Raw genomic sequence first — 72,089 nt, 5'->3', positions numbered from 1 at the left:
GTCGATTGATGGTTACAAAGTGAAAACGTTTGTTGAGCTGTTGCACCTTTTGTTTTTTGAGCATTTTTCGGAAGCCTGTTCACCGGCTGAGGAGTCCCAAAAGCAATCACAGTCGGGTAAACCAAAACCTTCCTCTCCTAAGGCCCAAAAATCTAGTGGGGATAAGTCTTTTGTGGGTGGGAGTAAGAGTAGTGGTCCACCTGCTGCAAAGCATGGTCCCAGTGGTTCCAGTACCATGCCCCGCACTCCTGCCACTTGTTGGGACTGTGGGGCTCTGGACCACAAGAGGGGTGACCCCAAGTGTAAAGGTAAGGAACTTGGAGTCCAGGCTGTCAGCCTGACCTACCCCTAACTCCGTACCTGAGGTGGAGGCCACTGTCCTCCCCTCCTCTTCACAAACCACCTTCGGTGCTCTGGTAGTGATTTTCCTAGTGTCCCTTGGGGCCTGGGACCAGTATGAAGAAGTACTGCCGACAATCCCACAGAACACCCGTAGGTTTTTGAGAAGTGTCCTCTTGAATGGCAAACACTGGAGCAAGCATGAGAGTGGTGGACAGGACCCTGCTCAAGCCAGAGGACTATGTAGGAGCTCCTCTGAGAACCACCAGGTTAGCTGGTGGGCCTCCCAAATTATCACCTGGTGTCCGGTCAAATGGTCGAAAATAAAAGATCGAATGACCATTTGATCAAAAGTGAAATGGTCGAAAAAAAATATTGTCGAATTTTTTAATTTATTTATTTATATATTTTTTTAGTTTTGTTTGGTAAAAAAAAAATATATAGAAAATGGGGGCTGGTGGGTGGAACTCCCCCATAAAAAAAAGAAATAAATAAAAAAAAATTCGACCATTTTTTCGACCATTTGACTCTCGATCAAATGGCATTCGATCATTTGGTTTTCGACCAAATGACTGGTAACCTTATCACCTGTAGCCTTAGTCAACATTACGATTGGAGAAAAGATAGCAAAGTTTCCTGTCCGACAATGTACCTGCTAACATTTTGTTAGGAAATGATTTGGTAGAATTGGGGATGATCGCGAATGGTCTACCCATGACTGCTGCGGCAGTCACCCAATCACAGGTCACCCTGGGTCCGGCTGTGAGTCCGGTACCCTCGCAGACAGGGAAACCCAAGGCCCAACGAAGAAGGAAGAGCAAGAAGGCTGCCTCTATGAAAGGGACCCCTTCTCTTCCTGCTGCTCCGACAGCACCCATTGAGATTCATGCTCCGGCTGGGCTGGATCCAGTGGGACCCAAGCCTCAACTCCAGTGGGAGAAGAGCCAGAGGACTCTCCTGTGGGGGAGGCACTCAACCAGGGAGACTACCCCGGCCTACAATGCTTGTTAGCTGAAGGGGGAACCTCCCAGGCGGACTTCTGTAAGGGTCAGAGAGAGTGCCACTCTCTCGAGGGTCTGAGGAAACAGGCCCTGTGACAGGCACAGAGAGAAGTGTCTAGGACATTCTGGATCTATTGGGAGGGTGAGCTCCTTGTTAGTGGGCCCACTAAGCCTGAACTTGGTGCCCTCAAGCGGTTGGTGGTACCCCAGGTTTACAGGCCCTTCCTGCTGCATGAGGTGCCCTTGGCTGGTCATCTTGGTACCAAGAAGATTAAGCAGAGGCTTTCTGCCCATTTCTACTGGCCACGGATAGGAGTAGAAGTGGGGTCCCACTGCAAGACCTGCCCAACTTGTCAGTTGTCTGGCAAGACTGGAGGCAGTGTTATTACCCCACTGCAGCCGTTGCCAGTGGTTGGCACACCATGTAAGAGGGTGGGCATCGACATTGTCGGTCCCCTTGACCCTCCCACTTCAGGTGGACATCGGTTCATCCTGGTCTTGGTTGATAATGCCACCAGGTACCCTGAGGCTATACCCCTTCAGACTATAACTGCCAAGGTGGTTGCCAGGGCTCTCCTGGGCATTTTCATCCATGATGGATTCCCTAAGGAGGTTGTCACGGACAGAGGATCCATCTTCATGTCGAGCTACATGAAAACAAAGTGGAAAGAGTGCAGAGTTACTTACAAGTTCTCCACCTCTTACCATCCCCAGACCAATAGTCTGGTTGAGAGATTTAATAAAACTCTCAAGGGCATGCTAGGCACTTTGGAAGAGCCCCTAAGGAGGAAATGGGATCTCCTCCTGCCATGCCTGCGATTCGCTTACAGAGAGGAACCTCAAGAGGGTCTTGGTTTCAGCCCCTTTGAATTACTCTTTGGATATCCAGTGAGGGGGCCCCTTGCCTCGATCAGAGAAGGTTTGGAAGCCACCCCTCCAGGCCCTGTGAAGCAAGTGGGGGACTATGAGTTAGGCCTCAGATGGAGGATGACACAAATGATGGGTCAGGCGACAGCGAATCTCAAGGCAAGCCAGGAATTGAACAAATACTGGCATGACCTTAAAGACTCGCAAGTTGATTGGACTCCAGTACAGGAAATCCTTGTGATGGAGCCTACCAAGCCTCGGGCTTTGGTAAATAAGTGGACTGAACCCTTCAGGATCATCTCCAAGATGGGCATGGTCAATTATCTGGTTGACATGGGTGTCACTGGGGTAGCCGCTCAGGTATTCCATGTTAACAGGCTCATGCCTTTCCATAGGCGAGTTGAAGTCTCGTGTCTCTTACTCGCTTCAGAGCAAGAAGAAGACAAGAGTGAGCCTCTTCCTGATTTGCTGCATAGCAACCCTCAGAATGGCTCAGTGGAGGAAGTGCATCTCTCTCCCGATCTGACGACAGAGCAGCAGAGGGCCTGCAGGGCTTTGCTCCGGCAGTATGCCTCTCTGTTCTCACTGACACCAGGTCTTACACTGTGGTGTAGGCACGAAATTGACACTGGTGACAGTGTACCTGTAAAAATCAGGTGCTAGCGTATGTCAGATACAGTTAAGAACCACACCCACGCTGATATCGCCAAGATGTTGGATCTGGGTGTTATTGAACCCTGAACCAGTCCGTGGTCCAGTCCCATGGTCCTTGTCCCCAAGGCAAGTTCCCAGACAGCTACCAAGGATTGGAAGTTCTGTGTGGACTACAGGGGACTCAATGCCATCACCAAAACTGACGCGCACCCATTGCCCAGGGCTGATGTGCTTGTGGACACCATAGGCGCTGCCAAATTTGTCTGGTCGTCCCTGTATCTGCGGTGCGCAGATCATGCCGTCATGTGATAGACCAGTGTAGCGAGGTGGATTTTACGATCTTTGATCTCTTTCGGGTGCTGGACGTCCGCTTCTTCCTGTGCCTCGTATTTTGCTGCGTATATGAGACATACCGTCCTGTAGTGGTTTTCTCCCCCACAAGCGGAACATTGTTGGCCCATGGCTGGGCATTCTCCTTCATGCGGGTATTCGTGGCCGTATCTATAGCAGAAAGGATCTGTGCTGCCTGTTCATGTTCCTTCCAATTTGTTGACGCACTCTTGCTTCCCTTGTGTGATTTTAATGTCGTCCAGTCCTTCTTCTTGTGATATAATAAACAGAGATAATCGGGATGGGGAGATCCAAAACCAGAGACAAGTAGGTGCTAAACGTGTGTGTTTATTGTATAATCACACAGAAAGTGGTACGTGACTGCACAATTTATTTTACATTACTTCCGATAAGCACGAAAGGTGTTTTAGAGAGGACGGACAGAGTGGGTCACGCAGTGGTGACACAGGTGGGTGCAAACCTCTGGAATATCGAGGTCAGCATTACATTGAAAATACAAGTTTCCTCGCATATCGAGGAACAAAAACACAAGGTGCACACAACAATCTTGAAAGTGAACAGGTACAGGTAGTGATGCAGTTGTGATGAATGGTTCGACACAGGGGGTGACACAGGGTGTGTTTCGGCCAAAAAAGTGGCTGGGAAGTCGCCGTCTTTGTGCTGGCCTTCGTCAGGAAAGAGGCACCAGTAGTGGTGCTGTCCGTGGTGTCTGTGGGTAGAACAGAGCTATTAGGATCTCGGGTGGTGATTCAATAAGTACTTAGAGTATTTAATACGGGCCGAATAAATGCCCAAGTGATACACCATATGGAGTATCTTAAAAAACAGCTTACCTGCCGCCGGAGGGGAGCAGGTGGGTGCTGTCGGGGAAGCCGCGAGGAGTGCGGGTTGACCGGTGCGGTGTATGGCACAAGGTGGAGGGCTATGATTGCCTTCGAGCCAACGTGGTCAAGAGTCTCACGAAGCAGGAGTGGGGCGTAAATAGACCCAAGTCTAGAAGGAAAATTAAAAAGGTTTTAGTAACCTGTGTGAGTCGAGTGTTTCGGGAAACATGGGCTAGCCCGCGTTTGGGTGGGGGGACTTACTGTGGTCTGGGTGGTACGCTGCCGTGCTGGACGTAGACTGGTGGGAGCCGGATGAGTCGGACACCGAGGGTGCCGTGGAGGACAGTATAAATAGCAGCCTGTGGCTAAAGGCAGACGAATGGGATCCCGCGGTCCCGGGGCGGCAGTCTGCTTGGGCCAATCCAACGGCTGTGCGCCGTGTTCCAATGGAAAAGCGGTACTACGTGTGTGATGTTGGGTAATGTAGTCCAGTGGGGGCAGGAAGGACATCGGCAATAGGAAGTTCGCACAGTAAGACGGGCATGCCACATGGAGGCTGAGACGGTCATGTGATGGCATAGTTACCGCAAAACACTGTGGATGGTACAACACAATGACTCTGGTGTGCAATAATCATCACAAGGAGAAACCATTATATCTCGAAGATGCACAGAGGGATGGTAACAGTGCACAAGCAATTCTCAAGGTAGAAAAAACATAGGTGTAAAATGTACACATTTAGATCAATCTAGTGTAATGGACACTAGTCCGTTGCCAGAGAGGGGACGTCGGTGACTGATGGCTAATGGCAGTTCTAAAAATGTTTCCATTCAACGGTTATATTGAGGCCGTCTTGGACGGAGTTCAATCTGTGGACCCACTTTTGCTCGAGTCTAGTGAGGGCAATGTTGATGTCGCCTCCTCGTCTTTGAGGCTGAAGTTGTTGGATCACGGTCCACGTGAATTCTTCATGGGTATGTTTCTTCTGGCTAAAGTGTTCGACCAGAGGTTTGTCCTCAACTTTGTTTTTGATGCAGGATCTGTGTTCGTTGATCCTTTGTTTGACTGGTCTGATGGTTTTGCCGATGTAAATCAGGTCGCAGGGACACTTGATAGCGTAGATCACGTGCTTACTTTCGCAGTTGGTGTGACTGTTCTGTTTCCATACTAGGTTCTTATGGATGAACGTTTTGCCGGAGAAACTGCTCTGACAAAGAAAGATTCAACTACCATGCACAACAACTGCAAACACGTCTTGGAGAGAGAGGATAAAAATGAAGGTACCCTGGCGAAGAAACCACTGTTCGCCTTCAAGAAAAACAGAAATCTTAGAGACTCATTAGTCCACACCTTCCTAGAACCCACCAAACCAGTCACCACGCTGTGGAATCTTCCACCAGTGGTGGGTCACTTCAGCTGTGGACATTGCGTCGCCTGTCGTTTTACCACGAACAGCAAAACGTTCATCCATAAGAACCTAGTATGGAAACAGAACAGTCACACCAACTGCGAAAGTAAGCACGTGATCTACGCTATCAAGTGTCCCTGCGACCTGATTTACATCGGCAAAACCATCAGACCAGTCAAACAAAGGATCAACGAACACAGATCCTGCATCAAAAACAAAGTTGAGGACAAACCTCTGGTCGAACACTTTAGCCAGAAGAAACATACCCATGAAGAATTCACGTGGACCGTGATCCAACAACTTCAGCCTCAAAGACGAGGAGGCGACATCAACATTGCCCTCACTAGACTCGAGCAAAAGTGGGTCCACAGATTGAACTCCGTCCAAGACGGCCTCAATATAACCGTTGAATGGAAACATTTTTAGAACTGCCATTAGCCATCAGTCACCGACGTCCCCTCTCTGGCAACGGACTAGTGTCCATTACACTAGATTGATCTAAATGTGTACATTTTACACCTATGTTTTTTCTACCTTGAGAATTGCTTGTGCACTGTTACCATCCCTCTGTGCATCTTCGAGATATAATGGTTTCTCCTTGTGATGATTATTGCACACCAGAGTCATTGTGTTGTACCATCCACAGTGTTTTGCGGTAACTATGCCATCACATGACCGTCTCAGCCTCCATGTGGCATGCCCGTCTTACTGTGCGAACTTCCTATTGCCGATGTCCTTCCTGCCCCCACTGGACTACATTACCCAACATCACACACGTAGTACCGCTTTTCCATTGGAACACGGCGCACAGCCGTTGGATTGGCCCAAGCAGACTGCCGCCCCGGGACCGCGGGATCCCATTCGTCTGCCTTTAGCCACAGGCTGCTATTTATACTGTCCTCCACGGCACCCTCGGTGTCCGACTCATCCGGCTCCCACCAGTCTACGTCCAGCACGGCAGCGTACCACCCAGACCACAGTAAGTCCCCCCACCCAAACGCGGGCTAGCCCATGTTTCCCGAAACACTCGACTCACACAGGTTACTAAAACCTTTTTAATTTTCCTTCTAGACTTGGGTCTATTTACGCCCCACTCCTGCTTCGTGAGACTCTTGACCACGTTGGCTCGAAGGCAATCATAGCCCTCCACCTTGTGCCATACACCGCACCGGTCAACCCGCACTCCTCGCGGCTTCCCCGACAGCACCCACCTGCTCCCCTCCGGCGGCAGGTAAGCTGTTTTTTAAGATACTCCATATGGTGTATCACTTGGGCATTTATTCGGCCCGTATTAAATACTCTAAGTACTTATTGAATCACCACCCGAGATCCTAATAGCTCTGTTCTACCCACAGACACCACGGACAGCACCACTACTGGTGCCTCTTTCCTGACGAAGGCCAGCACAAAGACGGCGACTTCCCAGCCACTTTTTTGGCCGAAACACACCCTGTGTCACCCCCTGTGTCGAACCATTCATCACAACTGCATCACTACCTGTACCTGTTCACTTTCAAGATTGTTGTGTGCACCTTGTGTTTTTGTTCCTCGATATGCGAGGAAACTTGTATTTTCAATGTAATGCTGACCTCGATATTCCAGAGGTTTGCACCCACCTGTGTCACCACTGCGTGACCCACTCTGTCCGTCCTCTCTAAAACACCTTTCGTGCTTATCGGAAGTAATGTAAAATAAATTGTGCAGTCACGTACCACTTTCTGTGTGATTATACAATAAACACACACGTTTAGCACCTACTTGTCTCTGGTTTTGGATCTCCCCATCCCGATTATCTCTGTTTATTATACGTATACCCACCTGGGTAAATCGGGACCTAGCCAGGTGCCCTAAAGATTTAAATACTTCTTCTTGTGATGCCAGAGCAGCATCAGAGCGAGCCATGCGTATAATTTCTTCCAGGTTCTGTGGCTTCTGCAACAGTCGTTTCCTCAGGTCTGCACTCTCGCACCGACTATGATCTGCAAGCATAACGCCTCTTCGTTTGATTAATTATTGCAGTCACAGGGCTTTATCTTGAGTCTCAAACGCATTATGAAGGCATCCATGGTTTCACCTTCAGTTTGTTTGGTGGTGTGAAAGATGTGTCTCTTGTAATCCACGTTTGTATGTGGTGGGAAATAGTCTGTGAGTGTTGTCTTCAGGCCGTTGTAGGTGTTGGTGTCACTTTCAGGGAGCTCGTCTACAATGTCTCTTACATTCGATCCAATGGCAAAAGTTAGTAGAGTGTGTTTTTGTTCGTCATCAATCGGGCCCACTGCTTTTAAGCATACTTCAAAATCTCTCAACCACCTCTTCCATCGTGGGCCCAGGGTGCTGGTGTCACTGAGGTCGAAGTTTGTGGGCAATTGGGTCAGCAGGCTGTCAGACATTCGAGGCGGGATTGTTCGGGCCGGTGTTATTGGTACCGTCAGTGAATCATTTTCTGACATTGTGCTGGACTTGTGGGGTTGTTATTTGCTTGTCACTTTCTCCCCCCAAACTGACCTTGTGTGTGATGGGGTATGTTCAGCCATCTTGCTGTACCTGTTATGATCCACAGGGTTCCAAATTCGGTGACATCATGAAAACACTGTGTGGACAGGCCCTGTTCCAGGTGGATGTCTGATGGTGTGCCTCTGTTGTTGTGGCTTCTGTGACACCTGAGTGCCTGGTGCACTGAACAGTCCTTGTTCTGCCTGACGGTATTGTTATCTTCTTGCGCCTCTGTGACTGTCAGAGGTGTGTTGTGCTGCCATCTGTATAGTGTGGTGGTGGGGGCGGTTAATTTTTAATGTTTCTACCCCTTTAGCATGCGCTGTTAGGTTCCCTCACTTTCAAATCTGCTTTATGGTAACAGATTTGACCGTTGCCATTGGCGGGAGAGATCTTCTCTAACCTCCCGGATGTGTGTAACAATTAGGGAGCCTCCGCGCTCTTACCCACATTGCCGTTGGCGGGAGAAAACGTTCTCCGCTCGCCTGGAAGATGCTGTTGCAGTGGGGAGCCTTCGCGCTCCAACCCGTTGGTATCTGGTTGCCGTCGGCGAGAGATGGTGCTCTTACCGCCCAGAATGATGTGCGAGGTTTGGCCAAGTGGTGGGGAGCTCCTGAGCCCCCAACTGCCTTTCCTTTTCCGCCCGCTCTCCGTTCGTGGGACTGACGGGCCGCTGCTCGAGTGGCGTCCTTTCCTCAGCCACGAGTGCGGGAGCCCCGAAAGGGAAAAGTGCAAGTTCTGTGGGGGAAATAAAATCATGCTTCATTGCCAGTGTGGAGTTGCTGTATGTGGCACTATCTCCACGCGGGCCTTCTACGCACTCATACATTCAGGAAGAGGCGGAGGCAGGAGATGGTTACAGCATGTCTTTATTCAACTTTGTATCAACTGGAACTGACTCCCCGCGCTCCCACCCCTCCCCTTCCTGTGTGTCCGTGTCCCTCTGCACATGACATGAGGTAAATGACGACACCACACCTATGAGCCCCTTTACCCTGTTCTTCCTTTCCCTCCCCACCCCTCCCCCTCTCTCACTTTTGTAGCAGAAGAATGTGGAGGCTAGCGAAGTGAAGCCTGCACAGGGTTCCCCAGCAAGCAGAGCCTCAGGCGCCAGGCCCTTCCACTGCCTGCATCTCTGTGGCTTTTCTGACTGCAAGCCGTCGCAAGGTCCACGCTAGAGCGATGTGGGTGGGTCGAGGGTCCATGCTGGGGCAAGGGGTTCAGAGTTCACCTCTCTCAGCTCAGCTATCGGTAACATTCCTGCGTTAACTCAGTCGCCAGATTCCAGGGAACAGAGCGCAGAGGTCAGATGCAATCTCACTTATTAACCAAAAGAATTGCTTTATTCCGCAGAGAAGAGTTTCCGCCTCTCCCAAGGACACCCGACTCAAGGAACCGAGTCCAGCCACGAGGCCACGATGGGGTCACCGGGGAGCGCATGCAGCCCCTGATTCAGGGCTCTGCAGAGAGAGCCTGGAGGGCAGTGGGTGAAATGGCCAACTTCCACTGGCGACGAGGCATAACGTGGGAGCCCCAACTAATCAAAGAAGGGTCAACCCCAAGAACATTGTTAACATACTCGGTCAAAATGTGACATTTCAAAGCACGCTTTCTTTGAAAAATTAGGTAAAAGAAAACACGGTTTCGATTTTGGCACATGACCACAGGAGCTTTTTCCAAGGTGTTTTGGTGCTGCATTTGCCCACTATATGTGCCATTGTAAGAAAATATTTTCATACTGGCTCTGTCCAAACTGATCCATTCTGACCACTAATATAATTCAGTAATGGCTTGGCAGGCGAAGAAAGGTCACCCTGAGCTGTGCCCATGGTTATGATTCATTCAAAACCTTCCAGCCATCACCTTTCTGTTTTGCTAAAGTCACCCCAAGTTGGACAGGCATGCCCAGACGTGGGTGCCGTGCCTGCTGGACCTAGAGACCCAAGCTACTCCTCACTGATGAGGCCCAATGATGCTGAAACATGTTTGGGGATGCTTGTGGTCTCGTGCAGAAGGGATGTGACCTAGCAGTTCGAGCTGGAATGCCTCTTTAGGGGTGGGACCAAGCCTGATTTGCATATGGTCTTTCACCTCTGTAATGGCTTTGCAAGTGTACAATACTGGTCTGGAGGGTTGCCCACAGCAATGCCAGAGGTTAAGACTCATTCTAAACCTTGCAGCCACCACCTCTTTGGTTTAGTCAGGGGGATCTGTAAAGAAAGGAGGGTTAGTTAGTGGGACCAGGAGGGAGAGTGCGCAAGAGAGATTTTTACTGTGCTGTTGTTTGCTTCAGTTCGAAAAAATGGCCATTGTGTTGTGTTTGCATCTAGATTTTATGGGTTAGGTGTTGTTTTAGTGTGTGAGTCTATGTAGGATTTTTGTTGTGCGTCTGTTATGAAGTGCTGGAGATTAAGGGCCTGATTCATAGAAGTGTTTGATAATGGCGCAATCCCATAGGAAAATGTTCCATGAATCAGGCCCTTAGTGTGTTGGGTTGAGAGACATTATAGAGGGGAGGTGTTGTTTGCTGTGTGAATGTTTTCACCTGTGGTAGGGGTATGTGTGTGTTGGTGGTTGAGTTGTGAGTTTGTAGGAAAGCTGAAGGTTTTTAGTAGGGTTAGTGGTGAGGGGGTCTGTGAGTTCTTGTGAATTACATTGTTTCCATTAGACTGAATTCCTTATTTTGCGGTTTGTCAGTATTCCCAGTGTCACTTTAACACCCCCCACCCCAAAATGAATGCACATTAAAACGAACACATTCTGATGGTATGTCACCTCCTGTCCCAAAATTATTATACATGAAAAATACACTAAATTTCATATGAACTGTCTCAATGTTGCACAGTGTGTATTTAAGCCAACTCTATAGGAATGATCTCGACTGTTAAACACGTAAGATACTGCCAATGTATAGCAACGGCCAACAACATTAAGTAGAACTGTAAAAAAACATATAGGAACTTCCCCAAAAAGTAACAGATATTAAAAGGTATAGCAGCTGCTCCCAGCATTAAGACATACTATAACCCAGGTGAGTGACGAAGCACTCCCTAATTGGTCAATACGTGCATGCCACGTCGTTCCTATCCAGTGTGTGTGCCGTGTCAGCAGGGCTCTCGGCATGGCTCTCCCTCTCATCACGGGAGCTCCAATAAAAGCCCTGCATCCCAGCACCGCCATGAGGTCTGAGATGTCCTCATCACATCGCATCCGAGCAGGCGTGCCACAGGGATCGAACCTCAGACCCTTCCTGTTCAACCTCTTCACCAACGACATCCTGACAGACCTCCACAAGACCGACCTGGCGCTGTATGCAGACAATGTTGAAGTCATCTCCCAGACATTCAGCGAAAAGGAAGTGGCAAAGAACCTGCAAGCTTCATTGGAGACCATTGCAATGTGGTACAGCGACTGGCGGATAGAACTCAACACTAGCAAGACAACCGCCACGCTGTTCACAAGAAAAATGATCAAGGAGCACCCACACATCAGCCTCAACAGGGAGACCATCAAATGGGAGAGCAGCAGCTGCTACCTCGGTGTGACCCTGGACAGCAAGCTCAACTGGGAAAGTCACATCAAGAATACTCAGCAGAAGGCAACAGGAAAGATAGCAGCGCTGTACCCACTCCTGAAGCCCAAGTCCATGCCCCTCTGGACAAAGATCAACGTCTAAAAGGCGATCATCAGACCAACCCTGACGTAAGCCTCCCCAGCATGGATGACTTGCCACGAGTGACACCGGAAGAGTCTTCAGATAGTCCAGAACAAGGCCCTGCGGATATCGTATGGAGCTACAATCTTCACAAGGATAGCAGACCTTCACAGAGACCTGGACATCCAGATGTTGGACGAACATCTAGCGAAACTGAGTAAGAACTTCTGCCAAGGACTGGATCAGAACCCGAACCCTCTGATGAGAAGACTCACTGCCACCACCGAAAACACCTTCGATCACTACCCGTTGCCCATCACGGCGAAGATCCTGTGAAACCAGCCCTACTGTGACGAGCCCACACAGAACAAGAGGAATACTAACCCACGACTACATACTCAACCAGAGTCCTCGGTATCCGAAAATCACAACTGATGGACACAAATCTAGCAGCACTTTCTACGCCAGGGGACAGAGACCCTCAGGGGTGATTTCATGCCCCAAGAAGTTTACAAGGATCCTACACCACTGTGCCTTCTGGAAGGACAGTTTTGTTCTAGCAACTTTCAACTGGGTAAGAACATAGCGTATTTCTGCAATGTGTTCCTCCACAGTTGAGCTTTTAATCAGGACATTGTCTACGTAGGCCAGGTTACCCCTTTCACCCAAGTTGGGCATGGCCTTATGTAGAAAGATGTTGAATTCATTGCCAGAGTTTATGTATCCGAAAGGGAGTTTGGGTCCATGTGTACAGCTGCCCCACCGTAGGTGAAGGCCAGCTTATACTGGTCCTCCCTACTGACAGGTACGTTGCAGTATCCATTGGTCAGGTCAATGGCGGTGTACACCTTTGACCCCTGGATCTGGGCCAGTCCCTGGTCAATGTAGGGAAGAGGCCATCGGGACATGTGGACCCGTTTGTTCAGCTCCCTAAGGTCTGTGCAAACTCTCTATTGGGATTTTCTGTAGGATGCAAAATTAAAAGAGAAGGAGATGCAGTTTCTGGGACGGGGTGAGGTGATACTTGCAAGGTAAGCTTGAGTTTGGCACTTTAGACAGCCAGTGAGGTCTCTGGACAGTAGGGCCAAGGAATCAGATCACTGGGACAGCGGGGCTCTCCTGGAGGGGATCAGCTGGGCAAGGTCTGGTCACTGTGGACAGTGGGATAGGTCAGCTGCCTTTTCTCCTTTCTCTCTGGATGATTGGGTATGTTTGGATCTGGAGGGGTGGTTCTGCCTGGATCTGGATCAGCTGCCTCTGGATCTGGTTTTTGAGTTTTTGAATCTGGATAGTGGGATGCATCTATGCTTCCCTGGATCTTGGGGTCTGGTTTTCAGTTGCTTGTCCCTAGGGTTTCCCTGTCTCCTGCTTATATAGCCAGAGTGACATCGTAGCATTTTACAATCTGGGTGGAAGTACTATAGACTCACCCCTCAACTGGGATAGGCAAGGCTACTGGAGTTCCCTCCTCCATCTGGGCTGATTGGCTCAGAGGAAATGACATCATTTTATGTGTGTGATGTTATGACTTCCTTTGTCTTCCCCTGGGTCAGAAAGAAAGGGTTTCCATGACGCCCTTTGAAGCCAGGCAGTTGGGCTGGGGAGAAGTGTCAAAGAAATGACACTTCTTGGTGAAAATGCTAGGTCCCTTGGGTGCTTTGTTCCCTTTGGCAAGGATGCCGTCCAGTCTGATGAGGCTGCAAACTTTCATGTGCCCATGGGGGCTAGTTCACTTGTGGAGGTAATTATTTCCCCATGGAAGGGTAGGCACCTTTGAAGTAAGTGCCTGCCAAACCGGTTCTGCTGGTTTCCAAGTTTTCTTTACTTTCTTTTAACAGAAACCAAGTGTTTTTGGGAATAAATATAATGTCCATTTTAGGTTGCCATGTCACTGCAAACCCCCCACATATACAATACTTTTTCTATGCATGCAACACGGCCATTTGGCATCTTATTTTTAAACAGCATTTCCCTGTATTTCAGAAGAGTAAATTCACACGTGTGTTTATTTCAATTCATTTTGAGTTTACCAATGTGTTTTTCTTTTTTTAGCATACAGTTTCTTATTAATTAACCTTCTGGAGTGCATTTACAGATAAGGGCATTTTCTGGACACACATAGATTTACTGCCAAGCATTTCTTAGAAATTGACATGAGAAAAATAAACACTGCGTTATTTCTTTCATTTACTGCAGTTTGTGCACAATGGTTTATAGAAAAAGAAAACACAAGCCGTGTTTAAATGGAAAACCGAGTTCTTTGCCTTTCAAGTAATTTCCCAGTACATCAGCTGGCCTGGAAATGTTTTGCATCAATTCTTAGTACTCAGCAGAAGTAAAGCATGCCAGGATGGTTTTCCATGAATGGCCCAACTTTGTGATGTTTTAAAATGAACTCAAGAGCAAATTGCAAAGCTGTCTTGGATGTCATATGTAGAGCTTTAGTATTCAGAAAACAGAACAGCAAATGTGGTGCTGTTCTGCATGCAGGTCATTTTCAGATGATTTCAAATGGAGGTAAAACAATGCAGAGCACTTCTTTTTGTGGCATTCTTGTGTTTAGTACTCGCCACATATATGCGCCATGGAAAGACAAGTGCCACCATTTTTCCGCATTATTTCCATGCGGTCTTTGTTTGAATTGGATTTCCGCAAGGGCCTTAAATGTACCCCACATCACAAAGACTCTAGTTGAGCATCACGTTGTCTTGATGCCCTTCTCTAGAGGCATCAGAGCTGACCTGGGTAAGCAGCCGGGTCCGACAAAGACTCTAGTTGAGAATCATGGGGGCTTGATGGCCTTATTTAGAGGCATCAGAGCTGAACTGTATAAGCAGCTGGGTCCCACAAAGACTCTAGTTGAGCATCATGGGGTCTTGATGGCCTTCTCTAGAGGCATCAGAGCTGACTCGGGTAAGCAGCCAGGTCCCATGAAGACTCTAGTTGAGCATCATGAGGTCTTGACGCCATTCTCTAGAGGCATCAGAGATGACGGGGGTAAGCAGCCCAGTCCCACAAAGACTCTAGTTGAGCATCATGGGGTCTTGATGGCCTTCTCTAGGGGCATCAGAGCTGACCTGGGTAAGCAGCTGGGTCCCACAAAGACTCTAGTTGAGCATCATGGGGTCTTGATGGCCATCTCTAGAGGCATCAGAGCTGACCGGGTTAAGCAGCCGGGTCCGACGAAGACTCTAGTTGAGCATCATGAGGTCTTGACGCCCTTCTCTAGAGGCATCAGAGCTGACCTGGGTAAGCAGCTGGGTCCCACAAAGACTCTAGTTGAGCATCATGGGGTCTTGATGGCCTTCTCTTGAGGCATCAGAGCTCACTCGGGTAAGCAGCTGGGTTCCATTAAGACTCTAGTTGAGCATCATGAGGTCTTGACGCCCTTCTCTAGAGGCATCAGAGCTGACCGGGGTAAGCAGCCCGCTCCCACGAAGACTCTAGTTGAGCATCATGGGGTCTTGATGGCCTTCTCTAGAGGCATCAGAGCTGACCTGGGTAAGCTGCCGGGTCCCACAAAGACTCTAGTTAAGAATCATGAGGTCTTGATGGCCTTATCTAGAGGCATCAGAGCTGACTCGGGTTATCAGCCGGGTCCCACAAAGACTCTAGTTGAGCATCATGGGGTCTTGATGGCCTTCTCTAGAGGCATCAGAGCTGACTTGGGTAATCAGCCGGGTCCCACGAAGACTCTAGTTGAGCATCATGGGGTCTTGATGGCCTTCTCTAGAGGCGTCAGAGCTGACCTGGGTAAGCAGCCGGGTCATATGAAGAGTCTAATTGAGCATAATGGGGTCTTGATGGCCTTCTATAGAGGCATCAGAGCTGACTCGGGTAAGATTCCGAGTCCCACAAAGACTCTTGCATATCACTGGAAACTGCAAAAGCTGAGTGAAGTTCTACGACCCGCAAAAGAGGAGACGCTTCTGCCCCTCCCTCCAGGTCCCACACTCAGAGCATGCAAGCACGCCAAGGCATGATCTACATCTCTAGACTCGCTAAGCAGAGCCTTCCTATGCAGCCAACTGGAGGAAGAATACAAACTTTCGAGCACGGAGGATGTAAGGCACAAGGAGGAGTCATGAGAATCATTATCCTATGCCAGCAATGGGGAAACTGCCGACCAAACAGCCTCAGATTACAGCGACGAAGACAGTAGCTACAAACAAAGAATTGCAAGACAGAGCCAGCTCCAAAAGGAAGCAGGGCAGACGCGGGTAACACATTTGACCTAGACACCCTGGTGCAACCCCTCTCTACAGAGTGGGGCTTCCAATGAAAGTAGTGGAGTACCTGAAGAAAAGGTTGTGCACTCGCCCTTGACAGGAAGGCCAGCAGCAAATAAAGGACTGAGTACGCCAGGATCCACATAGAATGCAAGGTGGCGGAAACATCAGAAATCGGCCCTTGCATGTTAACCTTCATAGGGAGATACAGAAGAGACATCACGAAAGGCATTGACAGGTCGTGGAAAGCCTGTGATGGCAAACGCCTTGGTTCTGCTCGCTAGAATCCTGCAGATGGCAGAAGCGATAGAATGCGGAGGTGGAGTGAATCCACATGTCCAGACTGGTTGGTCCCAGAGGGCCATCCCCCACCTGGATAACCACAGTTGCACCATCGTAGCAGAAAGGAGGCATTCCATCCTAGTTAAGATAGCCCCAAATCTGGGGTACCTGGTGAATTCTGAGGCCACAGCGGCTGCAAAAGGTTTGCTTTTCGGAGGCAGCTCTGGACAATGACCAATCATTGCTCATAAAAGTATTTGCTCCAGAGGATTTCACAAAGGCTGGACAAGGCCAGGGCCGCTCATTTGGCGGACGCTTCAGCCAGAGGTTGCAAAACAAGACTGGGGGCTTCTGCAATAAGGAAGACAGGAAGCTGAACACTTTCTTCCTCAGGGTAGAGCAAGCACTGCCACACCCACTGCTGGGGCAGGCTGGCAAAATGCTTGGTGATTTTCCAAGCGATTACCAGAGATGCCTGGGTGCTTTAGACAGTAGAAGGGTTACGCGTGTAGTTTTCTAAGGTCCCTATCCAACCATGACTCCCCCTATCAATCTTTTTCTCAAGAGGATCAGGAGCTGAAGATGTAAGAGGTTTGCTTACTATCGTGAGCAAAGGTCATTGCCCCAGCATCTTCGGGGCTGTGCAGCTTTATGGTCAACCTGTTCCTAGGGGAAAGGAAGCTAAGGGTAAGGCCCTGGGTCTTCTCCGTGCATCCCTGGTGTATCCGCACTTCAAAATGGAAGGGATTCACCTTCTCTGAGATAGCCTTTAAAAAGGGGACTAGTGGTGCCCTTGGACCTGCATGACATGTACCTAGCAGCCCCATATACAAACCCGACAGGCGTTTCCTTCTGTTTCAGAGGCTGGGACAGATTTCAGAGCTCACTTGCCTTCTCGTCGAGCGTTCATCTGCTCCTTGGTGTTTCGCCGAGCTCCTCAAGCTGTTGGTGATCAGGAAACAGGAGCAGGGAGTCAGGATGCTCATTTACCTGGCAGACATGTTTTTCATGTCACAGTACCAGAAGTGTCTGCCCTTGCAAGTATCTCAAGTGACAACTCCACTGCAGGAGATCCTGATGAACTGGGAAAAATCAGAGGGGATTCCATCTCAGATGGTGGAATTCTTATGTTTCATAGCAGACTCGGTGTGTGGTGTGCATTTACAGGCTCTAAACAGAAATCCTTGTCACCTGAAAAAGCTGCATTAAACATTGCCAACAAAAAACGCCTGTGCTTGGCTTTCCCTGGCACATGTGTGGTAAGCATTTGAACATTTCATCAAGAATGGCCTTGTGTTTGCTTTATTCCCTCTGAATGACAAAAAGTTAAAACATTGCACCAAGAACGGCTTTGTGTTTGCTTTTATTCCAATAGAATGACAGAAAGTCAAACATTTCACAAAAAACGGCCCTGCGTGTGCGTTATGCCTTCTGAATGACTAAAAAGTTAAACAGTTCACTGAAAACAGGCATGTGCTGCTCTGATTCCATCTAAATTACAAGAAGTATGCACTACATCTAAAAATGGCCTTGTTTCACTGTTAATTCACATGAGGGGCAAGAAATAAAACGCTCCTGGCCTCAATGGACACCAGCCGGCCCATAGGACTGGGGTTTCCAAACAGCACTTTAAGATGAGTAGCAGCACCCTTTAGATGGATGGGGATGCAGATTAATACTCTCTAATCAAATCAATAATGACAACTCAATGGTTTGGCAAAGGGAGTCCGTTTAATGACAAGTACAAAAAACGGGGAGTTCAATGAATATCAGCAATCACTCGATGTTTCTTCTCGCTTCAACTCCAATTAATTTCAGAAAAAACATGACATTTATACTAAAAACTCATCATCACTGTCAGGTGGGGCAACTAAGCCCTTCCTTCAAAATGACTACTGTAAACGTCACTAAAAGTATGACGTCTCATTGGTTCTTCTAACTATAGGACCCTAGATTACACGGTCCACTATGATTGGGTTGGCTTCAACCCCACTCATAATTTTCCACTTGCACTTAGCAACGTGCAGAATAACCGGCCAGGTGCAGGGAGTTCGTCTGCACCCCAGCTTCCCTCCAATTATTGTTACAATCAATCATCACCTCAGTGGTCATGTGTCAATTATTTCTTTGTGGTTGGCCTCGAGTCTGCTTCTTGGTCTGGGAAAGTTAAGGCGTCTGTGCATGGCAAGCTTCCATGCGTAGGTGTGAAAGTTTCATCCCTTCCTGCTCGTCTGGTCACGTGATTCTGACACAGTGAAATCATCTTTTTCTTCATGAAATTTTGTGTATTTGATTAAATTCTGCCAGTTATCTGCCATCTGTGGCTTATCCTGACCTTTCCAAACAGGATACCCTGTTCTTCTTTCTCTTAATTGTATCCACTGCCAGCCTATTCCAGCTGATACGACCTTGGCTTCTTGGCATGGTTACCGTCGTCCGAGTTTCTTTCCGTCTTTAATTCTCGATTTGTTTGCTGCAAAACTCTCCTCTTGAGACTTTAGTAACCTTTGGTTGATTTTGCTCTTGTACGTAGGGGAAGTATACTTATATAAAGTGCTCTTTTGAGGTAGATATGTACAGGTGGCGCTTGACGCAATCTATCTTACTACTAAGCATAAGCAAGCCTCACGATTTCTGTGCTTCTTGCGGTTACTTTGCATATGTACACGTTTAAACGAACTGAATATCTTCATCGTGTATATGGCATAATCTTCTGACATCTTGACATCAATGGTTTCACTTTAGGCTTAGGATGTCACTTAGCCATAGTATTTCGTCTCTTTGTCATCATTCTCAGGTCGTTATATATTCTATATGTGAGTGTCACGCCACTTTTTGGGAGACCGGGGTTCGTTGCACCCGCTCCCTCTCCCATCTCCTGGCGGATCTACCCGCGCTTTCGCGCTTGGGCGTTTGCCGGGGGAGAGGTGCTGGGGCCGGTGCTAGAGGGCTGCGGCGCATGCGCGGGAAACCACTGTCTCGGTTCCGCGCATGCGCCGTAGATTGGGCCTCCGCTCTGGGAAGGGCTTGCCTTCCAAGCCTCATTCTGGGTCCGCCGGCGCTCGGAAACGAAACGTCTTGCGTTTCAGGCCTCGCGAGTGCCGGCGGCCCATAAGAGGGGCCGCGAGCAGTTGCAATTCGCGTCTCAACGCGGTTGCTTCGGTCGTGTTGCTCGCTCCAGCCACTTGTGGTTCCTGCTTCCCTGTGCCTGGCCTTGCCTTGCACCAACCTGCTCTTTGTTCTCCCTGCCTTGTGGGTTCCCTGCTTGCCTGGTCCCAGTCTCCTACTACCTGCCTGGGCCCTCCTTGCTCCTGTCTGTTTTTGAGCCTCCCTGGGTCCGGTTTCCAGTTTTCCCTGCTTTTCCCTGGGGACTCACGCCTTCTTTCCTGGGCTTCTCCCTGGGTCTTTCTGGGCCAGCTTCTCCTCTTGCTTCCTGGGGGCCCTCGTTCACTGTTTTGGGACATACCTTAGGGATCCCTACTCTTGGTGGTCTCCCCTCCCGATCTGGTTCCCTCTTCCTGTTTGGTCCTGCCTGGTGCCTCATCCTTTGGACCTACTGTACCTCGAGCAGATCCGTCATTCCTGACCAGCTACGTGAATCTGCTGGAACTTGTCTTCCCGTGGACTGGGGGCCTTTCCTTGTATTCATCTGAGAAGTTTCCCGGACTATCTCGCTTCTTCACTGGATCACGTACCTCTGGAAAAGACTCTTTTGGACTTCACCAGTATCCAGTAACCTTCCATCAGACTGTGGCCTCTCCTGCCTGTGCTTGCACAGTCCCTTCGTCACGTTAATCAGGAGAGTGTCTTCCGTGATGCTGGGAGTTGGTCCATTCACCACCATGTGTCATTAGGGTGGTGGAGAGGCTGGTTCCCTGAGTCACATGCTCGTCAATTCACTGGATGCAGCCTGGCGGTCCCAACTAGAACCACAGTCAAGAAAACAGGTACTCAGTTCTCACGCACTTCTCTGCTTGACAGAGAGCCAGTCTGGGTTCTTATGACGTTACCATTCGTCTTTCTTCAGTATCTTTTTAGCTTCTTCAGGTATCACATTCTGACAATTGTCATTTTGTCTCACTTGTCGTTATGGTTTTCTCAGTGTGTACCTTGCTGTCCAGGTTTTCTTATGTGTCGGTACTTCAATAGGTGCGGTTATTCCGATAGGTACTGGACAGAGCGAAACTGCGCCTCTCTACTGGTTGATTTGCTTTTCATACGTCACATATTTCGGCGTTTAACGTTCCTGGCGGTTGGAGTGTGAATCGAGTTTGGCGCCTCCTCTACACTCCCCCCTCTGGGCGATTCATCGACCACTTTCACTTCTTCCTTTGTATCCACCTTTACTTCATCCTCTGGATCCACACATAGAGGTCTAAAGAAATATCTTTTAGGGGTCCATATCTTTATGACTCCCTTCAAGCGTCCTGCTGTTCTTACGTGCTCATCTTTGTTCCATGTCATCGGTTGACATTCTCCACTGGGATCACAATAGATCCATCTTCCCACATAATTTCTATGCTTCCTTGGGTACCGAAACTTTGTTCCTTCTGGTACATAAATGCTGGTTTTCACAAATTCTCTTATTTCTTCATCAGTCAGGTCCTTGGGCTTCCATCCTGACTCGACATCAATCATGATCTTCATCTCTATAGCCTTTTTTGCAGTTTTCTGGCACTGAGATGTTATTATCTTGATAACACAGAATCCAAGAAATATCATCACTTGCAGGGCTCCTAGGAACTTAAATGCATCTGTCATCCATTGTGAAACCCATGAAAACAGTGATCCAAACCAACTGTCGTCATCGACTTCATCAACTTCATCTATCGTCTGATTCTGTAGTTTTGTCAGCATACCTATGGTTTCTGTTAAAGTTCCATTCTCATCATCGTGCGAAGGTATGAATGTGCAACACGATTCTCCAATTTTTGCACAAACACCTCCATCCATAGCTGTGATCATGTCATGGACATATCTGTTCTCGAGAATCATTAGTCAAATTGCCCTTAACTCCTCCATGATTGCATTGAATCCTTTTATGGTTGTGTTGATGGTCTACAGTAACTCCCATCTAGTTATCTGCAACCATTTAGTATTTGCTCCAACCTGAACTCTTGGCATCAAGATCAAGGTGAACACTGAAGAAGTCTGACTAAACAGTCTATGTTCATATGCGATAGCATTGAATGCTTCTATGGATTTTGCAGAGAAATAATTCTCTCTTTATTCGGCTCATCAGTTCCACAGATCTCTTCTTTCGCAGGTGAGCATCTGCTTTCGGGAAACTGTCAATATTCAGATCACTTTTTGGAATCACCAATGCTGGAACATGGACATTTACTAATGTGCATATACCGCCCCAATTGTTCGGCAGTCTGATATGTGCTTGGGATCCACATGCCCAATAATGATCCATGATCACTGTTGCACCATGTACCATTCCTGGAGCGTCAAAGACTCTCCACTGCACTATCTGCAAGGGTCCTCCTCTGTCTTCGACCCATGTTAGCAGTCTTGCAAGTCTTGGCCATAATGGCTTGCATCCATTTTGTACTATGTCAATGGTAGCCTGGTAACGACCGATGACCATCCAGGCTCTGCAGATCACTACTACTTTCTCCTATCTGTCTGGTGAAAGCACTGTTCCCCAGATTTGCATTTGACCTCTGTTCTTCCAACTCCGAACTTCTTCTGGAGTTTTTCCTTGAACGTTCAGTCTTTTGTTTGTCTCTCTTCTGATCTCCGCTCCTTTAACTCCAGGTTTCTCATATCTGATCATAATGTTCTTTGTTTTTCCATTGTTCCTTGTCTTTATGTCCTGGACATAATCGTCTTCATTTGGATCAGTTGCTTCAGTTGCCCATTTGAGTGAAGCATCACTTCCCATGAGCTGGCCTCTGGTCTTGCACATTGCTACATGTGACAGACAGTGGGCTGTCTTGGCATCAATCTCCAGAGCTACAAAGTTTTTCGACTTCCCCATGCTGTATAGTAAGTGTGCACAAACAAAGCATTCTTCCTCCGACGTTGGTCTTCCAACTTCCTTTCATATGTTGGTACCATATGTTATTTCCCAAGTGTGCTGTGCTGTCCAGGTAGTCGTTTAGTTTATTGTTGTTGTCTTGAGTGCTTCTCCTAATTCTTAAGGTTTTTCTGTAATTTGCTATCATCACATCCTTAATTGCATCCATATAACCTCTTCTTGCTGGAGGATTCTCAGGTATCTCCATCTGGGTTCCTTGAGTAGTAGAAAGCTCAGTTAGTCCTTCTTTATCTCTCTTATTTTTCCTGGCTTTGGCTATGAACGGCCATATTGATTCTGCTATCATCTCTGCACGTGATAGTTTTGTAGGACTTGCACTTGCCCCTTTCATTGCTGGATTGGGGGTGCTTGTCAATGCTGTCTCTGATTGTTCATTCTCCAACTCCTTTTGTTTCTTTAAGAGTTCAGCTTTCTCCATTTGTCTTTTGACTTCAGTTGGTGTGGAGCTTCTCATCGTAGGTTGTCCAAACTTCTCCCATTCTTTGGACTGTGGTTCTGCAGTTATTGCCACTAGACCAGGTGTATGTGCACTCATTGTTTGCATGTGTGTGTCTTTCATCAACCCCCTCTCATTCTTGCTCTGCCACCCTGTCTCCGGCGGTTCAATTTGTTTGTTGCTACAAGTGTGTGTGTATTATTGCTCATCACATCCATTTCTAGTTCACTCATTCCTCTTATCAGACCTACTAGGGACTGGAAGGACTATGTAGGGTCTGGGTACCTTCATGGGTTTCATGCATACATAATTAGGTGAGTGCACTGGAATCTGAACGCTTTGTTCACCAATAAAAAATGCAGTTTGAATCGTCAGTGACAGTAAGAGTAACACAATAATGAATACTATGCATAGGTAAATGATTCCTCTGTAGGTCAATTTACAGCACTTATTTCTGGGCCAATGCAAGCATCTCTCCTCCTGAGGGAAGACAAGATTACTATTTTGGCTGCCCATCTCGATCATCTAAGGAAAATAAGACTAACCGTTTAATACATTCTAGGTAATGTTTTTATATCCGGGTTCTGTTGGTTCTGCTTGTAGGTTGCAGATACTGGAACAATTGCTCTCTTTGCCTGAATAGTAAATTGTCTCTTGCCTCTGGAAACAGTTCTCTTTTCCCTACGAAAATGTCAAATAAGATAAAAAGTTCAGCAAGTCTTTAATTCGTGTGTTCAAAATAAACAAGCTCCCAGTCAATGCCTCTTATCTGTTTCACTCCAGACAACATGTCGTTTTGTTGTCAGCATAAGCAGGAGTGAAGTCCTCTGGCAACACCTTCGCAATCTGTCCCTCGATGGAAAGCTTACAGTCTTCTCCGGTAATTCTGATGATGATTAGAAAGTTCGACCTGCATCACAATACCATGCAGGGGCATGCTCATCTGTGCAGAGTTCCCTGGGTCTCTATGTTGCGGCTTATACGTGTAATTTTCTTCTTCACCCTGTAACTAGGATGCACAGAGTGTCCGTGTTTATGTCCTTATACCCTTGTTTTGCTCAGAGGAAATGTCCAAAATTAAGCCACAACTTTGTACAAAAGTTCTTTGCCTTTGCTTTGCTCGTCATGCGTCCTTCTTCCACGTCATGGGTCTCGTCTGCACGTGCTGTGGTTCTTCCCCATTGTCTGTAGTCTCTACGCTTTGTGGTGAGGGAAGACGCTCTTCTCCGTTGTATGGCTAGATTTCACCCTAGAAGATCCAAGCTCTTCTTCCCTGTAACTTGACTGCAGAGGGAGTAACGTCCTACACTCTCAAGGGACCGTTGAAACTTGGCTTGTTCCACTTTTTTCTCGTGTGGTTTCTCACCAGGACTGTGTCCCCAGGGAACAGTTGTGGTATATGTAAACCCTGAATTTGGTTACTTGCACTATCTCCTTCTGTGTTCTGTGCTGCCCTGCACCCTTCTTGTCATCGCTGCAGCTGTCCTGAAATTATAGTAAGACAACATGTCATGCAATTCAAGTAATTTTGCATTTCCGATCCTAACACTTCCCCTGTTGGCTGAGCATCACATCTAGCTCTATCTCGGGGTGTTAGTGGCATGTGCATCCTTCTGCCTGTTATGAATTCATGCGGCGTGGGATGGTGGTCAGAACCAGGCTGGTTTCTGAGCGCATATAGTGCTAGTGGAAGGCAGTGTAGCCATCCTTTCTTTAGCGTAAGCTTCAACTTTGGCTATCCTTTCCTTTAACAAGCCGTTGAGCTTCTCGCATATCCCATTCCTTTGAGGATGATACGCCGAAAAAAACTTGTGCTTTAACCAAGCAACAAGCTGATCTGTTCGAATACTGCATTAACAAAGTGAGGTCCATTGTCTGACCTCAAGACCTCACATACTCCCCATCTGGGAAAGACTTCCCTAACCAGAAATTTGGCCGCACTGGTAGAGTCTGGGTGTGTACATGGACCTGCTTCTATCCATCTAGAGAATGGACACACCACAACAATTAGGTACCTGTACCGTTACATACTTGAATGATATCGACATAATCGACATGCAAGTGCTGAAAAGGTCCATTGGGCCTTGGGATGACTCCTCTAATTACTCGTAGTGTATGCCCAGTCGTGAACTGTTGGCAGATTATACAGATCACCATAAACAATACAACATGCTCTGCCAAGTTCGGTAAAAACCAGTCTACAGCAATTGTCGCTGCTAGATTCTCTTTTGTCATGTGCGCTGGATAGTGTAACTGTCCCAGTGCTATTTTCAATAGGGCTATAGGAATCACTGGTTTGCCAGTACTGTCCTGTCGCCACAAGCACTCAGAAGGGTTTAAAGAACACCCTTGCCGCTTCCAGAGGGTTTTCTCCTCCTGTGGTGCCTCCTCTTGGTGCTTCATTAACTGCGTTTTCTCCACATTACTGTAACCTTCAGGTTCACTTCGTGCAACAATCATTCTCTCATACACATCAGTTATTTCCACATCCATTATTATTTCGTCTTTGGTCACCACACATTTGGCTTCCGTGTCTGCTGCTTCATTTCCTCGTGAGATCAAATCTGTCCCTTTCGTGTAGGGTGGCGCAATTCACGACCACTATGCCCACTGGGAGTTGTAGTGCCTAGCCTGTCCAATAAGGCTGCATGCTTCACTGGCGTGCCATCTGCTCGGAGGTAGCCCCTCCATTTCCAGCGTGCTAGGCCTGTGTGTACTGTCGATGTCATATAGGCGGAGTCAATCTACACCATCACTTTCTGGTCTGCGTGATTCTCGATCGCGAGTATCAACACCAATAATTCTGCAGCTTTTGCTGAATAATAAGATGGTAATCGTGCACTAATAAGTACTCGAAATTCTCTGTTTGCTGTGTGCTTCACCACAGCAGTGCCTGTATATCTGTGTCCATCATTTTGATCAATTCTCGAAGAACCATCAACAAAGATGATTTCTCCTTCTGCCAATGCATTTTCTTTCACTCTGGGAATTTCATCATAAAATTCTTCATAATTTGCGCAGTCATGGATTGGCTCTCATTCAGTGACTGAAGCTCTCTGAGATGTCAATGTGCCTTTCGGTTTCTCTAAAATGGCAAATAGTGCGTGCTCGACGAACAACGTCATTGAGCATCCCATCACAATGGTTGTAGCTTTCTCTATGGCAAACGCTGCAGCAGCTAAACTTTGTTCACACGGAAAGTGAGCTGTCATCACTGGGTCTAGATTCCCATTGTAGTATGCCAGGGGCTTGTACCCTAACGTGGTTCTCTGTGCGAGTACTGCCGTCATAACACTGCCATTCGTGTGTGAAGACAGGTATAATTTCTCTGCATAATTGGGAATCCCTAAAACAGGTGCCATGCAAATAGCCTTTTTTAGTTCAACAAACCCTTCTTCCATAGTCTCGGTCCACTAAATGTTTTCTTTCCTCACCTGTGCTTTCTTTAGGGCTGGTAACAAGGGCTTGGTATAAGAGCTTTAGTCAAAGACCCAGGCTCTGACATAACTGCATAATCCTTGAAAACTGAATTTGTTTTATCGTGTGTGGCTTGGCTGTGTTCGATAAACCTTTTCCCCTCATGTGAGATTAGCTGGCCTATGTATAGCACTTCTTGTTGACAATATTGTAACTTCTCTTTGTCAAATTTATATCCTTTCTCAGCCAATAAAGTCAATAGCCTAATAGAATCGTGTCTGCACGTTTCTTCTGAATTGTTGCAAATTAAGATGTCATCCACATATTGCAAGACAACACTCTCTAATGCAATATTGCTTAAGTCCATCTGCAGGACTCTGTTGAAAATGGAAAGATACTCGCAGTACCCCTGAGGTAACCTTGTACTTTTCAGACGCATTTGTCTGAACGTGAATGACGTCAAATCTTGCGAGTCTTTGTGCAATGGGATTGAGAAAAATGCATTTTTTCAAGTCAATTACCGTGAAATACTTTGCCTCAACGGGTATATTACATAGGATTGTGGACGGCTTAGTGACTAGAGGGAACTCAGCCTCTACAATATTATTTATCGGCCTTAGATCTTAGAATAAATGCCAAGAACGTCCCTTTGATTTTTTGATAGGGTAAACTGCAGTGTTGCATCATGACTCTGACATCACCAAAATACCCTGCTCATCACAGCAGAAATTGTCTTGAAAATCCCTGCATCTGCTTCCCTAGACATGGAAAAATCGTGCTGTTGGTAAAATTGCTCCTGGTTTCAATTTCATCTTCACTTCTCCGACTCCTTTCAGTAAGCCTCCGTCTTAAGGGCCTTTAGTTCATACAAAATATTCAGGACTTTTTTGTGCCAGCATCATTTTTTGAGGCACTTCTCTTTGATCATTTTCACCCAATAAATGAGATTCACCTCAACTGTCGTTTCATCTACACCTGTTTGCTCTTCAAACAGATCGTTATCAGTGACGTCAGTAAATCTGTATCCTTCCTCAATGGCGATTACTGTGCACCATTGTCTGCCTTTGTCATTACAACCATCGATCAATGCCATTTTTCCGCGCACTATGGCTGTTTGTATTGCCAAGGGAAGCCCTTGTCCCTTTTCCTCATGCATAGGTATTCTTGGCCAAAATAGAAACTCATCTGGGGTTCTCATTGGTTTGTCTGTGAGGCCTGGTAGCCATGACATTAATATGCGCACTCCATACGCAAATATTTCTGGTTCCAATGGAACAGCTCTCATAGCCGTTTGTCCTGCGTATGCTCTAATTATTTCGCATACAGTCAAATAATTCCTTCCTGGAGTGGAACATATAATGCCCTTCTCCGTGAACAAGATTGTCATGTTTAACTTCGTCATTAGGTCTCGTCCCAATTTATTTACTGGGGTTTGCCTTGAATACAGCAGTGGCACATTCATGTCACATTCTCCTATAGAAACTGGAAGTTCATTTGTAAAATGAACATGCCTTGTTGCTCCTGTGAAGCCCTGAGTATTTATGGCATCGCCGGATAAAGAATATTTGCCTTCACGTATACACAAGCGTGTTGCATCTGTGTCAACTAAGAAAGACTACTCTTTATCTCCTGTAACGTCATCTACCCTTGGTTCCTCGTGAGGGTTTGGTGTCACTGATCATATAGAACACATCAGGCTTCCCAGTGAGCTCTCCTAATCCACATATAACTTTGTCCCATGTTGAGTGAATGGACTTCCTCCATCACCAGTGTTATTTCTTATTCCAGAATTCAGTACCTGCTCTGTACTTGTTGGTTGTAACAGTTGCAGCGGTGACTGTTGAGACTGTCCTTGTGGAAAATGTGTCATATTCTGAGGTTGCAAACTTTGCTGTGCTCCCGGCGCTTGCTGCTGTACCGTGTGATTTTGTGCAACTCCATTTCCACCCTGCTGTAAAAGCCCAGGTGGATTCACCATCCCTACTCTCTTACCTTGGTCGTGTTGCACCATGCCTTGACTTCTGCATGAGCGTGCTATATGCCCTGTCATCCCACACGTCCAACATATTGGCAGTGGTCTGATTATTTGGCCGTTTGACATATCTTGATTGCTGTTTTGCATGTTTTGGAAACCTCCCTGATTACTCTGCCATCCTCTTCCTCGAAAGACTCTCCCTCTTGGGTAAAACCCGTTATTGCCTTCATCACCCTGACCTTGATTATTGACCAGCTGCATGTATGATCTGTCTGTCTTAGTTATCATTGCCTCTTTAATGGCATATTTTGACAATTTCTTCTGCACTAATTTTGCCTCTTCAGCTTCTCATGCAGCCTCTTTTTTGCGATTTGTCTCCTGCAGGAGCCTGCAATAGTGATCTATGGTCCGCTGTATTTCAGACCACGGTTTGGCCTCTATTCCTACCAATTTCTTGAGCTGCTTCTGTACCTGATCTGCAGCCCTTTGCATAATATATGGTAAAACCCGGGTATGGATTTCCCCCAAGATTCACGAGTTCTCAGCACCCAGGCAGCCTGGAAATTCTGAATGTAAAGCAAAGGATCCTCTGACTCCTTCATTTTTCATGTCATCATGGCTCCCATGTCAGAAGGGTCCGGGTATAGCAATAGTAATGCTTTCCATACCGCGGTTCTGCAATTGTTAAACGGTGCTCCATCATGCACAGTATTAACTGTAGTCACGCCAGGGTAACCTGCACATGTCCAAACATCGTCAGCTCTATCACCAAGTATGGGGATTAAAAGACCCTTAATATCCCCAATAGCTAACGTGTTCCCTCCCGGCATCTTTTCTCACATGTGTATCAATTTTTCGGCTCCCAATGTCAACATTGCAAGCTTATTTTCCAGGTTTTCTCGATCCATGTGTGGCCAACGTATATACTGTGGTCTTGTTCCTCCTTTTTCGAGTAACGGGAATTGTAACACAGGGCACTCCTTTTCCTCTCTCATCATTTTCGATCCACTGCAGGGATAATATTCCTGCATCACTGTCTACCTGGCAATGTCCTTAGTCTGCTCCCATATGGTGGTGGAGAAACCCCCCTCTGACCATAAGATACTCCTTCGTGTCAGTCTGATTGTGTGGCTGACTCTAATTCCTTAGGTGCAGACCAACTAGAAGCTGACCGTCTTATTCCCCTTCCTCTAGAGAAGTGTTTTTCGCGTCTGCTCTCATCTTCTCTTTCCTCACATTCCTCTCTTTTTGTGTCTGTGTTATATCTTGATAGTCGTGAAGATTATGAGGGCCTCCGTCCCCAAGTACCACACAGGGAGATACTAAAACAACTCCCTATGCGATCCTTGAGGCCACAGGTATTGAGTGCCGCAGTATCAGGAACCAGGAAGGCCGGAAACCCTCAACCACTGTAAGGCAAGCAAGGGTTTAGCACAATGGCAAAAAACAGACCGTGACCAGAACGTAAGCTGGGAACACTGAAAGGGCTTACCTAGGTGGAAGGGTACGAGACGTCAATCAAACACTGTGTTTGGGACAGACAGGGTAGGAGGCGTTCCAAGCACCTGCAGTGTGTGGCTGGCGGCAGCAGGCAATAGAAAACACTGGACAGCACTCTGGATGGACACACACTGGGATACCTGTGTGAGCCGTGATTGAGAGCTCAAACGTGGTAACTGAGAGGTACAAGAATGCCAAACAGTGCCGAAGCAATTCAGCTGTGAAGCACTGTGCAGGCGTTTAACCACAGTATTTGAGTGAGCTGGATCAGGCAGGTGATCACACCCCTTGGCATCACGTGATGTGCGGCCCCCCAGCGTTTCCGCACCACGTGATCCATAGTAACAACAACCGGCTGAGTCTTCCGGGTCACGTGATGCTGAACTGAGCTGGGCTGGAGGCTATGCCGAACAGCTGTGAAACGCCAAGGCAGCTGCCAATGGAGGAATGGACACAGGGATCTCGGGCGCCAATATCTGCCCGTCTGCCTCCATGTGCGCTGCCAATGGTTACCATGCTGCTGCCGCCCTGATTGGGTAAGTGGGGGTAGATGGGTAGATGGGGAATCAGAATGACGGGAACCTGGAAGGGAATTACGGGAACCTGGAAGGGCATTGGCAGTAGAATGGTGGGAGCCTACATGTGGGACAACCTGCATAACAGAGACCCCCCAAAGGCCCACGACCCCGTGTGCTGGACGGAGAATCCCGATGGAACTGGGCAACCAGATGAGGGGCATGGACATCCTGGGCATGAACCCACGAGCGGTCGTCAGGACCGTAACACAACCAATCCAGCAGGTACTGCAACCTCCCCCTGAAATAACGAGACCCCAAAATGCCGCCAACCTCGAACTCATCGGGGGCGACCACAGACACAGGAGCAGGAGGCGAGACAATGCGGGTAGGATCAGGGCAGGGTTTGAGCAGTGAGGTGTGAAACACCGGGTGTACACGCCAAGTAGCAGGGACCGAGAGACGATAGGCAACCGGATTCAGGACCCTGGACACCCGGTAAGGACCAACGAACCGAGGGAGGAGTTTGCAGCAACCGGGAATGTGCAGGTGACGAGAGGACAAGCAAACGCGGTCCCCCACACAGTACCTGGGAGCCTCAACCCGCCTCTTGTCAGCCGCTGCTTTCATAGATAACTGAGCCTCCCGCAGATGGGCAAGGGTGTGGGCATGGACAGTGGCAAGGTCACAAACACAAGCAGTAGCAGCAGGAGTGCAAGACAACGAAAGGACGGGGAAGGGAAGGGTCCGGGGATGCTGGCCATAGAGGGAATAAAACGGAGAGAAGCCAGTGGAGGAGTGCAAAGCGTTGTTGTGTGCGAACTCAGCGAGGTGTAATAAACTGAGCCAGGTCTTCTGGTGCTGTAAAGACAAACAACTTAAGTATTGCTGCATGGCTTGATTCACCCTCTCCGTCTGACCGTCGGTTTCCGGATGATATGCAGAGGAGAATCGGGCATCGATACCAAGCAGTTTTGTGAGAGCTCGCCAGAAACGGGACGTGAACTGCGAGCCCCTATCAGAAACCAGGATTGAAGGAGTCCAAATAAACAAAAAACAGACTTGAAGAACAGGTTAGCCAAAACGGGGGCAGAAGGGATACCCGAACAGGGTATAAAGCGGGCCATCTTCGTGTACGAGTCCACCACCACCCACACCGTGTCGTATCCTTGTACCTGGGGTAGATTGGTAACAAAGTCCATCGTGAGAGAATGCCAAGGTTTCGGAGGCACGGGCAAGGGCTGAAGTAGACCCAAAGGGCAACCCCTATGTGATTTACATTGAGCACACACTGAACATGTGTTAACGTAGTTTTCCACGGCGCGCCTCATTGACGGCCACCAGCTCAAGCGTTTAAGCAAGACTAGAGTACGCTGTTGACTAGGGTGCCCATTGATGGCGTTATCGTGAGACCACTCCAGAGCCAGATTCCGGGTATCACTAGTGGGCAACAGCAGCTTCTCCTGTACAAAAGGCAGTCCGTTGTGATGTACGGGATCCCACTCGGACAGCTGGTGTGGGTGTTGGGAAACCCAGAGATGTATGGCTGACAACAAGGGCTGGGAGGGCGTGCAAATGCAAACCATGTGGCCTTCATCGAGCACAGTTTCTGGAAAGATCGGAAGGGACACCACCCCAGAAGAGTGGGACAATGCATCTGCCTTGCCGTGGGACACACCCGGCCTATGTTTGATTAAGAAGTCATAGGCCGCAAAGAACAGGTGCCAGCGCACTTGCCGGCTATTGACGCACTTGAGGGAGGCGAGGTCCTGCAGATTCCGGTGGTCCGTGTATACAATGGTTTGGTGCTTAGCCCCCAAAAGGTGGTGCCTCCAGACTTGGAATGCATTTTTGATAGCAAGCAGTTCCTTCTCTGTGACCATGTAGTGCGATTCAGTAGTGGTGAATTTGCGTGAATGGTATGCCACTGGGTGTAGGCGGCCGGATGTCGGGCAGGGTTGGGAAAGTATGGCTCCTAACGCAAAAGAAGAAGCGTCCGCCTCCACCACAAAGGGCAGCTCCGGGTCCGGGTGTTGGAGGACAGGGGCCGTGGTGAAGGAGGACTTGAGCGACTCAAAAGCCGCCTGTTGTTTGGGAGACCAGGTGAAGGGGACGTGCGGGCTGGACCGGGCCGTAAGTGGTGCCACAATAGAGGAGAAACCTGGGATGAACCTTCGATAAAAGTTGGCGAATCCACGGAACGACTGCAGGGATTTGAGATTCAACGGAACAGGCCAGTCCAAGACAGCACGTATCTTGGACTGATAAATGTTTAGCCCTCCTGGCGAGATGAGAAAGCCTAAGAACTCTACTTCCCTGGTATGGAACTGGCATTTCTCTGGCTTGGCGAAGAGCGCGTTCTTGTGCAGTCGGGACAACACTTCTCGGACATGGAGGACGTGTTCCTCCAAAGAAGAGGAAAACACAAGGATTTTGTCCAGGTAGACCACGACATAGGTGTCCAAGATATCCCCGAATACATCATCCATAAACCGCTGGAATGTGGCCGGGGCATTACACAGCCCGAAGGGCATTACCGTGTATTCGTATAAACCCTGTCAGGTGCAGAATGCCATCTTGCACTCGTCATCCTTGCGGATACGGATCAAGTTATATGCCCCCCGGAGGTCTAGTTTGGTGTAAATGGAGGTGTGCATTAACCGATCCAGGAGCGGAGATATGAGGGGAATCGGGTAACGGTTCTTGACCGTGATGGCATTTAGATGCCTATAGTCCACACAGGGGCGGAGATCACCCTCCTTCTTCGGAAAAAAAAGATAGGGCATGCTGCGGGTGAGGTAGAAGGCTGTATGTGGCCCAAACGTAGAGCCTTTTGGATATAGTCCTTTAAAGCCAGGTCTTCGGAGGGAGAGAGGGAGTAGACCCGACCCTTGGGGATCGGGGCATTGGGAACCAGGTCTATGGGACAGTCATATGGTCTGTGCGGGGGTAAACCCTCTGCCAAAACTTCATCAAACACTGCCCGATAATCATGATAAACTGTGGGGATATTGGCTAGGACTGCACCAATCGTATGTGAGACTGGTGCACGTGGTCCGTCATCCTCAGACACAGCAAGATGAGCTATAGCACCTAGTGCTCGTGATGGCGTAGGCACCCCCTCAGTTTCTACAAGACAATAGTGTTGGCATATCTCGGATTCAAATAGGAATTGACCGGTTCCCCAGTTGATAAGCGGGTTTTGCTGTCTTAACCAGGGTATACCCAGGATGACTCCGAACTGAGGCGTGGATATGAGATTGAACGTAAGTGTTTCCCTATGGGTATCCTGAATGACCACCTCAAGAGGGGCAGTCTGTTGCCTGATAGAGCCGGAAGCAAGGGATGTCCCATCCACGACTTGCACAGGTTCAGGGCATTTCTTGGTTACTAGTGGTAGGTTGAGAGCATTAGCCAGTGTTATGTCAATAAAGCAGCCCGTGGCCCCTGAGTCAATGACTATCTGAACGGAGTGCATGACATCCGGGTTCGGTTTTAACAGAGCATGGACTAGGACAGGTCTAACAGACCCAAATGCAGGAGGTCAACCAGAGGGGGACTGATGAATGCTCGCCCTAGCCCCGGTAATCAGGGACGAGCTTTCGGAAAACCCTGACTCTTGTATTTTGGGCGGCGTGGACAGTCTTTGACATAATGTCCGTTGAGTCCACAGTAAAAGCAGGCATTGTCCACTCTCCGACATTCCCGTTTCGTCATAGTTATGGGACTGCGTATCCCACCAACCTGCATGGGAGTGCTGGAGTATCAGGAACCAGGAACGCCGGAAACCCCCAACCGCTGTAAGGCAAGCAAGGGTTTAGCACAATGGCAAAAAACAGACAGTGACCAGAACGTAAGTTGGGAACACTAAAAGGGCTTACCTAGGTGGAAGGATACGAGACGTCAACCAAACACTGTGTTTGGGACAGACAGGGTAGGAGGCGTTCCAAGCACCTGCAGTGTGTGGCTGGCGGCAGCAAGCAATAGAAAACACTGGACAGCACTCTGGATGGACACACACTTGGATACCTGTGTGAGCCGCAATTGCGAGCTCAAACGTGGTAACTGAGCGGGGTGATCTGTAAACAATCGAAAGAGTTCCGAGGTCAGAAGCCAAACAAGCACAACAAAGTCTGAGGGATAATCCGAAGGAAGCCAGTGAGAAGTCCAGAGGTCCGGTAATCACAAGAAGCAGAACATAATCCAAGAGAGAAACAAGAGGAAATCCGTTAAACAGTCTGTAAATCAGTACCGTGATCGGGAAGTACAAGAACGCCAAACAGCGCTGAATCAATTCAGCTTTGAAGCACTGTGCAGGCGTTTAACCACAGTATTTGAGTGAGCTGGATCAGTCAGGTGATCACACGCCTTGGCGTCATGTGATGCGCGGCCCCCAAGAGTTTCCGCACCACGTGATCCGTAGTAACAACAACCGGCCGAGTCTTCCTGGTCACGTGATGCCGAACTGAGCTGGGCCGGAGGCTGTGCCGAACAGCTGTGAAACACCAGGCAGCTGCCAATGGAGGTATGGATGCAGGGATCTCGGGCGCCAATATCTGCCCGCCTGCCTCCATGTGCACTGCCAATGGTTACCATGCTGCTGCCGCCCTGATTGGGTAAGTGGGGTAGATGGGGAATCAGAATGACGGGAACCTGGAAGGGAATGACGGGAACCTGGAAGGGCATTGGCAGTGGAGTGGTGGGAGCCTACATGTGGGACAGCCTGCATAACAGTCTGATATTGTCTGTGCCCAACCCGTGCAACTTCTCTCATCCTCCTCATTTCTGTTTATCATCAACCTATCTAGGGACAGCTCTCTATTTCTGCTACATCGGGAGGCGTCCTCAGTGTCGTACAACTGAGTGCTCTCCAGATGCTCGTCCTCTCCCCTCCCTTTGGGTACCTGTTCTAGCCCCATTTCATCATACATTCTATCGATCGTCTCTCTGATGCTTCTGGTGTCGAAGTTATCTTCCCTATTTGACCTAGACGTGCCTGGTACTGAATCATACTCAGGAAATAATGCTTCTATGTCTTCCCAGTCTACTACTGGATCAGGTTTTTTAACCTCTCTTTCCAGATATTCACGATCCCGTGCTCTCCGTCTTCGCTTGCTTTCTATGTCGTCATCGAACTCTCTGCGCTTCCTCGCTTCCTCTCTGACCCTATATTCTTCCTGTTTTCTCGCATCTCTACATTCATTTGGCCTTCGTATTTCTTCATCCCTTCGTCTTTTTATTCTTTTCTCCCATATTTTTTGTTCTTCTTCTTCTATTCTCCGTTGTTCCTGCCTGTCCTGATCATTAGCTGTTTTCTGCTTATGATCGCATTTTTTTTCTTTCCTTCCTTTCTTTTCTTTCTTGCTCCTCAAAATATAATGTTTCTGTCTATCTTTTTTCTTAGTTCCTTTGTCTCTCAATCGGTTTTCCTTTTCCTTCTCTTTCCTCTTTGAATCGTCTAGCTCTCCCTTTTGTGTCATGTCCTCAATGCCTTTACCATCTTGTTTCAATAAAATCTGACCTCCCATCCATTTGTTGTGTGTGAATGCCATCTCATCAGTTCTATCCTCGTCTCCTTTCCATCTCTTTCCCTCTCTACCTGTATCTAGAGATGTACTTGTTTGTGCTTGATCTCCTTTTTCCTTTTCGCGTCTCTCCTTGTCCCTCAGGACTTTGGAGGTAATATCTCTGTCTCTGTCCTTATCTGGGCTTTCGTCACTTCTTTGCATAGGTGACTCATATGACGGGTTGCTATATTCTGTGGCTTCTTTAAGCTCCCTCAACGGGTATAATCCTGCGTCTTTACTAGCTTTGTTTTTTGTTTCAGCCGGGGCTGATGGCGCAGAAGGTGTTTCACCCCCCTCTGTGCACATGTTAAGTATCCAATCTACTGGCAGCTCCTCCTCCTTTTCCTCTTGGTACATCTTCCAAAGTTCTAAATTAGCCAGGCGTTTATCAAACTTTTTGCCAGTATACGCGGCGTGCAAATATGTCGTCATGTGCTGCAGGACCGTTTTAGATAGCGATCCGCCTTGGGGCCATGGCATAAACATTTTGTTTGCCGTTCCTTTAACCCATTCTGCACTGTACTTCTTCAGCTTAGGTGCATGTTTTGCCAACTGTTTGCACAAGTGTACTAACGGAGTCTTCCATACTTAAATCTGTTTATCCTCTCCTTATATAACACTTTGTTATACTTTACGTTTCACAAACAAGATCAACAATATGAGTGAGCAGCAATCGTTGCACGCTCCAATCCCGTTTTTTCACAAACAATGTTACTTTTGTTTTTCCGAACAACAACCATCAATCCATGCCATGCAACATCATATTATCACAATCGTGCAATTTTCATGCTATTTTTCCTAAAAACATTCTGTGTGACATCAGAAAAAATAAATAAAACACAAGACAGACACGACAATCTAGACAGACTCCGGCCGGCTACATAAATCTCATTATTCTGACATGGAATGTAAGCCCATCTCTTTCAGATTGCCTGTAATCGATTCTGGTCTCCTATAGCATCCTATTAATTCAGGACTTTAAATGCAGGCTTCCTCTAACATTATATTAAAAGCTAGGCATCTGGGCGTATACTCCTCTCTCTATTTTCTCTTGGGTGTCCTCCCGGTATTTCTCTATTTTCTCTCGGGTGTCCTCCCGGTATCTCTCTGTTGCTCGGCCTCTGTCGAGTCAATATTTTCCCCTTATGTATATATTATACTCTTATTCTGTCACTATTTGTGTCCCGCCTCCCTCCGTTACCTTCCCTTTACTTACTTGCTCTAAGGCATGCAACATTTTGCCAAAGTATTCAGTGTTTTTTCACGCACTGTTCGCATTTTTTTCCTCTCCGGACGCTCGGGATAACCACCTTCGTTAACGCCTCTCTGTGCCATTTGTCCGATTAGCTGCTCGTAGAAGCGTGAAGGGGTTTATGGGGGAAAGCAAGGGTCCCTTCAGACCTAACCTGCAGGGTTTTTTCTTAGACTAACCACTATCTAAGGGGAGCCTCTTGTTCTACTCAGCCGGATGGCATAGGACTTGTGATATTGCTGAGGACCCGAAGTTACTTATGTCGACGGCCAATGGGTGTCTTATCTAATCGATTCTAATCGATAACCATCAATCTCTGCTACCAAGTGTGCTCGATGGACCCCAGCGGGCCCATAGGACTGGGGGTTTCCAGACAGCACTTTAAGATGATCGGCAGCACCCTTGAGATGAATGGGGATGCAGATCTTACTCTTGCACCAAATCAATAATGACAACTCAATGGTTTGGCAAAGAGAGTCAGTTTAATGACACGTACAAAAAACAGGGAGTTAAATGAATATCAGCAATCGCTCGATCGTCCTTCTCGCTTCAACTCAAATTAATTTCAGAAAAACATGACATTTATACTAAAAACTCGTCATCACTGACGTGTAACTCTTACAAATGTGTATGCAACTTGATTAGTTCTAGGAAGGTAACTTTAATATAGGCACTATATCTGTACATGGTAACGGGGAAAGGGGATTGGATAAACAGTGTCAGGTGGGGCAACTAAGCCCTTCCTTCAAAATGACTACTGTAAACGTCACTAAAAGTACGACATCTCATTGGTTCTACTAACCATAGGACCCTAGATTACACGGTCCACTATGATTGGGTTGGCATCAACCCCACTCATACTTTTCTACTTGTGCTTAGCAGCGTGCAGAATAGCCAGCCTGGTGCAGGGAGTTTGTCTGCACCCCCAGCTTCCCTCCAATTTTTGTTACAATCAGTCATCACCTCAGTGGTCATGTGTCAATTTTTCTTTGTGGGTGGCCTCAAGTCTGCTTCTTGGTCTGGAAAGTTAAGGCGTATGTGCATGGCAAGGATCCATGCGTAGGTGTGAAAGTTTCATCCCTTCCTACTCGTCTTGTCACGTGATTCCGACAATGTGAAATCGTCTTTTTCTTCATGCAATTTCATGTATTTGATTACATTCTGCCAGTCGTCTGCCATCTGTGGCTTATCTTGACCTTTCAGAACTGGATACTCTGTTCTTCTTTCTTTTAATTGTATCCACTGCCGGCCTATTCCAGCTGATACGACCTTGGCTTCTTGACATGGTTACCCTCGTCTGAGTTTCTCTCTGTCTTTAAATCTCGATTTGTTTGCTGTGAAACTCTCCTCTTGAGACCTTTAGTAACCTTTGGTTGATTCTGCTCTTGTGCATAATGGAAGTATACTTATATAAAGTGCGCTTTTGAGGTAGATATGTACAGGTGGCGCTTGCTGCAATCTATCTTACTACTAAGCATAAGCAAGCCCCACGATTTCTCTGCTTCTTGCGGTTACTGCATATGTACACGTTGTACTGCTCTCCCCTGAAAAGTGCACAAAACAACCATAAATCATCAATGCAATTATGGAGCAAGTACTTTGAACCAAAAAAACAGACAGACACAATAACTCACAGCCACGCACGCTTAGAAGATAAATGAGCTCTTTACGCCTATTTATTCAAAGCTTACAAGTACATAGAAATAACTCATAAAAAAAATATGGACATAGTTCACAGAAGAAATAAAGAAGTCAAAAGGAAATACATCACCGTGAGCGTAATTGAAGTCCTCATCTCGTCCAGAAGCGGCTGGAAGACTCCGGGGACAGCCAGGCCGAGAGTACCACAGCTCACAGGAAGGCCAGACGGAGCGTCCTTCTCTGGCTGAAGTCTCACCTGACCCCCTCCGGGTCTCCGCATATATAGACACTCCACAAAGGGGAGTTAATTCTCGAACCTTCTGGAAATTGCACCTGCGCAGTTGAGGAACAGCCGTCTGTTGCCAGCTGGGTCAATCGAGAACTCCCCCCAAGGAACGCAGGGCCTCCCTGCTCTAAAAACACACTCCACGGAGAACAGTAGCAAGCCATAACAACGTTAGCTTTCCCAGCAGAAATGGCCTTGACTGCATACCAAGTTTGGGAAAGCATGTTTGTCTCAGAACTGTGAATCTAACACTTCAGCAAAATGTGTGCAGCCTTTTACTGAGGAGTGAAGTAAATATCCAACATGGCTCCGAGCACTCCCAGAATGCATTGCGCGCCCGCGCCATTTTGAACCAAGCATAAATCAAGCATAACACACGTTTAAACAAACTGAATATCTTCATTGTGTATATGGCATAATTTTCTGACATCTTGACATAAATGGTTTCACTTTAGGCTTAGGATGTCACTTATCCATGGTATTTCGTCTCTTTATCATCATTCTCAGGTCGTTATATCTTCCATATGTGAGTCAGTCTGGGTTCTTATGACGTCACCGTTCGTCTTTCTTCAGTATCATTTTAGCTTCTTCAGGTACACCTTCTGACAATCGTCATTTTGTCTCACTTGTCGATATGGTTTTCTCAGTGGGTACCTTACTGTTCAGGTTTTCTTAGGTGTTGGTACTTCAATAGGGGCTGTTATTCTGATAGGTACTGGACAGAGCCTAACTGCGGCTCTCTGCTGGTTTAGTTGTTCTTCATATGTCGCATATTTTGGTGTGAACCTTCCTGGTACTTCAAAATGTGCGGTTGGAATCTGAATCATGTTTGGCACCTCCTCTACACTCCAACTAGAAACGGCTTTGTTTTCCCTTTCATGCGATCCACTGCACTTTACACACAGCAAAAGAAAAATGACTTTCAAAAGCCACTGGGAAAAGACAGCAACGACTCAGAGAAATATGTTGTGGGGGGCTGGGGTTGACTAAAGCCAGGTACATTATGTTTTCCTCAACAAGACTTCAATCAGTTTAGGCCCCAAAAGAGCATCCTGAAAACCTCCACACAATCAAGGAGGTGGGGGGAGTTCTCCACCTACCCCGGAGAAGGGAGGAGTCAGATGACTACTCCCCTGTGTGAAAGAGGGAGTCCAAGGGAAGTGACCCAGAGAGCCCACAATACAACAGGGGAGAAGCGACTGGGCCCCGTCATCCTGGGAGAGACTCCCAGGCTCCAACAATCAGGGAGCACCTAGAGAATAGGGATATGACTTCAAATAGCAGCAGCTCTGAGTCTGAGGGCGAATGGACTCAAGTGCAGCGGCAAAAGAAGGCTAACAAACAAAAGAGGACTCTGGTGAAAGACCCCATTATAGAAATAAAAGCCATTAGAAACTTCATGACCCTTTACCATATAAATTCTATGTACACATTCTGGGAGCATCTGGAGCTGTATGACCAGATGATGACTTAATTTGGCATTAAAAATGACTAAAATTCTATGGAATTTGCCAAATGGACATTCTCCCCAGAATACTCCAGCTTCTTTGCTGGGTTGGAGGATCAGAACCATTCAAGGTGGTCTACCAACAAAGAGGCCCTCTTGAAGCACTTCTCCATGCACCGAAACCCTCAGGAGGCTTGCAAGGTGGCCTACAACCTGCAGTGCAGAGAGGATCAGGCCCGAGGGAATTTGTCCAGGAATTGTAGCAGGCATTTGCACAAACCATTAGGCGGGTGTGCAGGAACAGTAGGGAGTTCATCACTACCTATTTCCAAGCACTTCCTAAATACATTATGACGCAGTTGGTTAGTGACTTCCACGAAGAAAGGACCCTGGACTGGGTAATAGAACAAGCTACCTGGATCTATGAGGTCCAAAAGCCAGTAGAAAATATGAATTCCCCCAAACAAACCCAACCAAACCAACACCCCCATCGCTGCCAAGGTTGCAGAGGTGAAGGTTACCTCCATTTTGGACCTAGAAATGGGGGGGGCCTAAAAAATACACCTCCCCCTAACCAACCAAACCAGAGGCAGAGAAGACCCTCCAACCAGTCCCAAACAGGTGGTAGTCAGGCAATATATCCCACAAATGTGCCACCTGATGCTGCCACCTACATCAGCCCCAGGTACAAGGGGAATAGACCCATCTTGGGGTACGTATGGCCTCCCCCGGCTCAAGGGGGGGGTCCAATAAGGTAAGTATGGCCCCAGGAAACTTCCCTCCAAACTTCCCTAAGGAGGGCAGTGATCTTCCACCCTCTAGTTTAATTTTCTTCCCCAGGTACCCTCAAAACCCAAACATTCAGATTAACTCTCCTTTCTCTCCCTGCTTTCAGGAGTCTAGGCCACCAAATCAGAGAGAAGGAAGGTCAAGAATGGAGGGCTACCAGTTAAACCTTCCATATACAGTCTACTCAGGGAGAAGGGACAGTTACCCTGACTCAAGACCCCCGTATCAGCCAGAGAGGCTGTCACAACTGGAGCGCCAGGTCCAGAACTTGACCCAATACCTTAGTCGCGTGTTGAGGGCTCAGCAGAACCCTCAGAGGAATATAGCCGCTCAGAACAGCTCAAACCCAGGCTCTGGCACCCTGGAACAATGACAGTGGGGGAAAACCCTGACAACCAACAGGTTCCAGCGGAGGAGGTTCGGGAGGAAGGGGGATGCAAAACCCTAGAGGAAGCTTCCTTCCTCACCCGTGAAAAGCCCCTAGAAGTCGCTGAACCTGAACCCGTACTCCAATCCCCGAAAATCTGCAACCTAGGGAACAGAGGGTAAGTAGGAGAAACAAAGGGACAAAGAAGACCCATTTCGGGGAGGAGGTCCGCGTCCTCCATTTTGAAGGGGAAGAATCCCTGGAGGATTCTGGGAAGAAAGACTTCTCTTTCAATGATGGGGGGATTCCCCCCAAAGAATAATGGTTCCCAAATGATCATAACTCAGACTGGGTAGGTATGGGGACTGACCTAGAACCGCCTATCCCTGAACCCCAGAAATGTCATCCTGAGATCTCAGAAATGAATGAGGGATCCTCCCCCCAAACCGGTTTAAGTGACTGTCTCGGAGAAGAGGGGGACATCACAGAATCAGAGGAAAAAGGGGATTCCCAAACTCCCCAAATCTCAGAATGCCACATTTTATTCACAGATTCCCAAACTTTGACACTGAAAACTGCCCAAGATCCCATGGTGTTGGGGTCCAAAATAAAGAGGTTCACCGCCCAGCTGACCCAAAATGCCCATTTCCTTTGCCTCCTGGAGGAGAAAGAAGGTAGGTTTTATGCCCCGTCCAGGTGCAAGGGCAGTGTGTGTTTTCAGCGCTGGTGGACATCGGACCCCAAGCCATTCTTCTGTCCAAAAGGGCATTTGAGCAACTTAATTCAGGAAAGGGCGAGAGTCACCAAATTCCCCTCACACCTCTTCCTGGACAACTCCAGAACTTTGACGGGAATGACATTCCTGTCGAGGGGACTGCGGATCTGGAGATCAAAATTGTGCGACACAAGGTGAAACACCCGGTTATAGTTGTTACTCCAGAGGGGTCCCTCTGTCTCTTAGGGAATTACCTCCTTTGGAAGTTGTCACCCCTAATAGACTGTGTGAACAAGGTCCTCTGGACCCAGACTAACTGACCAATAAAATTAAAACAGAGCACCAACTATGTAAGCCTAAGTGGCACAGGCCACATGGTTGAGCAGCGATCTGACAATATTGAGTTCCATTCGAGGAGCAATCAAGTCCCTGACATCACTGTAATTGCTGTAGGAGAACAAACTGGTGATGGGAACTCTTCTGCATTCGTGAAAATCAACCTTCCTTCCCGTTCCAAGTGGCATTCCACACGGGAAGGAAATACCCTTGAAATTTTATACTGATCCACAATTTGAAACCCCAACTCCCATGATAAAAAGTGATGAGAAACCAGCTCAAAGCGTGGCTGATATTCAGAAAAAGGGTGAACAGCTGTTCCTCCCCATTAAGGTAAATAAGGGGGTGAGCCTGTTCTCGCCAGAGTATGCCTGAATAATGGAAAAAGCTTCATCAGCAAAGTGTTATTCAGGAAACTCCCAAAAGATCAGTCCATTCCCACTCTTGAGTCGGTTTATCAGTGGGTATGGGGACTGGAAATTCCTATTCCAAACATCTCCTGCTCCTGCATGCTAAAAATGTCTATTTATGGTAAAAGCATACAGCATAATAGTTGGGTCATGCAAGATGTCCCCTCTGCCTTCTACGTAGGCAGTGACAGACATTCTCAATCAATTCTCAATTAATTTGGACCTCATTAATTGCCAAGCCTGGTCCCAACTGGAGGGTAACGCCAGGGGCCTTGACTATCCTGAAAAAAAACATTCCGGTCAGCTCCATTGCTACAGTAGGCAGTTGAAGTTCAAAAATGGAGGAAACGTCACCATCCCAGACCTGGCCAGACAATTCATCATCCCCCTAAGAATTAAGGGAGCAGGACTTGTGGCTGATTGAAGAGCCCCGTGAGGGTAGAGCCCAGGAATCCTCCAAAGGATACAGGTAAGGAACTGGAACCCAGAGGGAGGAAAATCATATATATATATATATATATATATATATATATATATATATATATATATATATGTACAACAGGGAGTAACTTTCTTGGTGTTGTTACAAAAATGAAAAATAAAAGTAAAGTGGCATATGGAGATTAAAAAAATAAATGTCATGTCACGAATTGTTAAATTCCTTATAAATCACCCGGGAAAAATGTCTATAAAAAGAACTAAAACTTGTTTTTTTCTATCTTCTATTAGAGAATTAACATCCTTAAATTCCGGCCTGGAGAGGAACACCCCGGGGTCCCGGAAGAGAAGGAAGGAAAGAGGGTGCCACACCACACTCTCCAACCCAAAGACGGAAGGGGATCCTGGAGTGCCACTCCCTGATGAAGGAAAATTATATTGAAGGAAACCCCACTCTGCCCTACTCTTCCCCAACAAAATTTCATGGAAGAGCAGGGGGGGCATCTGAGGGGTACATTTACTGGCCCTAAACAGAAATCCCTGTCACCTGAAAAGCTGCATTAAACATTGCCACCAGAAATGGCTGTGCTTGGATTTCCCTGGCACATGTTTGGCAAGCATTTGAACATTGCACCAAGAACGGCTCTGCATTTTCTTTTACTCCATCTGAATGACAAAAAGTTAAACATTTCATCAAGAACAGCCCTGCATTTGCTTTATTCCCCCTGAATGACAAAAAGTTAAAACATTGCACCAAGGACGGCTCTGCGTGTGCGTTTATTACATCTGAATGACCAAAAAGTTAAACAGTGCACCGAAAATGGCCCTGTGTTGCTCTGATTTCATCTAAATGACAAGAAGTATGCACTGCATCTAAAAATGGCCTTGTTTGACTGTCATTCACATGAGGGGCAAGAAATTCAACGCTCCAACTAGAAATAGCTTTGTTTTTCCTTTCATGTGAACCGCAGCACTTTACACACAGCAAAATAAAAATGACTTTCAAAAGCCACAGGGAAAAGACAGCACCGCTTCAGGGAAATCTGTTGTGGGGGGGAGGTTGACTAAAGCAAGGTACATTATGTTTTCCCCCACAAGACTTCTATCACATTTGAAGTGGCCCACCACACAAGACAAACCAGTTTCGCCTAAAGTAGGAAACTTTGCAAGGAAATGCCCCGTTCTCACTGAAAGTCGCACCTACCAGTGAACTATTCCACAGTAGCATGTAATGAGATTGAGGGCGACATAATTCCCTGCTCTGCTAGACTTTAAGGCAGGGGCTCAGGGAGGACAAAGAAAGCGAAGTGTGGATGGAGCATGACAAGGAGGGTTGAGCCCTTCTTACAACCCCCTACTAAAGAGGAACTGACAAACTTCAAAGAGGGTTATAAAAATCTTTGGTTGCAAGCTGACCCAGGAAGACAGTGGGCTGTGGGGGATGATGCACCCCTCCCACAGAGAAGGACAGATCCTTTCAATTGCCATTTTAAAGATTTATTTCAATTTAGGCATTTGTTCGCAGCACGCAGAATAGGAAATCATTTTGTTTCATGCTTTCTCCATGCAATTTCCAGGTGTTTTTTTAAAGACTAGGTGCATGTACCTAGGACTTTTGTGGACTGAAATGGCCACTAAAGACTAAATTGTAACTGATTTAAAAAATGGGACAAATATGACAGTTGGTGGAAAGATGGAGATGGACATTATGAATATGCTTGATCATTTGCAGAATAATTTGTATTTTGTATTTGTATTTTGTATTTTATTGTGTATATAGCGCTTTACTCCAAAGCGCTTTACAGCATAACAACCAGAATATATAAGTTAGTTATAACTGTTATACATTGTGTGAAAAGGACGAAAATGCACCAAATGGCCATGCTACATCGTACAGATTTGGCATTCGATTTATCTAATTCCCCATGACCAGCCATAACTGCACATCTGGTTCACATGGCCGGGGCAAGTATAAGTATGAAGTTATGAGGCATAACTCACTTTTTCTAAAGAGTTGACCTGAGAACAAAGAACTGTAATAAATGCCAAATAGACAGATGGTGCTCTCTCCTCTTGAACCAATAATGCTAGGGGGCGAGAGAGGAATGGTAAGCTGCCCTATCCAAGGGCAGGAGTAATTATAGAGTCCTCCCCTTAGATTGTAAAGTGAGTGATGTCATTTGTGCTATATAAGGGGTACTATACTACACACAAGAATCTGGGGAGACAGGAGAAGGAGGATGGGGAGGAGACAGCTGAACCATACCAGGGAGAGTGCAGAGACCAGATCCCTTTCCCAGCTGTCCAGAGTGTCCTGAGATGGTGTTCTACTTGGCCTAGAGCACACCCAATTGATTAGGAAGTGTTAATGAACTAAAGGTAATTTGTGGGGTGCCGGGGAGAAACCAAGCCCTGACACTGGGTTGTACTAACTAATGTACAAACAGCAGATGTCCACAACCTTGTGGACCTCTCCCGTCCCCTGCACACCCGATAATTACTGTGAAAAACAATCAAATTCTCAATTATTTTTAGAGCATATTCAATAATGCAATTTGCGACCCAATACTGCACTGTCCCCACCCACTCCGCACTTGCGCGATCTGAATGTCACTTGGTCTAGTAGGATTGGTGTCTTCGTCTCCCCTCTTTTCCCCGTCCCTTGCCGCGTCACAACTTGAAACACTTGTGTATTGGCGCGTTATAAATGCCTTTATCATATCATATGTAAAAAAAGTACTTTGACCTCAGTTATATGCACTCATTTGATTTTCAAATAAACAAGCCTTAATTATGAATATGAAATCAAATGCAGGTAAACAATTAAACACCAAATCCTTGGTGTTTAATTGTTTACCTGCAATTGATTTCATATTCATAATTAAGGCTTGTTTATTTGAAGAATTGAATTATGTTGCAATCTGAGAATGATTATGTTTAATCAAAGATGATACCATGAATTTATGGAAAATACATTGAAAATCAAATGAGTGCATATAACAGAAGTAAAAGTACTTTTTTACATAAGAGTGGGTTGTAAATTGCATTATTGAATAGGCTCTAACAATAATTTGGAGTGTCCTGAGATCCAGCTGGCTGTCCAGAATCCCAAACCAACGCTTACTTTGTAAATAGCAAATAACCCCAGCCCTAAATTGCATAAACCTTTCCTTTTTTGTAACATTACATCCAATATTTTTCCCATTGGAACCCCAGTGAAATCATTGAACCCCCATTGAAAATCCCATTGAAAGTCCCAAATTTCCAGTTTAATTCACCTTCCTACTGAAGAATCTGTATTCACCTGTGTATGTTACCATATTCCTTTAATAAATCTCTCTTTTGTCTGTATAAATCCTTAGCATCTTGTAGTAAATCCATTTATTCCCCATTGAAATTCACATTAAAAATTGTTGCCATTCGAAATCAACAATCTTGTCGAGTGTTTTATTTAATTATTATAGTCATTAAAGTATTACCTCAAAGGAATTAGTCTCTGTGTAACTGAAAACCAAATTTACCTGTGTATTGTGTGCATTACCCCACAAACTCCTAACTTGTATCTGTCCGATTAAAAAAACTCAAACCGTAGTCCCATTGAGTACAACCCCTTTTGTCTAGAATCCTATCTGTTATGTACCTCTGTCCTTGTCCTTGAAAACCGATTTTCCTATTCTGAGCTATACCCTTTCCCTTAGTTGCCTGTCATTGCCAATCCCGTGTAAAACGAATTTCCGTTTGCCGTTTGTATTTTTCCTTTTGCATTTGCTTTCTCCCCAAAATTGATTTTCCTACTTTTCTATCCACATTGCCCTGGTGCGCTGATTAGAAGACTGTAAGTGAGTAGCCAATTCTGCCGTTTTGCTCCAAAAACGTGTTTTCCCTTTCTTTTCTGGTTCCCATCTTGGGGTGGTGGGCTTTATTCCAAATCCGATTTTCTTTCTCTATCCTTACTTCTTGCCACTGCCTTTCATTCAAAGGAATTAAGTTGGTTGATGTTTGGGGGTGAGTGTTGCAGGGGGAGGGCTAAACTTTGGTGCTATCATTTGATTAAAAATTGTTATTTTTCCCCTGTTGCCATAAAAGATCTGTGTAAACTGTGATAGGATTTCTGAACCAATTGTTCTGTAGGAATCATTGCATTTGTGTTGACAAATATTGGTGGCTGCTGTATTTTGATTATTTTTCCTTGTTCATTAAATAATGAATTAATAAATATCGTATTGATACACACCAACTTGTCCCTAGTACATTGTGACACGGGGTGTTTGTGAAGGTTGGGGGCGAGACAGGTTGGAGGCCTACTCAAAAGAATCCATGGTTTATTAAAAATAAAAATCTCTTTATTGTACACCACATTCATTGTCGGGGAAGGAGTCCCTGGCTGGAGTGTGCCGTGTAATAAAACCGTGACAGGTGGAAGGCTCCCTAAAGTCTTCTGCTGCCAATGGGGAAAACTATCAAGTGGGAAATGAAATCGATACTCTCGATGGCTCAGACTTCCATCAGAGAGCAAGCGAAGGACTGTAGGACACCTAGCATCCTCGATCCAGGCGATCTTCCCTCGTCCGCTGCACTACCGAGCTCCGCAACATCTCAAGATTATGCCCCTCGGGTGCAGGCTTTCCCATGACCTGCGTGTGCCCCAGCCAGAGGAGGAGAGGAATGGGCTTTCCTGGTGCCTCCAGGACATGGAGGCATGAAATGAGAGAGCAGCGATGTTTCAGCTCCTCCCCTGACATAGTTATCAAGTCTGGTCCCAGTCTGGGCCTCAGGATGCCAAGGGTGGGAATCTTATGACTGGGAGGAGATGATCTAGGGGGCAACTGGGGATCCACATACATTGCCAGGTGCTACTAGCTGGGTCCATTGCAGTAAAGAGGTTAACCCAGGGGATGCTGAAGTGCTGTGCATTATTAAAGATGGATGATATATCAATGGTGAAGTACAGCGACCGCGTTGGTCACGTTCCTTCAGGCCTGCGGCCTGGGAATGGAGTTTGTTTTTCCCTCATTTGCGATTATCGCAAGGACGCTGGCCCAGGCCAGGAGAGAGCAGGCAAGACTAGTGTTAATGATGCAATATGGCGGGTTTCCTGCCTTATTGGTGATGTCCATAAAAATCCCAGTACATTTCCTGTGGAAGAGAAAATTCTGCAGAATCTTCTGGGATAGCCGCACCTGCTCTTACTAGCCGGGTCCTTGAGGCTCATAGCCTGGTCAATTTCCAACCTGCCGGACGATCTGCTCACCCCACTCTTCTCATGATTCTCTATTACTTTCTGCTTTGAAATAGTACTTCTCTTTGCTTACTCTTAGGCTCTCCCATCACCCTCAACATCTTTTTAAGTTACTCAACTATATTCTTACCCCTCATCCTCATGACCCTGCTCTCTCGTCTAAACTCTCGGGGCACTGGCCTTTCAGATTTTTTCACTTCTAAAGTCACATCTTTGCGTTCCTCTTTCTTGAACCCTAGACTTGCCTCTTCTTCTCTGACTGTCTTCTGTCATTAGTCCTCCTTGTTCTTCCCCTTTTGCCTTCTCCTCATTCTTTGACTTCATTTGCTCTCCTTACTGACTCAGATACCTCTTTCTACTTGGCATGTGCTCTCCCCCCTCTGCCCCCTGATCCTATTCCTTCCTCTCTCATCTCTTCCATCTATCCATCCTTGATTCCATATCTCATGTCACGTGTCCATCGATCCCTGGCTTCTTCAACTTCCCCTTTCTCTTTTAAGCATGTTATCATCATTCCCCTCCTGGAAATACTTAGATTTGACTCTTCCTTGTCTTCTAATGTTTGCCCAATCTCTCTCCTCTCATTGTTACCAAAACTTCTCGAGAGGGTCATCTGGTCTCGGATTTCTTCTTATCTCCACCGTCACGCTCTTCTTCCTCCTCTGCAGTATGGCTTTTGCCCCGCCCACTCCATGGAGTCCGCACTTCCACATGTCTCAGGCTCACTTCTCTCTGCTCGGCATAGTAAGCTATTCTCTATTCTCATTCTTCTTGATCTTTCTGCGGCCTTTGGTGCTGTTCATCACCCTAGTCTTCTCTCTTCTCTTTCCTCTTTAGGCCTTTCTGGGTCTCTCCTCAAGTGGTTTGCATCCCATCTTTCAAAACATTTTTATTAGGTCTCGTGGGCAGGCCAACTCTCTACCTCCCATCTGCATTTTTTTGGGGGGGGGGTAATCAGGGTCTGTCATTGGCCCCCTTATTTTCTCGCTCTACATCATTCCTCTCTCTGCGTTCATCAGATCTTTTAATCTTTCATGTCACTTTTACGCTGATGACACTCAAATCTTCTTTTTCTTCTCTCCCTCTCTCCAAGACACTTTCCTTTCCTGTCTATCTGCTGTTAAGGTATGGCTGGCCTCTCACCTTCTTCATCTCAATGCTTTTAGGACTATGATCCTCTACTTTCCTTCTGCCTCCCCTTCTCCCTCTCCAATGCCCTCTGGTATCTCCTTTCCCCAACTCTGCTGCCCTTCTCCCCCTCTGCTCGCAATCTTGGGGACATTTTTTAATCCCTCAATTTCTTTCTCCCTTCCTCTTGTATCAGTCAATGACGCTCCTGCTCTATTCTTTGTTTTTGTTCCCAACTTAATTAGTGTTCTGTTATTTTTCTTGGTCTCCCCTCCTCTCACATTTCTCCCTTGTGCTCTGTCTTTAACTGTGCTAGCCACGTATTATTCCAGCTCCCTTCCCGCTCCTCTATCACTTCTTCCCTCATCTCAGCTTCTCTTCTCTCCATTGACCTTTATCCTCTCCTTCACTTTCTCTGCTTTGTTTTCAAATCTCTTCATGGTCTTGCCCCTCCCCATCTCTGTTCTCTGGTCTCCTTATACACCCCTGTTTGCTCCCTACACTCTCAGTCACTCTTTCTTCTCTCTGTTCCCAAAGCACCTGTGCCTCCTCTCTTTTTCGTTCATTCGCGGTCCCTTGACCCAAACACTGGTACACCTTTACCCTTCATGCTCGTGACTCAGGGCCACGGTTGCAGTCTCTAAGCAAACAAAACCGTAATGTGAATTTATCTTGCACAAGTGCCAAACAGAAGACTAGTGGGTATCCACTTATTGCAATTTTTCAAGAGGACTGTCCTGACGAAGGTGGGTATTTTAACCAGTACCAGTGAAACTGGTAGACTATACAGACTGGAGCAAATGTAATGTCTGTTATCTGATCAATGGGACCGGTAAATTCCTAAATAGTCCACCATCGATCTGATTAGAAGTCTTCACTAGATTTTAAGCCATACTGATTGGGCTATGGGATACACGCACACACAGAGTACTGGCTAATAAAACATAGGTTTTGCCAGAAGTGCTCTATTGCCATTGGACCAGCCCTCCCTTTTATGTGAGAATGAGTGTCTGTTTTTTGTTGGGTGAATGAAGTGATCTGTAATCAGAAGGCATTGGTGTACATTTTTCAAAAAGCAACAGATGTATATTGTACAATGCTGGATCTATTCTCAGTTACACCAGCGCAGCCTAAGGAGCTGTGCACTTTTAGGTAAGCAGCACACCAGCACAGTCTAAGGAGAGCGGCTTATAGGTTCAGCTGTGCACTTTGAGATAAGCGGCACCTCAGCTCAGCCTAAAGAGAGCAGCTTAGAGGTTCAGCTCTGCACTTTTAGATAAGCAGCACACCAGTGCAGCCTAAGGAGAGCGGCATAGAGGTTCAGCTGTGCATTTTTAGATAAGCGGCACACCAGCGCAGCCTAAGGAGAGCGGCATAGAGGTTCAGCTGTGCACTTTTAGATAAGCGGCACACCAGCGCAGCCTAAGGAGAGCGGCGTATAGGTTCAGCTGTACACTTTTAGATAAGTGGCACACCAACACAGCTTAAGGAGAGTGGTTTATAGGTTCAGCTGTGCATTTTTAGATAAGCGGCACACCAGCGCAGCCTAAGCAGAGTGGCATATAGGTTCAGCTGTGCGTTTTTAGATAAGCAGCACTACAGCGCAGCCTAAGGAGAGCGGCTTCTAGGTTCAGCTGTGCAATGTTAGACAAGCGGCACACCAGTGCAGCCTAAGGAGAGCGGCTTAGAGGTACAGCGGTGCACTTTTAGATAAGCGGCACACCAGCGCATCCTAAGGAAAGCGGCTTAGAGTTTCAGCTGTGCACCTTTAGATAAGCGGCACAACAGTGCAGCCTAAGCAGAGTGGCTTAGAGGTTCAAGTGTGCACCAGCGCAGCCTAAGGAGAGCGGCTTAGAGGATCAGCTGTGCACTTTTAGATAAGCGTCACACCAGCGCGGCCTGAGAGCGGCTTAGAGCTTCAGCTGTGCACCTTTATATAAGAGGCACATCAGCGCAGCCTAAGGAGTGCGGCTTAGAGGTTCAGCTGTGCACGTTTAGATAAACGGCACACCAGCGCAGCCTAAGCAGAGCGGCTTAGAGGTTCAAGTGTGCACCAGCGCAGCCTAAGGAGAGCAGCTTAGAGGATCAGCTGTGCACTTTTAGATAAGTGGCACACCAGAGCAGCCTAAGGAGAGCGGCTTATAGGTTCAGCTGTGCGTTTTCAGATAAGCGGCACCCCAGCAGAGCCTAAGGAGAGCGGCTCATAGTTTCAGCTGTGCACTTTTAGATAAGCGGCACACCAGTGCAGCCTAAGGAGAGCGGCTTAGAGGTTCAGCTGTGTACTTTTAGATAAGCAGCACACCAGCGCAGCCTAAGGAGAGCGGCTTAGAGGTTCAGCTGTGCACTTTTAGATAAGTGGCACACTAGCACAGCCTAAGGAGAGCGGCTTATAGGTTCAGCTGTGCACCTTTAGATAAGCGGCACACCAGTGCAGCCCAAGGAAAGCGGCTTAGAGGCTCAGCTGTGCACGTTTATATAAGTGGCACACCAGCGCAGCCTAAGGAGAGCGGCTTAGAGGTTCAGCTGTGTACTTTTAGATAAACGGCACACCAGCGCAGCCTAAGGACAGCGGCTTAGAGGTTCAGCTGTGCACTTTTGGATAAGTGGCACACCAGCGCAGCCTAAGGAGAGCGGCTTAGAGGTTCAGCTGTGCACTTTTGGATAAGTGGCACACTAGCGCAGCCTAAGGAGAGCGGCTTATAGGTTCAGCTGTGCACCTTTAGATAACATGCACACCAGCGCAGCCTAAGGAGAGCGGCTTATAAGTTCAGCTGTGCACCAGCGCAGCCTAAGGAGAGCGGCTTAGAGGTTCAGCTGTGCACTTTTAGATAAGCGGAACACCAGAGCAGCCTACGGGGAGCGGCTTATAGGTTCAGCTGTGCGTTTTTAGATAAGCGGCACACCAGCGCAGCCTAAGCAGAGCGGCTTAGAGGTTCATCTGTGCACCAGCGCAGCCTAAGGAGAGCGGCTTAGAGGTTCAGCTGTGCACTTTTAGATAAGCGGCACATAAGCGCAGGCTAAGGAGAGCGGCTTATAGGTTCCGCTGTGCACTTTTAGATTAGTGGCACACCAGCGCAACCTAGGAGAGCGGCTTAGAGGTTCAGCTGTGCACTTTTAGATAAATGGCACACCAGCACAGCCTAAGCAGAGCAGCTTAGAGGTTCAAGTGTGCACCAAAGCAGCCTAAGGAGAGCGGCTCAGAGGATCAGCTGTGCACTTTTAGATAAGCGGCTGTTACACTTCGGGCTTCCTTGCAGAATACGACTCCTTTACGAGCTCCTCTCTGGAGCAGATACATGTTGCCATGGCGCCTGTACAAACTGCGACGGAGTCCGTGTCAGCTGACACATCCTGTGAGACGTGCCCCCATACGGCTTTAAAACCACCGTCTTTCAAGGGGCTTGTTGCTGCTAATTGGCGTTACAAGCTACAGCGGTTACGTCCGTTTACTCCTTTGCGTTTTCTCCCCATGAATTCCTAATCTGCTTACCTGGTTTTGACCCTTGCCTGGCTTCTGGATTGGCTTGCCTCCTCCTTTATTCCTGTCGTGCTCGCCTGGCTTTTGATCCGGAACGTTATTGGATCCTGCTTCCTGCTGTCTCTTGCGGTACCTCACTCCAGCTAGCTGCTACTAGACGCGGAACGACTTTGCCTTCCCCGCAGGTGACTTGCTATCAACCATCCGGAACCTTTCTACACCTTATCTGGATGCGTGTGTGCTCAGGTACATACTTAAGTGGCAATTCCACCCCTGCTATTAATTTTCTCCATGACCTTGCTTGGATCTTTGCCTTTTGTTGGATTCTGGGACATTGAGTGACTATCTTGTGAACTTGTCTTCAAGTGCATATAAACGCTTTGCTGATACTGCACCAACCCAGCACTAGTGCGACCCTCGTGCCGTTCGGGGCTATTTCCCTATACTAACATTCCTGTTTGTTATTTTCTCCTTTCGTTGCCTTCTGTTTCATGGACTACTTTCCATCCTCAAACTATCCATATTCAGGTTAGTTGTTATTGGTTCGATACTTTAGGAAGTCTCTTTAGAATTATTCCCACTCATTGTGCCTATTCATATTTTTGTAGATTCACACCGGGGAAGCTCCACTCCAATACTTACCTAGGTATTTTTCCTGTAATATACTGCTGTTCTGATTACTTGGTTTATTTTCAACACTGTATAATATCTTTGTATTCCTTGCAGCATTGGTTTTGGCGGTGTGTGTTCTCCCCGCTCTTTTATTCAATTGACACCTCTGTCTGTCCCAATCGAAACAGCGGAGAGGTACATTGTAGAAAAGAGCCCCTCTTTGAGGAAGCCTGAGTCTTGCACTCAGGGGAGCTGGGATGGAAGGCTGAATAATGATTCTTGTACAACCACCATCTCCAAGGTCACTCATCCACATCTTGGGCCTACTTCGGAGTGGTAACAGCGACACACCAGCGCAGCCTAAGGAGAGCGGCTTAGAGGTTCAGCTGTGCACCTTTAGATAAGAGGCACACCAGCGCAGCCTAAGGAGAGCGGCCTAGAGGTTCAAGTGTGCACCAGCGCAGCCTAAGGAGAGCGGTTTAGAGGATCAGCTGTGCACTTTTAGATAAGTGGCAAACCAGAGCAGCTTAAGGAGAGCGGCTTATAGGTTCAGCTCTGCCTTTTCAGATAAGCGGCACCCCAGCGCAGCCTAAGGAGAACAGCTTATAGGTTCAGCTGTGCACTTTTAGATAAGCGGCACACCAGCGCAGCCTAAGGAGAGCGGCTTAGAGGTTCAGCTGTGCACCTTTAGATAAGCGGCACACCAGCGCAGCTTAAGGAGAGCGGCTTATAGGTTCAGCTGTGCACCTTTAGATAAGCGGCACACCAGCACAGCCTAAGGAGAGCGGCTTATAGGCTCAGCTGTGCATTTTTAGATAAGCGGCACACCAGCACAGCCTAAGCAGAGCGGCTTAGAGGTTCAGCTGTGCACCAGAGCAGCCTAAGGAGAGCGGCTTAGAGGTTCAGCTGTGCACTTTTAGATAAGCGGAACACCAGAGCAGCCTACGGAGAGCGGCTTATAGGTTCAGCTGTGCACTTTTAGATAAGCAGTACAGCAGCGCAGCCTAAGGAGAGTGGCTTATAGGTTCAGCTGTGCACCTTTAGATAAGCGGCACACCAGCGTAGCCTAAGGAAAGCGGCTTAGAGGCTCAGCTGTGCACGTTTATATAAGTGGCACACCAGCGCAGCCTAAGGAGAGCGGCTTAGAGGTTCAGCTGTGTACTTTTAGATAAGCAGCACACCAGCGCAGCCTAAGGAGAGCGGCTTAGTGGTTCAGCTGTGTACTTTTAGATAAACGGCACACCAGCGCAGCCTAAGGAGAGCGGCTTAGAGGTTCAGCTGTGCACTTTTGGATAAGTGGCACACCAGCGCAGCCTAAGGAGAGCGGCTTATAGGTTCAGCTGTGCACTTTTAGATAAGATGCACACCAGCGCAGCCTAAGGAGAACAGCTTATAGGTTCAGCTGTGCACCAGCGAAGCCTAAGGAGAGTGGCTTAGAGGTTCAGCTGTGCACTTTTAGATAAGCGGAACACCAGAGCAGCGTACGGAGAGCGGCTTATAGGCTTAGCTGTGCGTTTTTAGATAAGCGGCACACCAGCGCAGCCAAAGCAGAGCGGCTTAGAGGTTCAGCTGTGCACCAGCGCAGCCTAAGGAGAGCGGTTTAGAGGTTCAGCTGTGCACTTTTAGATAAGCGGAACACCAGAGCAGCCTATGGAGAGCGGCTTATAGGTTCAGCTGTGCACTTTTAGATAAGCGGCAAATTAGCGCAGACTAAGGAGAGCGGCTTATAGGTTCAGCTGTGCACTTTTAGATTAGTGGCACACCAGCGCAGCCTAGGAGAGCGGCTTAGAGGTTCAGCTGTGCACTTTTAGATAAATGGCACACCAGCACAGTCTAAGCAGAGCGGCTTAGAGGTTCAAGTGTGCACCAGAGCAGCATAAGGAGAGCGGCTCAGAGGATCAGCTGTGCACTTTTAGATAAGCGGCTGTTACACTTCGGGCTTCCTTGCAGAATACGACTCCTTTATGAGCTCCTCTCTGGAGCAGATACATGTTGCCATGGCGCCTGTACAAACTACGACGGAGTCCGTGTCAGCTGACACGTCCTGTGAGACGTACAGTAAGACATGCCCCCATACGGCTTTAAAACCACCGTCTTTCAAGGGGCTTGTTGCTGCTAATTGGCGTCACAAGCTACAGCGGTTACGTCCGTTTACTCCTTCGCGTTTTCTCCCCATCAATTCCTAATCTGCTTACCTGGTTTTAACCCTTGCCTGGCTTCTGGATTGGCTTGCCTCCTCCTTTATTCCTGTCGTGCTCGCCTGGCTTTTGATCCGGAACGTTATTGGATCCTGCTTCCTGCTGTCTCTTGCGGTACCTCACTCCAGATAGCTGCTACTAGACGCGGAACGACTTTGCCTTCCCCGCAGGTGACTTGCTATCAACCATCCGGAACCTTTCTACACCTTATCTGGATGCGTGTGTGCTCAGGTACATACTTAAGTAGCAATTCCACCCCTGCTATTAATTTTCTCCATGACCTTGCTTGGATCTTTGCCTTTTGTTGGATTCTGGGACATTGAGTGACTATCTTGTGAACTTGTCTTCAAGTGCATATAAACGCTTTGCTGATACTGCACCAACCCAGCACTAGTGCGACCCTCGTGCCGTTCGGGGCTATTTCCCTATACTAACATTCCTGTTTGTTATTTTCTCCTTTCGTTGCCTTCTGTTTCATGGACTACTTTCCATCCTCAAACTATCCATATTCAGGTTAGTTGTTATTGGTTCGATACTTTAGGAAGTCTCTTTAGAATTATTCCCACTCATTGTGCCTATTCATATTTTTGTAGATTCACCCCGGGGAAGCTCCACTCCAATACTTACCTAGGTATTTTTCCTGTAATATACTGCTGTTCTGATTACTTGGTTTATTTTCAACACTGTACAATATCTTTGTATTCCTTGCAGCATTGGTTTTGGCGGTGTGTGTTCTCCCCGCTCTTTTATTCAATTGACACCTCTGTCTGTCCCAATCGAAACAGCGGAGAGGTACATTGTAGAAAAGAGCCCCTCTTTGAGGAAGCCTGAGTCTTGCACTCAGGGGAGCTGGGATGGAAGGCTGAATATGGATTCTTGTACAACCACCATCTCCAAGGTCACTCATCCACATCTTGGGCCTACTTCGGAGTGGTAACAGCGGCACACCAGCGCAGCCTAAGGAGAGCGGCTTAGAGGTTCAGCTGTGCATCTTTAGATAAGAGGCACACCAGCGCAGCCTAAGGAGAGAGGCGTAGAGGTTCAAGTGTGCACCAGCGCAGCCTAAGGAGAGCGGTTTAGAGGATCAGCTGTGCACTTTTAGATAAGTGGCAAACCAGAGCAGCCTAAGGAGAGCGGCTTATAGGTTCAGCTGTGCCTTTTCAGATAAGCGGCACCCCAGCGCAGCCTAAGGACAGCGGCTTATACGTTCAGCTGTGCACTTTTAGATAAGCGGCACACCAGTGCAGCCTAAGGAGAGCGGCTTAGAGGTTCAGCTGTGCACCTTTAGATAAGCGGCACACCAGCGCAGCTTAAGGAGAGCGGCTTATAGGTTCAGCTGTGCACCTTTAGATAAGCGGCACACCAGCACAGCCTAAGGAGAGCGGCTTATAGGCTCAGCTGTGCATTTTTAGATAAGCGGCACACCAGCACAGCCTAAGCAGAGCGGCTTAGAGGTTCAGCTGTGCACCAGAGCAGCCTAAGGAGAGCAGCTTAGAGGTTCAGCTGTGCACTTTTAGATAAGCGGAACACCAGAGCAGCCTACGGAGAGCGGCTTATAGGTTCAGCTGTGCACTTTTAGATAAGCAGTACAGCAGCGCAGCCTAAGGAGAGCGGCTTATAGGTTCAGCTGTGCACCTTTAGATAAGCGGCACACCAGTGCAGCCTAAGGAAAGCGGCTTATAGGCTCAGCTGTGCACGTTTATATAAGTGGCACACCAGCGCAGCCTAAGGAGAGCGGCTTATAGGTTCAGCTGTGCACCTTTAGATAAGCGGCACACCAGCGCAGCCTAAGGAAAGCAGCTTAGAGGCTCAGCTGTGCACGTTTATATAAGTGGCACACCAGCGCAGCCTAAGGAGAGCGGCTTAGAGGTTGAGCTGTGTAATTTTAGATAAACGGCACACCAGCGCAGCCTAAGAAGAGCGGCTTAGAGGTTCAGCTGTGCACCAGCGCAGCCTAAGGAGAGCGGCTTAGAGGTTCAGCTGTGCACCAGCGCAGCCTAAGGAGAGCGGCTTAGAGGTTCAGCTGTGCACTTTTAGATAAGCGGAACACCAGAGCAGCCTACGGAGAGCGGCTTATAGGCTCAGCTGTGCGTTTTTATATAAGCGGCACACCAGCGCAGCCTAAGCAGAGTGGCTTAGAGGTTCAGCTGTGCAGCGCAGCCTAAGGAGAGCGGCTTAGAGGTTCACTTGTGCACGTTTAGATAATATGCACACCAGCGCATCCTAAGGAGAGCGGCTTATAGGTTCAGCTCTGCACCAGCGCAGCATAAGGAGAGCGGCTTAGAGGTTCAGCTGTGCACTTTTAGATAAGCGGAACACCAGAGCAGCCTACGGAGAGCGGCTTATATGCTCAGCTGTGCGTTTTTAGATAAGCGGCACACCAGCGCAGCCTAAACAGAGCGGCTTAGAGGTTCAGCTGTGCACCAGCGCAGCCTAAGGAGAGCGGCTTATAGGCTCAGCTGTGCATTTTTAGATAAGCGGCACACCAGCACAGCCTAAGTAGAGCGGCTTAGAGGTTCAGCTGTGCACCAGAGCAGCCTAAGGAGACTTAGAGGTTCAGCTGTGCACTTTTAGATAAGCGGAACACCAGAGCAGCCTAAGGAGTGTGGCATAGAGGTTCAGCTGTGCACTTTTAGATAAACGGCACACCAGCGCTGCCTAAGCAGAGCGGCTTAGAGGTTCAAGTGTGCAGCAGCGCAGCCTAAGGAGAGCGGCTTAGAAGATCAGCTATGCACTTTTAGATAAGTGGCACACCAGAGCAGCATAAGGAGAGCAGCTCATAGGTTCAGCTGTGCATTTTTAGATAAGCGGCACACCAGTGCAGCCTAAGGAGAGCAGCTCATAGGTTCAGCTGTGCACTTTTAGATAAGCGGCACACCAGTGCAGCCTAAGGAGAGCGGCTTAGAGGTTCAGCTGTGTACTTTTAGATAAGTGGCACACCAGAGCAGCCCAAGGAGAGCAGCTTATAGGTTCGGCTGTGCGTTTTCAGATAAGCGGCACCCCAGCGGAGCCTAAGGAGAGCAGCTCATAGGTTCAGCTGTGCACTTTTAGATAAGCGGCACACCAGTGCAGCCTAAGGAGAGTGGCTTAGAGGTTCAGCTGTGCACTTTTAGATAAGTGGCACACTAGCGCAGCCTAAGGAGAGCGGCTTATAGGTTCAGCTGTGCACCTTTAGATAAGCGGCACACCAGCGCAGCCTAAGGAGAGCGGTTTAGAGGCTCAGCTGTGCACTTTTATATAAGCGGCACACCAGCGCAGCCTAAGGAGAGCGGCTTAGAGGTTCAGCTGTGTACTTTTAGATAAGCGGCACACCAGCGCAGCCTAAGGAGAGCAGCTTATAGGTTCAGCTGTGCGTTTTCAGATAAGCGGCACCCCAGCGGAGCCTAAGGAGAGCAGCTCATAGGTTCAGCTGTGCACTTTTAGATAAGCGGCACACCAGTGCAGCCTAAGGAGAGTGGCTTAGAGGTTCAGCTGTGCGTTTTTAGATAAGCGGAACACCAGAGCAGCCTACGGAGGGCGGCTTATAGGTTCAGCTGTGCACTTTTAAATTAGCGGCACACCAGCGCAGCCTAAAGAGAGCGGCTTATAGGTTCCGCTGTGCACTTTTAGATAAGCGGCACATCAGCGCAGCCTAAGGAGAGCGGTTTATAGGTTCCGCTGTGCACTTTTAGATTAGCGGCGCACCAGCGCAGCCTAAGCAGAGCGGCTTAGAGGTTCAAGTGTGCACCAGCGCAGCCTAAGGAGAGCGGCTTAGAGGCTCAGCTGTGCACTTTTATATAAGCGGCACACCAGCGCAGCCTAAGGAGAGCGGCTTAGAGGTTCAGCTGTGTACTTTTAGATAAGCGGCACATCAGCGCAGCCTAAGGAGAGCAGCTTATAGGTTCAGCTGTGCGTTTTCAGATAAGCGGCACCCCAGCGGAGCCTAAGGAGAGCAGCTCATAGGTTCAGCTGTGCACTTTTAGATAAGCGGCACACCAGTGCAGCCTAAGGAGAGTGGCTTAGAGGTTCAGCTGTGCGTTTTTAGATAAGCGGAACACCAGAGCAGCCTACGGAGGGCGGCTTATAGGTTCAGCTGTGCACTTTTAGATTAGCGGCACACCAGCGCAGCCTAAAGAGAGCGGCTTATAGGTTCCGCTGTGCACTTTTAGATAAGCGGCACATCAGCGCAGCCTAAGGAGAGCGGTTTATAGGTTCCGCTGTGCACTTTTAGATTAGCGGCGCACCAGCGCTGCCTAAGCAGAGCGGCTTAGAGGTTCAAGTGTGCACCAGCGCAGCCTAAGGAGAGCGGCTTAGAGGATCAGCTGTGCACTTTTAGATAAGTGGCACACCAGCGCAGCCTAAGGAGAGCAGCTTAGAGGTTCAGCTGCGCACTTTTAGATAAGCAGCACACCAGCGCAGCCATAAGGTAGAGCAGTTTATTGGTTCAGTTGTGCAATTTTAGATAAGTGGCACACCAGCGCAGCCTAAGGAGAGCGGTTTAGAGGCTCAGCTGTGCACTTTTATATAAGCGGCACACCAGCGAGGCTTAAGGAGAGCGGCTTAGAGGTTCAGCTGTGTACTTTTAGATAAGCGGCACACCAGCGCAGCTTATAGGTTCAGCTGTGCACCTTTAGATAAGCAGCACATCAGCGCAGCCTAAGGAGAGCGGCTTAGAGGTTCAGCTGTGCACCTTTAGATAAGCGGCACACCACCACAGCCTAAGGAGAGCGGCTTATAGGCTCAGCTGTGCATTTTTAGATAAGCGGCACACCAGCGCAGCCTAAGCAGAGCGACTTAGAGGTTCAAGTGTGCACCAGCACAGCCTAAAGAGAGCGGCTTATAGGTTCAGCTGTGCACTTTTAGATAAGCGGCACAGCAGCGCAGCCTAAGGAGAGCGGCTTAGAGGTTCAGCTGTGCACTTTTAGATAAGTGGCACACCAGCGCAGCCTAAGGAGAGCAGCTTATTGGTTCAGCTGTGCAACATTAGATAAGCGGCACACCAGCGCAGCCTAAGGAGAGCGGCTTAGAGGCTCAGCTGTGCGCTTTTATATAAGCGGCACACCAGCGCAGCCTAAGGAGAGCGCCTTAGAGGTTCAGCTGTGTACTTTTAGATAAGCGGCACACCAGCACAGCCTAAGGACAGCAGCTTATATGTTCAGCTGTGCACCTTTAGATAAGCGGCATATCAGTGCAGCCTAAGGAGAGCGGCTTAGAGGTTCAGCTGTGCACCTTTAGATAAGCGGCACACCAGCACAGCCTAAGGAGAGCGGCTTATAGGCTCAGCTGTGCGTTTTTAGATAAGCGGCACACCAGTGCAGCCTAAGCAGAGCGGCTTAGAGGTTCAGCTGTGCACCAGAGCAACCTAAGGAGAGCGGCTTATAGGTTCCGCTGTGCACTTTTAGATAAGCAGCACACCAGTGCAGCCTAAGGAGAGCGGCTTATAGGTTCAGCTGTGCACTTTTAGATAAGCGGCACACTAGCGCAGCCTACAGAGAGCGGTTTATAGGCTCAGCTGTGCACCTTTAGATAAGCGGCACACCAGCACAGCCTAAGGAGAACGGCTTAGAGGTTCAGCTGTGTACTTTTAGATAAGCGGCACACCAGCGCAGCCTAAGGAGAGCGGCTTAGAGGTTCAGCTGTGCACTTTTAGATAAGTGGCACACCAGCACACCCTAAGGAGAGCGGCTTAGAGGCTCAGCTGTGCACTTTCATATAAGCGGCACACCAGCGCAGCCTAAGGAGAGTGGCTTAGAGGTTCAGCTGTGTACTTTTAGATAAGCGGCACACCAGCGCAGCCTAAGGAGAGCGGCTTAGAGGTTCAGCTGTGCACTTTTAGATAAGTGGCACACCAGCACAGACTAAGGAGAGCGGCTTATATGTTCAGCTGTGTACTTTTAGATAAGCGGCACACCAGCGCAGCCTAAGGAGAGTGGCTTAGAGGTTCAGCTGTGTACTTTTAGATAAGCGGCACACCAGCGCAGCCTAAGGAGAGCAGCTTAAAGGCTCAGCTGTGCACTTTAATATAAGCGGCACACCAGCGCAGTCTAAGGATAGCGGCTTACAGGTTCAGCTGTGCACTTTTAGACAAGCGGCACACCAGCGCAGCCGAAGGAGAGCGGTTTATAGGTTCAGCTGTGCACCTTTAGATAAGCGGCACACCAGCGCAGCCTAAGGAGAGCAGCTTATAGGTTCAGCTGTGCACTTTTAGATAAACGGCACACCAGTGCAGCCTAAGGAGAGCAGCTTATAGTTTCAGCTGTGCACTTTTAGATAAGCGGCACACCAGCGCAGCCTAAGGAGAACAGCTTAGAGGTTCAAGTGTGCACCAGCGCAGCCTAAGGAGAGCGGCTTAGAGGTTCAGCTGTGCACTTTTAGATAAGCGGCACACCAGCGCAGCCTAAGGAGAGCGGCTTAGAGGTTCAAGTGTGCACCAGCACAGCCTAAGGAGAGCGGCTTAGAGGTTCAAGTGTGCACCAGCGCAGCCTAAGGAGAGCAGTTTAAAGGCTCAGCTGTGCACTTTTATATAAGCGGCACACCAGCGCAGCCTAAGGAGAGCGGCTTAGAGGTTCAGCTCTGCACCTTTAGAGAAGCGGCACACCAGCACAGCCGAAGGAGAGCGGTTTATAGGTTCAGCTGTGCACTTTTAGATAAGCGGCACACCAGTGCAGCCTAAGGAGTGTGGCTTATATGTTCAGCTCTGCACTTTTAGATAAGCGGCACACCAGTGCAGCCTAAGGAGAGTGGCTTAGAGGTTCAGCTGTGCGTTTTTAGATAAGCGGAACACCAGAGCAGCCTACGGAGGGCGGCTTATAGGTTCAGCTGTGCACTTTTAAATTAGCGGCACACCAGCGCAGCCTAAAGAGAGCGGCTTATAGGTTCCGCTGTGCACTTTTAGATAAGCGGCACATCAGCGCAGCCTAAGGAGAGCGGTTTATAGGTTCCGCTGTGCACTTTTAGATTAGCGGCGCACCAGCGCAGCCTAAGCAGAGCGGCTTAGAGGTTCAAGTGTGCACCAGCGCAGCCTAAGGAGAGCGGCTTAGAGGCTCAGCTGTGCACTTTTATATAAGCGGCACACCAGCGCAGCCTAAGGAGAGCGGCTTAGAGGTTCAGCTGTGTACTTTTAGATAAGCGGCACATCAGCGCAGCCTAAGGAGAGCAGCTTATAGGTTCAGCTGTGCGTTTTCAGATAAGCGGCACCCCAGCGGAGCCTAAGGAGAGCAGCTCATAGGTTCAGCTGTGCACTTTTAGATAAGCGGCACACCAGTGCAGCCTAAGGAGAGTGGCTTAGAGGTTCAGCTGTGCGTTTTTAGATAAGCGGAACACCAGAGCAGCCTACGGAGGGCGGCTTATAGGTTCAGCTGTGCACTTTTAGATTAGCGGCACACCAGCGCAGCCTAAAGAGAGCGGCTTATAGGTTCCGCTGTGCACTTTTAGATAAGCGGCACATCAGCGCAGCCTAAGGAGAGCGGTTTATAGGTTCCGCTGTGCACTTTTAGATTAGCGGCGCACCAGCGCTGCCTAAGCAGAGCGGCTTAGAGGTTCAAGTGTGCACCAGCGCAGCCTAAGGAGAGCGGCTTAGAGGATCAGCTGTGCACTTTTAGATAAGTGGCACACCAGCGCAGCCTAAGGAGAGCAGCTTAGAGGTTCAGCTGCGCACTTTTAGATAAGCAGCACACCAGCGCAGCCATAAGGTAGAGCAGTTTATTGGTTCAGTTGTGCAATTTTAGATAAGTGGCACACCAGCGCAGCCTAAGGAGAGCGGTTTAGAGGCTCAGCTGTGCACTTTTATATAAGCGGCACACCAGCGAGGCTTAAGGAGAGCGGCTTAGAGGTTCAGCTGTGTACTTTTAGATAAGCGGCACACCAGCGCAGCTTATAGGTTCAGCTGTGCACCTTTAGATAAGCAGCACATCAGCGCAGCCTAAGGAGAGCGGCTTAGAGGTTCAGCTGTGCACCTTTAGATAAGCGGCACACCACCACAGCCTAAGGAGAGCGGCTTATAGGCTCAGCTGTGCATTTTTAGATAAGCGGCACACCAGCGCAGCCTAAGCAGAGCGGCTTAGAGGTTCAAGTGTGCACCAGCACAGCCTAAAGAGAGCGGCTTATAGGTTCAGCTGTGCACTTTTAGATAAGCGGCACAGCAGCGCAGCCTAAGGAGAGCGGCTTAGAGGTTCAGCTGTGCACTTTTAGATAAGTGGCACACCAGCGCAGCCTAAGGAGAGCAGCTTATTGGTTCAGCTGTGCAACATTAGATAAGCGGCACACCAGCGCAGCCTAAGGAGAGCGGCTTAGAGGCTCAGCTGTGCGCTTTTATATAAGCGGCACACCAGCGCAGCCTAAGGAGAGCGCCTTAGAGGTTCAGCTGTGTACTTTTAGATAAGCGGCACACCAGCACAGCCTAAGGACAGCAGCTTATATGTTCAGCTGTGCACCTTTAGATAAGCGGCATATCAGTGCAGCCTAAGGAGAGCGGCTTAGAGGTTCAGCTGTGCACCTTTAGATAAGCGGCACACCAGCACAGCCTAAGGAGAGCGGCTTATAGGCTCAGCTGTGCGTTTTTAGATAAGCGGCACACCAGTGCAGCCTAAGCAGAGCGGCTTAGAGGTTCAGCTGTGCACCAGAGCAGCCTAAGGAGAGCGGCTTAGAGGTTCAGCTGTGCACTTTTAGATAAGCGGCACACCAGAGAAGCCTACGGAGAGCAGTTTATAGGTTCAGCTGTACACTTTTAGCTAAGCGCCACATCAGCGCAACCTAAGGAGAGCGGCTTATAGGTTCCGCTGTGCACTTTTAGATAAGCAGCACACCAGTGCAGCCTAAGGAGAGCGGCTTATAGGTTCAGCTGTGCACTTTTAGATAAGCGGCACACTAGCGCAGCCTACAGAGAGCGGTTTATAGGCTCAGCTGTGCACCTTTAGATAAGCGGCACACCAGCACAGCCTAAGGAGAACGGCTTAGAGGTTCAGCTGTGTACTTTTAGATAAGCGGCACACCAGCGCAGCCTAAGGAGAGCGGCTTAGAGGTTCAGCTGTGCACTTTTAGATAAGTGGCACACCAGCACACCCTAAGGAGAGCGGCTTAGAGGCTCAGCTGTGCACTTTCATATAAGCGGCACACCAGCGCAGCCTAAGGAGAGTGGCTTAGAGGTTCAGCTGTGTACTTTTAGATAAGCGGCACACCAGCGCAGCCTAAGGAGAGCGGCTTAGAGGTTCAGCTGTGCACTTTTAGATAAGTGGCACACCAGCACAGACTAAGGAGAGCGGCTTATATGTTCAGCTGTGTACTTTTAGATAAGCGGCACACCAGCGCAGCCTAAGGAGAGTGGCTTAGAGGTTCAGCTGTGTACTTTTAGATAAGCGGCACACCAGCGCAGCCTAAGGAGAGCAGCTTAAGGGCTCAGCTGTGCACTTTAATATAAGCGGCACACCAGCGCAGTCTAAGGATAGCGGTTTACAGGTTCAGCTGTGCACTTTTAGACAAGCGGCACACCAGCGCAGCCGAAGGAGAGCGGTTTATAGGTTCAGCTGTGCACCTTTAGATAAGCGGCACACCAGCGCAGCCTAAGGAGAGCAGCTTATAGGTTCAGCTGTGCACTTTTAGATAAACGGCACACCAGTGCAGCCTAAGGAGAGCAGCTTATAGTTTCAGCTGTGCACTTTTAGATAAGCGGCACACCAGCGCAGCCTAAGGAGAACAGCTTAGAGGTTCAAGTGTGCACCAGCGCAGCCTAAGGAGAGCGGCTTAGAGGTTCAGCTGTGCACTTTTAGATAAGCGGCACACCAGCGCAGCCTAAGGAGAGCGGCTTAGAGGTTCAAGTGTGCACCAGCACAGCCTAAGGAGAGCGGCTTAGAGGTTCAAGTGTGCACCAGCGCAGCCTAAGGAGAGCAGTTTAAAGGCTCAGCTGTGCACTTTTATATAAGCGGCACACCAGCGCAGCCTAAGGAGAGCGGCTTAGAGGTTCAGCTCTGCACCTTTAGAGAAGCGGCACACCAGCACAGCCGAAGGAGAGCGGTTTATAGGTTCAGCTGTGCACTTTTAGATAAGCGGCACACCAGTGCAGCCTAAGGAGTGTGGCTTATATGTTCAGCTCTGCACTTTTAGATAAGCGGCACACCAGCGCAGCCTAAGGAGAGCGGCTTAGAGGTTCAGCTCTGCACCTTTAGAGAAGCGGCACTCCAGCACAGCCTAAGGAGAGCAGCTTATAGGTTCAGCTCTGCACTTTTAGGTAAGCGGCACACCAGTGCAGCCTAAGGAGAGCAGTTTAGAGGCTCAGCTTTGCACTTTTATATAAGTGGCACACCAGCGCAGCCTAAGGAGAGCGGCTCATAGGTTCAGCTGTGCACTTTTAGATAAGGGCTTAAAGGTAGGGATAGTTAGCCAGTCTGTCCCCCTCTAGACACTTGGTCCAGAACAAAGGACCATTGCACTTGCGACTTTGACCTGTTCCCTTCATTCTGGACGGAGTCTGAGTTGCACTTGATATCGTTCCGGTGCTTTCGCTCGTTTTTTGTGTTATACCAGAGCAATCTATACCTTGCATATGGCCGTTTCACACTTCCCACCCATGCCAATCTCAAATGTATTGGCCACGTCAGTCTCAGATCTCTTTCCATGGTCACTTTCACAATTCTCACCCAGGCCTGTTTCACACCTTTTGCCCATGCCAGTCTCAGTCTCTCCATACGAACCTCTCACACCACTTGCCCATGCCAGTCTCAGTCTCTCCATACCAACCTCTCACACCTTTTGCCCATGGCAGTCTCAGTCTCTCCATATCAACCTCTCACTCCTTTTGCCCATGCCAGTCTCAGTCTCTCCATATCAACCTCTCACACCTTTTGCCCATGCCAGTCTCAGTTTCTCCACCCAGGGGTCTGCAACCTGTGGCTCTCCAGATGTTTCGGACTACAACTCCCATGATCTCGTGACATTGACTATGCTGTACAGGCCGGATGGGAATGGTAGTCCAAACACATCTACCAACCTCTCACACCTTTTGCCCATGCCAGTCTCAGTCTCTCCATATCAACCTTTCACACCTTTTTCCCATGCCAGTCTCAGTCTCTCCATATCAACCTCTCACACCTTTTGCCCATGCCAGTCTCAGTCTCTCCATACCAACTTCTCCCACTTCTTGGCCATGCCAGTCAATCACCACTTTCCCATGCTAGTACCCCACTTCTTGCCCATGCCAGTCTCACCTCTCTTGCCAAGTCCAGTCCCACACTTCTTTCCCGTACCAGTCTTGCGCAACTCTGCCAGGCAGTCCTCGCCCTATCACCCATGCCTACCTCAGACTATTGCCATTGTAGGGGTTCACCCTGTAGCCCATGCCAGTCTACAGCTGACAGCTCTCTCCCACACCAGTCACACGCCAACCTCCTGTGCAAGTCTCACACTTCTCTGCATGCCAGCCTCACCTTGTTCCCGTGCAGCCATACACCATCGCCATGCCTGTCTCTCACCAGTGCCCCTGCCAGTCTCACACATCTCGCCCGCTGCAGGTGTACACCTCTCCCCCATGACAATCTCACACTTCTCACCCACTTTGCTTTGCCCTAGAGCAATTACCGGAAAGCAAGGTCGGAATACAGTATTTATTCAGGAGGATGTTTGTTTTAAGTGGCAATATTTACTCTGCAGGTGAGGTTTCTAACACCGACGTTAATCTCACTCCGAGGAACGCGGCCGCCATTGGAAAAATGAGATCAAATATTCAACAACAAATGTACCCACAGGAAAAGCAGCTTCCAGCAACAAGCACTTCCTATTAATACTACTAGTGGGAGTAGTCATGTTGTTATTATTTAATTCTAAAGGGATGGCCTGGTGGTGGTATTGTTGCTGAATAATGGACTGAACGATCACTGGGTTTGGGTGATAATTTCAGGATTCAGTAAAAGGCCAAGGAAGGAATTTCCTCACGCGCTGTGATAGGTTATTCCTCTTAACCCATAGACGCATGGGTGAATCGTGTGTCGCTCTTGCATCGAGGTGAACTGCTCCCTGGTAATTCCCTTCCAAGTGTGTAAGTGGGGGTAGGGCCTTTCAGCGCATTAGTCAAGCCTATCATAACAAGCAGGGGTCATAGGGTCACATCTTTCAGGTGCGTCACCATCTTCTGACCCAACAGGCCATGATTTCTGATCTGGGGGATTGAGGGGTGCAATCGGAAGGGGGACATTTCCATTGGGTGTGGGAGTAAGCTTAACCCCCGGAGTAGCATATTATATGCTTAAAAGAATGCACCACGAGGGGGGGGGGCATGGCTTTAAAGGGGGGCATGGCATGGCACCAACGGAAACAGCCTCCTAACTGCCTCGCACCTGCCCCTTTGTTCTTAATATCACTTATCAGAGCCTTAATATTCATGAAATAGAGGACGGGCTGAGCACAGGCCTACCGGTATACGTGGAAGGAACTTTCTGGCAAGGTTTCATGGAGTTGTGGTGCTGGAAGGAGGAGCAACTCTGAAGACTGTTGTGGGCATCTTCCGGCTGCCATCCTGTGAGGGAAAGGACGTGGATTGACCAAGCGTCGAGGGTGGAGGTCGCGTTTGAGTTCAACTGCATCTCATGGCAATTTATAAGGGCTGAATTTCTTCACTGCTGCCCACACAGTATTTATTCCTTTTTCAGGTGGTGCAGGATTGTTTGACTGAAAAGAGTTTTTAGGGCCCACCCCCAGGGCTGAGCGGTTATTTCAATATATGAAATGGTTAAAGCTCTTGGGGAACACTAGTAAGTATCTTCTATTGTAGGTGCTTTGTACTTGTTCTCTCAGTATGGCATCCAATAGGAGCTCTCAGAAAGGCTCTGGTGGCAAAGAAATCCCCACCTCTTTTGCCCCCCCCTGCATCTATGCTAAGAAGCTCTAAAAAGTGACTCTCCGCCACCATCTCAAATTTCGATTGACCCAAGCACGGAAGCCATTCTCCTGTAACTGAGAGATTTTAAACCCTATATGGAAATCACTAATGACAAACTTCAACAGTTAGATGACAGATGCTCATTGTTTTTAGCGGAGCATATGGCCCTTTGGGTATCGTGCATGCAATGGATGGATTGCAGAATAACTCTGACACCAAATAATGGAACCAACTCAGGAAGATAACAAAGATGCTGTTTTATTAACAATTATCTAAAACAGAGAGTTACAGAGGACGTTCACTCAAGCTCTCAGTGCATTTCTCCTAAAACAACATTCGATACAAAAAATATGTCAGTAGTGATGTCATACACATGACAAATGAGGAAAACCTATGAAAGATTGTGATACGTTCAAGGGTAACATCTAAGTATACTTTCTATATGAGCGGGAATTGTGATTTGCTATCTATTGTCAGGTGGACAACTTATGCCTACCTCTAACAACATGTCATCTTTAAAACTATTAAGTATACAGTATATCATTGGTCTTCAAACTATCAGGCCCTTTGTTAGAAGGTCCTCTACAATTGGTTGGCACACTCGTACCATTCTGGAACATTCGGTTCACTTAGCAGCACGTACGCACATATGGAAACGTCAACTGTAGTTTTGCGGCCTATGTTGTCTCCCACATGCTTCTTTCAATGTCTTCGGAAGCACAATGTTCCATTCACCAATGGGACCACAACCATTGGACCTGATTAATTTTCTGCCCATGTCAGTAGTTTGGCATGCTTACCCAGGACTACAAACATCCATTGTTCACTCTCTGCACCTGTTGTATATATTCTGGCTTCAGTAGATGAGCTGCACAGGACATCATTCCTCCTTCCCATCGATTCTTGGACTTCACTCAGCCATAGACTAAGACTTGAGTTGGCTCCCAACATCTAGGCCATCCAGCTATTTCTGTAATATCAGGGCAGTCCATTCTCTTCATGTCTTCAATAACTATCTCTTCCTGTCCTGCTGCAAGATACACAAGCATCTTGCTCTCCCATCCAGGTTCCCTTTCCTGTGTAGTCTTGATATTATCATCCTGGAACGGAAACGATGATTTCGATCTCCATCGTAAAGGGACTCTTCTTTGCTGAAATTGTCCTCTGGTCGTACACGAGGCAAGATGAATGAGGCACCTGGCACCGTGTTCTGGGACGTCTCTGGAAATGAATGTTTGCACTGTATTCATGGCGTAGGGCATGAGAGTGCAGACATAGTAACTCTCCTTCGATACTTTCTACCCTACTTTTCTCATGTGCTGATACAACATGTTATTACCCAAGTATGATGCTTTATCTAGCTAGGTATGCATTCCCTCATCATCTTCCTCTGTATCTGCCCTGTGTCTTTTAGAAGTCTTGTACCATTCATGAAGTATATCAAGGAAGTTCCCATAATACGAAAAACCATAGGAACATCTACCTCAGTGGAAGTACTAACATGATAGAGACTGTGAAAGATGAGGAAGAGAAAGACAAGAGTAATCATGCAGGCACACATTATGGCAAAGAATGTAGGCATCATTCCATTCATTCCATCCTGGTACTTGTTGCACTTGTTCATTCTCTAGAACCGTGCCCGCTTCTACATTTCTCATTTTTAATACAATCATCACATTTCTTTATACTTGCATCTGTAACATTGACTCAGTTATTACAATGAGAAGTCTTCTTATGACAGGGCCATTTTTAGGATCCGGTAAAAAAGTGTCAACATCTCTTCTGACAAGAGTAGGATAAGATTGAAGTATAAACACAAAAACAGCAAGCAAAATTCGATGAACATAACTGTTGGTAAGTACCATATGGTTAGCTGTTTAGAACAAGTATTCACCACAAAATGAATCTAGATACTGATCTCGTTTCCAATTTCTCAACAATTTGATACGTCAATGTATGTCTAAAGTTCATTTCTGGCCTAATGAATTTTGCTGCAAGTCTTTGCACTCTTGCTGTAATATCTATAAGGAGTGTCCTTCTAAATATCTATAAGGAGTGTCCTTCTAAATTTCAGTTCAAGATCAAATCTGTGTCATCCACTGGTAGTTGCTTTATCGTCGTCCTTCTTCTTCGTCATCAATTGAGTCTGCACACACTGAAATTCTTCTTGTTGTCTTGCTTCTGGATCAGCAACGATGGGAGGACGGGTCTCACCTTTCTAGGCTTTTACACCCCCTAAGTGAAGCCAGGCTCATCTTCCTTGGACATTTACAGCTGAAGGTGTTATATTCTCAATGCAGAAGGGACCATTAAAACGTGGCTCATGCCACTTTCAAGTGAAATTCTTGATTAGGACTAGGTCTGCAACATATAATTTAGATGCCGATTGTAGTTGATCTGGGTTGGTTGTTGAATTGTCTTTTTCTGTGTTATGAGACCAACCCCCTGTGTGCTTGATTTGATCTGAAATGAGAGAGATGCTAGATGTCATACATGTCAAATAGTCGTTCAATTCATCACCTAAAGTTTTAACTACACTCTGGGCATCACTTCTACTCCTAGATGGAGGTATAAGTGGCGTTCTCATTCACCACCCCGTCACTAGTTTGTAAGGTAGTTTGTAAGGTCTAATCCTGGCTGATTCTGAAAGACATATAAAGCTACGGGTAGGCAATCTAGCCATTGCTTCTTTAAAGTCAATTTAATCTTGGCAATCCTTGTGGGTGATTATCAGAAGAAAACTTGTCTTTAATATTCAGTAGAAGCCCTATTTGTTCAAATAGCTCATTAACAATATGTGGCCCATTGTCAGATCTCAGCACTTCACACACCCCATCTTGGAAAGACTTTGTGTTCTAAAACCTTCGCTGTGCAAGTGCCATCAGGGTGTGCACATGGACCTGCCTCGATCTACCTAGAGAAGGGACACACCACCACTAACGATACCTATATCCATTACATAAGGGCAGCATATCGCCATAGTCGAAAAGTAAATGCTGAATTTGACCATTCAGTCGTGGTATTACCCCAAAAACAGTTGCATCTGTTTCACTGTATTCGGATTCAAGGTTTTCATAGCTCTTTCAGGTGTCACCTTCTTTCCTTCATGTGAAATCAGCTGCCCTATGTATAGTACCTAAGTACCTCTTCTTAGCAGTATTGTAACTTCTCCTTGTCCACCTTATATCCCTTGCCTTCCCTTGCCTGCTTGAATAGTCATCAGCTGAATAGAATCGTGTCTGCACTCATCTTCCGACATGTTACAAATTAAAATGGCATTGACGTATTCTATCACCACACTCTTAAGATCAATATTGCCTCAATCCATCTGCAGGACTCTGTTAAAAATT

The sequence above is a fragment of the Ambystoma mexicanum genome, chromosome 7p (assembly GCF_040938575.1).
Source record: "Ambystoma mexicanum isolate Mex_15411 chromosome 7p, UKY_AmexF1_1, whole genome shotgun sequence".
In the NCBI taxonomy this organism is placed as follows: Eukaryota; Metazoa; Chordata; class Amphibia; order Caudata; family Ambystomatidae; genus Ambystoma; species Ambystoma mexicanum.
This window is presented reverse-complemented; position numbering follows the sequence as displayed.